The following is a 72089-nucleotide window of genomic DNA, read 5'->3' as shown; positions in this document are numbered from 1 at the left end:
GTTCATTTTTACGTCTCAAAAATCGAACAGGATTTTTTCACAAAAGTGACAGCCCTAATCGGAACACAAGTAGACGAGAGACACATACCCGTTTACACCTGGTGTTTTAATCCATCTGTTTTGTCCACTTCACACTTTTGTCCTAATTTATTCGAGTGTAGGGTCTATGGGCAGGTAAATGTCTGGGTTTTTTCAGATCTTTCGATGTAATGTCACCAGGAGACAACGGAAAAACACATGGAGAGCGGCGGCTTTGGTTTCTGCTCTGAAAGCCACAAGAACACGCCGAACGTGGTGAGTGTGTGTTAGAAATCAGGAATGGTGAGAGAACATCGTGCTTGGTACATTTAAATCCCATCTGGCTAGTGTGCTTCCTGTAATGTTCACGCGTTAGGTCAATAGGCGGAGAGTAGGCGGTCTTTAGTGGCTGTTCGAACACATTCGACCACATGAGCATTTACACTGCAAAATTAGTGTAAATTTTTAATTTTCGACTACCTCTGGAAGTGGTCAAAAGTGGACAAGCTCAAGATGCTTTAGACCCTGTTTACACCTCCACTTGTGATCCGATCAACCAAAACACATCTTAATACCAGGTAATCATTCCCCTTCATCCATCACAATAGTATATATTACATTTTGATTACCTTTACCATAATTTCAAACACTACATTATTAAATTAAAAGTCTTTTAGTTTTATGTAATTCCTTTTTCCTACTTTGTTATAATCAAGAAGCATGGACATCACAACACTACATTTTGCATGCATTATCTTTTTCTATTTGATTTATTAAAAACAGAAGCCAGAATGTGACAACATATTCATGCACTTTTTTTTTTTGTTCATGTGTTCTTGCAAGGAAAGTGCTTCGGGATAACCAGTAATTAGTCACAGACAGTTTTGATTCTGTAATGTTGCGGTGCTTAATTGGCTTACAATGTATTGCTTTCTGTCACATAAACAAAGTCTACAGTTTGTCTTAATTAAAACTACTGGTCTGCTTAGTGGTTTGTAAACCAAAAGAAAATCTCTCTCTTATACACAAACATTTACACTCATTTGAAAGTAAAACAGCATAGTCTGTGTCTTAATGTCCCTTCATGGCTAGTGTTCCCTAAATAATGTATTCCAAACACCACATTTGGGTGTTTGATTTACAAAGAAGTGCTCTTCCGCTGCTTTTTCGTTTAGATTTTTTATTTATTCCATTTTGACTTTTACAGGTTTTCCTTTCTGTATTCTTTATGAGTTTCTTATTGCTCTTTTTTAGATTTATAGCCACATACCTAATACATCAGTCATTGAGTGGTTTCTACTATATTTGCAAAGCTGCAGCATGTGTAAAAGTTTAACATCACAGCAAATAGTTAATTAAACAAACAGAACAGATGCAGAACACGGAAACGCTATTCTCTGCTGCTGTAAAGCCAAAACCGAGCATTTGCTCTGCATGATCACACATTCAGGTAATACAGCCTCTAACCATCCTGAAAACATCAACATGACAGCTCCAGTTACTGTCAGCAGAAGCACAGAAGCATTATGTAACGCTCTCTATGCACAGAGTGGGAGAGAGAACGGTGCATTAATGTTTTTCAGGTGTTTTTACACAGAAAAAAAATCAAATTAAATGAGAACAGAGTAATAAAGATCACAGAGGACTCAGGCGGTGAATAAAACACAATCGGGAGCTTCTCCCGAGCTTCAACCCTCATTGTGGGGCTTCCTGTGTTGGTGTATGAATCACCAGCTTTGTATATATATATAGGTCACCCCAGATAAAAAAAATGGAACAAACATATAACAAATGTTACTGCTGCTTATAAGTAAGTAGCACTTCCTAAAACTGTTTAGAACTTTCTGGAACTTTGACTGTTGAGCTCAACTTGATACTTTTTGATATCTGTTTCAGTAGCAAAAATGTGACACAAGATAAGTGATACTACCTTACAGAAGAACAAGGCTATTCTGGATCTGGACCAATAATATAGTGATATTTTAGCAATCGCATAGATGAAGAGGAAGTGTGCCTTTAGAAGAATAGTAGAAGAAAAGTTGCAGAATGCCACTCCAAATGCAAATTATTGGACGGTACCAGTTTCTTGGAGTAGAAATCAAAGGAAGAAAGGTTTTGGACTCCACTACAAATGGCTGTGCCCTATTTAATTGTATAGGGGGTGATTTAGGACACAGCTATTATGTGTTAGTGAACACTGTGAGAATGTGGTGCTCTATTGGTTGCTTTCGGTGTAGTCATGGTATTAGACGTGCCGGTTCACTGACTATCTGCTGTATATCATTAGCTCAAACTTTATTGACTGGCTTCTTTCCAGATATTGCGTTTGGGTGGATAAATGTTGTTGTTTTATTTTCCCAGAAAGCAAAGTTGTGGTTAGGCTGCTACAATGAACGCTTCTGAGGAGGAACTTGTTGCTATTATTAACAAAGTTTGTATGGTTCATGACATTAAATCTTTGAAAGATTCAGAGTTATACTCGAGACAGCAGCAAGTAAACAAGATATCCTTGAGCATAATTCAATTAGTATATTATACACATTCATATAAAAAGGCAAACTGGGTTGAAGACTAGTCAGTTGATTAATATGTCTGTTAGATGGCCTCTTCTTTCCGAATTTGCTGTATCTTGGATGAAATAAGATACAGTATGAACTTTATGCCAAAATTTTAAAGTCTGGCTTTCCTAGACTATGCGCTTTTAGACTGTACACTTTTCCTGTCGCAACCGCAGAACATGGATCCTGCTGTGCATGGGAATGGTGTGCTTTCAAGCTCTGCTCAGAGTCTGAGATTGAGAGTCTCATCATCCAAACGATTCCAAATCTCCATGTCTTCCTGTGTCCCTCCATTCCTCCCCCTGTCTCATAAACAAACCACAGCATTTGGCTAAAGACAGAGAGGCTAGACGAACAACTGCAATTTCAATTTAGCAGACTGCAAAACACTTTATTCAGTCATGCATCAACAACGAAAGAAAAAATACCAAATATGTGTATTTATTCCAGTTATTCTGTGAGTCTACAAAAATGAGAGACATTATTTTCAATTGTTTCTTCTGGTTTATCATCATTTCTAGGAAGTAATCAGTTACATAAAACTGAACATTCTGTTGTTATGTTCTCACCCTCTTGACATTTCTTTCTTCTGTGAAGCACAAAATATATTTTGAAAAATGTCTCAGTATTTTTTCAGATAAACATCCAAACGTGAAAAATCTGGGTCATTGTGGCAACTGTCCTGTGTGTAAAGAATGCGTGTATGTTTTTTGTATGCAGGTGTTTGCAGGTTATCTCAATGGAGTCACATGGGGTTGCTTTAATGGAACAATGGATTCTACCACTGTGAAGTTTCCAAAACAGAGACCGTTTCCACTTCAGCTCCCAGCAGGAGCACTTTTTTTACAGGTAATGGCAGCAACCACTTATTGCTCAGTGAAGAGCACTTACAACTCATCAGATTTGCTGGACAGTTCTTAGAAAAAGCCTCCTAAAACTATAAGCACCGTATCTGTGAAACCTGCTCCCTGCTTTACAAATCAATAGAGCTTTCAGTGTTATTTACACAAGAACATTGGCTCTTTGTTCAGCTAATGAACCTGAAAGTCTCCAACTGTCTGTTAAAAACATTTCTGTAAGTCCACCGCTCCAGGAATTTTTTTTTTTTTTAGGAAAACAGTGTGTTTATGAGGGATGTTGTGACTATATATATATATATATGCAATTTTTTTAATTGGTATTGGTCAAATTGGATTTATCAGCACTTGCAGGTACATTTACCTACCTTTGCTGTCATCTCATGCTCAGTTAATCTTTAAAACACAAACATTTTTACTAATAACTTTTTTATTTATTTATTAATAAACACTGTTAAATTTAATCTAGCAATTTTTTTTAAGATGAAAACCCCTTTTTCATGTTGTAATGTACATAATGTTGTGAAGTCTAAATTCAATTTAGACTAGAATTATAATATCAGCCATTTAGCATAAAGATAATCAGCATTTTCTAAATGTTAATATAGCTGCATCCCTAAAAATATACTTTGTATTTAGGTTGTAGTTCAAGAATGCTCCGATCATAGAGAAATTCCTGTGGCACTTACGTATGTGTCTGGGGATGTTATTAAAAAAAAAGAAGTTTTTTATTTATTAAATTATCACATTTTTTTAATTAATTGCATTAAATGAAATGTGTTTTATTGTCAGTCATAATTAAGACTGGACAAGAACAACTTCATGATTTTTGGTAATTGGACCAAATAATAACCTGCAAAATTGGAATATTTGGTAAAGAAACCAAAAGAATATGAATCATATTAGGTGGCTTAATTTGTTTAATAAATAGATGTTTCCTTTAGTCATATTCATGCTTAATTATGCCTTTTAATATGTATTGTACAAGCTTCTGAATAATTGATAATTTACACTTTTGCATAATAACTCTGGCACACTCTTATGACACTGTCAACATTTTCTGATTTCCTAATTTGATTAAGTAGATATATGAGGTTTGTTTTACTAAATACGGTCGAACACAGTTGTTAACCGTGTTTATGTTAGTGTGACATATCAAGGGTAAACGAAGGCTAAAGATTATTATCCTGCTCTGTGTATAATTATCATATTTAAAGAAGAGAATGAAATCATTCTTTATTTTAAAGCTCATGGGAACATGGACTGCTATTACTGTTTGCATTGGGAGCACAGTATTAGACCTTTCAATCACTAAGAGTGACAGTCCCGCCACCACAAAGGAAACCGTATAATGTGAAGTAGAGGCTAGCCAGCACTTCGCCAGCACCTTGAACCCCTGAATGTTTCCATTTTCCCTTATTTTCTCATTTTTCCATCAGAAAACGCCCTGTCATACCAACTGTCTTGGGCCTTGGGGTCTGCACTGTAACTTTCAGCGATAACCTCTAAAGAACAGCCGTTCCCGAACGTCGGAGGGAAAACCTCTTGGCGACAAAATTACGGTCAGTGTTTTTGTGAGCTACGTCCCCTCATGCCCTGCTCCTCGTCTAGCCTTGCTGTTTTGCGGGCTCTATAATGGATGAAATCTGTCTAACAGCTTGTTGTGAAAGCTTGTAGTGAAAAAGATCTACTTCACAGGGAGCTTGCCAATTAAACCGAGGGGCTTCCCTTTCTTCATGAGCCAAAGACTTGGAGCAGATTCCCCTCGCTGGGAGAGAAGGAACAGTTGGGGGATGAGAGACGGATAGGGAGCGGGGAAGAGATAGCGAGAAGAAGAAAGATGTAGTGGTCATTCACAAAACAGCTTATCGGGAATGGAAAACGTGTTCCTCAGAACACTAAACTTGACATACTCCCTCAAGGAGCTCCTGAAGGTAACTGGTTTGACCAGTCACTGACCTGATTTCCCTGCTGGTCAAAGTAAGTGCACTGTTTGGTAAAGAAGTCTGGTCTGGGCCAGTATTATAACCTGATCTGGATTAGTGTGAGCATTTGAGTGACTCTGATCAACCTAATTATTGGAAGAAGCTGCATTGGTTTGGAGGTATAGCATAAAGTTCATCGTCCTGTGTTGAGAACCAGAGAGAGTGTTGTTGAAATAGCTGAAGGCAGGCAGCTCCGCACACATTTTTCTCTCATGTCCTCTTGATGTCTTTCTTATTTGCTGCTGTTTTTTCCTGCCTGCGGTAATTTAATTTCACCCTTATTTCTGCTTTTGTATTTATTTTTTCTTTGAGTCTAATTTTCCTCTGTAGTGGGTGCCATGACACCTTTCAGAGCCGACTGTTGTGTTCTTTTGGTTTCTTTATATTTACGTGAATTATAATAAGTCTACACTAATTCTGCACTAATAAGCCACATATCATCAAGCCAGGTTGGAATAAGTTTGTGGCTGCACATAAGGCGGAAGCCAAGGAGGCATTTAAAGCTTGGGTTCTGGCTGGTAGACCCAGACAGGGGCCTGTACTGGACCTCAAAAAGTTTACTAATGCTAGGTATAAATATGCAGTTCGTTATGTTTGCAAATATGAGCAAGTCATGAGAGCAGACTCTTTGGCTGAAAAGCTACTTTGTGATAATCCAACTGACTTTTGGAGGGAGGTAAGAGCTCAAAATAAGGGTAATACTTTGTTACCATGCACTGTAGAGGGAGTTTCTGGAGCCGAAAATATAGCAGAGTTGTGGAGGCAACACTACTCGGCTTTATTTAACTGTGTCAATAGTGATCCTTATAAAGTGGGAAATATTGCCAAAAGAGATATACTGGAAATCACAACTCAAGAGGTCCAGCAAGCAATTTCTCAGTTATCTGATAATAAAGCAAGTGGCTCAGATCAAATTATAGCAGAGCATCTAAAGTATGCAAGCCCAAAGGTTGCAGCCCTTCTTGCCTTTTGCTTTAATGGCTTTATGACCCATGGAATGTTACCAGACTCGATGTTAGCCGTTACTCTTGTGCCTGTCATTAAAGACAAGACTGGCAAGGTTGGAAGTGTGGAGAACTATTGGCCAATCGCACTAGCTAGTGTTATATCTAAAGTTTTAGAGAAGATTTTATTAGATCGCCTGAGTGAGTATATTGATACCACAGACAACCAGTTTGGCTTTAAGGCTAAACATGGTACTGATTTGTGTATCTATGCCTTGAAAGAAGTAGTTGAAGTGTATAGGAGGCAAAACTCCTCAGTTTTAATTGGCTTTATAGATGCCTCTAAAGCTTTTGACCGAGTCAATCACCGGAAGTTGTTTCTGAAACTGAAACTGAGGGGCGTGCCAGACAGCATGATAAGAATCCTGGCATATTGGTATGCCAACCAGAGTATGCAGGTCAGATGGGGTAATAGAGTCTCCGCTCCGTTTAGTGTTGGTAACGGAGTACAACAAGGGGGGTTACTCTCCCCAGCCCTTTTTAACCTGTATATGAATGACTTATCAGAACAACTAAGAGGCGGCAAAACTGGTTGTATGATTGGTACCGCTCTAATAAATCATTTTATGTATGCCGATGATCTGGCTATTGTTTCACCTAGCAGTGTTGGTTTTCAACAGTTGCTAAATATATGTTCTGAGTATGGGCTCAAATATGATGTGCAGTATAATGCTAAGAAGAGTGTTGTCATGATATGCAGAGCAAAAGGGGATAAAGACCTCAACTTTCCAGTGTTTTATCTGTCAGGTAAAGTGCTAAGTACTTGTAATAAAACAAAATACCTGGGGCACTTCCTCACAGATCAATTGTCTGATGATGATGACATATATAGGCAGTGTCGTATGCTTTATGCTCAAGCTAATATGTTAGCAAGAAAATTTTATATGTTTTCAGACCATGTTAAGATAAGGCTCTTTAAAGCCTATTGTACTCCACTCTACACTGCCCCATTGTGGGCCAAGTTCAAAAAGACAACCATACATAAGCTTCAGGTGGCCTATAATGACTGTATGCGGATATTGCTTAAGAAACCTAGGTGGTGCAGTGCAAGCGACTTGTTTTGTAAGGCAAGAGTCAACACTCTCCATGCGTTGTTGAGAAATCTGATGTACAAAATTATTGGTCGACTGGATGGCTCTCAGAATGGCATTATTAAGATACTGACAAATCCTAGTAAAAGTGTTGTGCGATACCAGTCACCTCTGTGGAATCACTGGTATAATTGTCTTTTATAATGTTTTGTTTTATGTTTTTATGTTTTGAGGTGTTGGGTGTCTGTAATGTTGTGTGGTTTTTCTAATGGACCTTGAGTCTGACAATAAAGTTGAATTGAATTGATATATTCACTCGGTGAGTGACTGACCACAATACCAATCTTAACCCTGCGTGCCTGAGTACTCAGTGCTCATCTCTTCTGTAAAAAGAGTCACAATGACTTGTTGTTTTTCATGTGTGAGACTGCCATGGTGAGCAGATGCCAAGTATGCATTTCATAAAGTTATTGATGCACAACCTATAATTCAAACAGAGAAAGTCAAGGGATTTTTGTTTGGTTAAAACACATATCCTTGAATGCTGAGAGGTGCAGCAGCATATCACCTTTCAAGTAAACGGAATCACTCGTATCGATTCTCTTTTCAAATGTATTTTCAAAGAATTTATAGTAACGTTTACTTTGCTAATAATGTTCTCATGCTGAACATTTCCAAACTTTGAATCAACCTGAGTCATCATGTTTACTTTGTGAAACCATTTTGGGCCTCTTACAAAATAACTAAACTCTCTCTGCCCCAGAAACTTTTATCCAGGTTAAACTAACAGGTGTAGCGCAGAGATGGCTGTAGTGTGTTGGGAACAGCTGTGCTGATGCCACAAAGGCTTGTTCCCACTGGAGCAGGAGAGCAGTGATTTCATTAGCTACACTGCCTGGTTTATTTAGACAAGTCACTATAAACAGGAACCGGTATGATTCAGCAAACAGGCGAGCAGACACAGATGTAGCCGGCAGGCAGGTCTCATTAATCGATGATTAAAACCATTGCAGACCTTCTTTTTATATCACTGCACCACTGTGGCAGGTGACAGAGTATGTAATGCAGTGGTGTCACTCAGAGTTTAGTCATTACATTCAGTTTTGTGGGTACAACCAGGAAGTTACTGAAGCAACTAGATTTTTCTTTTCATCAGTCTAGTTTTTTCATCATGTATCCCTGATCCTATATTGGACTAAGCTTAGTGTTTTGAAACAGCATTCATTTTCTGTGCTGAAACTAGTTTACCAAGGAATATAAAACCGAACATAAAATATACTATCTATCTATTTATTTTAGGCAAGAACACATTTTTTAAAAACATTTATAATACATTTTTAACTAAAAGTTTATTTTCCTTTCCAAGCTCTGAAAAGCATTTATTTTCTAGTAAGATATGGTTTACAGTGCGTGCATAATTATGCAAGTTGATATTCTGATCATATTTTTTTCCCCAAGTACATTTGACCAATTCCAAACCACATCAATCTTAATAACTTCTATTAATTTTGTATTTACACTTTTTACTGGCTCAATACTAGTAAATAATTTTAAACTAAAAAATCAGGTGAGAAATGCTCCTTAGTGTACCTTAAAACAAAGAAATGTTGACTAATTTCTGGCATTACACAATTGATCAGATGATCTCTCTAAAATTCCACCCAATATGTCACGACTTTACTAACATTAGCTACTAACACACGCTCCGTACCAGCCAAATAATCCATTCCAGGCCTGTGTTTGTTCTTCATGCTCTCTCCATCTCTCCCCACGCTTCAAAAAAACCTGCATGTTCTCCCATTTCCTCCACATATGCTTCACACACAGATGCCCAAATTGTTTTCGCAGCTTCCCACCTCTGCATCCCATGAACCACAACTGGCCGGGCCCAAACCTGCGCCCGGCTCCCCACTTCCTCCTCCTCTTCTGGAGAGCTCCCACAGCTGTAACACATGCAGGCACGGTTTGATTAAAGCTCGTTCATGTATTTTGGCGCAGACCGTGGAGGTTGTTAATGCTCCGCTGTTAACAAACGGCTTGTATTCGGCTGCCAGGACCAGCCCCACAACCTGCTCGGAAATCCGCTACTCGCTCCCGTGCCATCCCACATCCAGACCTCTTTCCACTCATCCACACAACCCGACCCATTCATCCATCACTTCTGCTGCTGCTTGCCCTTTTATCCGTTGCAATATTCGTCCTCTCTTAGTCCCTTAATCCGCCTTTTCATTTAACTCCTTTTCCACGCTTTTGTTTTCCTTCTCTTTCTAAATGTCTCTTTCTGTCTCGCTCTGTCTTTGTTTGTTGTTTGGCAATCTCTGTTTGCTCTTATCAAATTTGCGCACAGAACCCCTGTCGTTTGGGCTGTTCTAGAGGGGTTTGTTTCAGTCTGAAGAAAGAGGAATGAAAAAACAAGAACGACTGAGAATGAAAGCATCAGCATTTACACATCTGTTGTAGCGTTGCTGCTGTGGAGTTGAGCGCTGGCAAAAAGAAATTCCAGAAGCAGAGAAAGAGAGTGCATGTGTACTGTAATTGTGAGGATGCATGGCTTTTTCATATGGATAGAGACCTTGAGAGAGCTATCTGTTAGCACCACAATTCTTGTTCATGGGCACACCGCATTTTTGAGCCAGTCGCCAGTCAGTGATAAATGGCGTTTTGCTAATATGTGCATTAGTGAGCATATGCAATAGAGAATGTAACTAGTATATGTTGCTTGCAAAGAGAATTAGGGATGAGAATCGATGAAAAAAAATATATTTACAATAATTTCAGTTTTCAATAATTTATACTAATAATATAATTTTGTATTCATTTTATGTTGCTTGTAAAATTATTTAATACAAATTGATTAAAATATAATTAATCACAGTTTGAATCATGTTAAGTGCATCAATTATCCCAAATTAATGAATAATCAACATAAGTATAGTATAATAAATGTTTCAAAATGATAAATACAAATAATTCATAAATAATTTGTTTAATACCATCTTTTTAAATGAATAAATACAGATTATTCATAAAATACAAGCATGTGGATGCAGCTTCTTTTTTTTTTTTTTAAATAGTCCAGATTAATTGGAGAAATAAAAAAAATAGGGACATTTCATTCCTGCATCCTTGAGCGTTTTATTTTTGCCTAAGGTTTGGTACATACAAGGGAAAAAGAGTAAAAAACATAAAATTACACAAGAAAAAGCATAAAATTGCTTATTTTTTTCTTAAACAGTGACTTACTAAAACTGTGGCTCTCTCTTTAAATAGAAAAAAGTCAATACGGCTGCAACCGGATATTTGAAAACTTGCGGCACAAATGCATGTACCATTACACCCCAACTCATTCTTGTTTCTGCAAATGGTCTGTCTCCTCCTATACCGTCTGTGGTATTGGCTACAAAGCTTGTAGAAAATAACTAAGTTGTCTGTTAAAAGTCAAACCAGTGAGTTTTTTTTTCTTTTATTTGTCCATATGAGGTGTACATTCGCCTATAAGTTAAACAAACACTCCCACCAGTAACATCTGCATTCTTTACACAGTATGTCCTGAGTATATCTGACAGTGTCTTTCAGCTGACCTGGTATCTTAGACATTTAGAATAAAGACATGACTGCAATTGATATATAGCAGATTGATGAGATTATCGATCATAAATCCATTATGATGAAACTGGGGAATGGTTTTGGAGGGGAGATCTGAAGACAGACCGAACTCCTGGTGCAGACTGGATACGTTCTCCTTACTGTGAGTCATATTCTTTATGTTCCAAATATTTCTTTTTGTCTCCGTCAGAGGAATCCATTATTCCACCATGCCCGTTGAAGGTTCTTCGTGGAGCTGCTAATAACTCTTTGAATCATTGGCTGAAAAAACAGGCTGAGAAAATGTTTCTACAGCTGTTCCCAAGCTGTGCTGTTAGTGTGCGCTGAACCTTTTTCTAAGCCACTGGATCAACTCTCAACAGCCACGGTCATTCATAAAACACACTGTATACCCCAAGAGCACCAAACCGTCACCTAGGAACTTGTCACCACAGAAACCTTACCAGTAAACCAGTCAACACGTTACAATTTACGAGCTGAGAATACAAGGATTGAAATGTATCACAACATTGGCACTCAGACGACGTCATGACGCCTCTGATTTTCTGTACCACTGGTAAATTGAAAGTGATACAACTGAAAATTCCTTTGGAACTCATTGTATATTTTTTAATCGGAGCTGCAAGCTTTATCATTATAGGTTTAACAGATATTGGTACATTTACTCTTATTTTTGCAGCCGTTTTGTACAAGCTTGTCTGTAAGACAACCAGGGCTTTGGAGTTAGAATGGCCTCCTTAAAAATTCAATTCTGATGCTTCATTGACCAAGATTTGATAGTGTTCCACACTTTACCCTTAGACTTTTACCTCCCTGTATTAAAATTAACAATCTAGAACTGCTTGAAATGTTCTGAGCCCTGGAACCCCAAGAGCATGAACTATAGAGACAAATTTACGACGGGTTTCCGTACGTTACCACAGCATTACAAGAATGTGTGCGTCTCTGAATATAATGTTCCATGATTTTTTTGCCCTCTGTTTTCCTGGAAGTCATTAAGTTTGGAGCTATATTTTAAAAAGATGCATTTTGCAGTTTGCTACTGATATACAGCTCTTTATTTACTATCTGGACAATTTAGTAATTTTTTTATCTAAAAAAAACTATAACTTTGTGATGCATTAACCATTTTGCGTGGCAATCCATAAACTGTCAGTTCACTAAATCCTGTCTGTGATCCATGAAAGCTCTCCAGGCATTGGTCAGGAATTGGTCACACTCACCTGCTGAAATGATGAATTGGATGACTTTGTTATATTTCAGGACTGGAAAATCCCAGAACAACGGGGGATTAACTGGCCAGTTTTTTTTTTGTGAACCAGGGGACTGAATGATGTCTGTGAGACAGAACCACAAGTCTTTATCACTGTACCGATGGAAAAACAGACCAAATTTAACACATTAAACCATGGCTACACATCTTTCCCCCCTAAACTTTGGGAAACTTGATATTTTATATTTTGCAGCACCAAATATTAATAGGCCAATGATACACTCTACTCTCTAAAATTGTCACATTTTCCATTTTCATTTGCAAAATTTACTTAGAAATTCTCTCTTGTCACTTAGGGCTTCCAAGTCATTTATTCCTTTTTTGTACAGTTGAGCTCCACACCTGTTAATCATTTAGTGGCTTTCTAAAAAACACACACACCTCATGGAAGCACTCATCCAGCATCTGTTGTTCACATGCAGCAAGAATCAATTCCTTGGCATCTGTCGAGTACTTTGGCATATGCACATAGTTTTAAGAATGTATTTTGCATTCACATCACTCTTGCACCTGTCTCATCAAAAGGAGGATAAAGATACATTATGATGAGCAAGTCCAAATTTGGTGCTAGTTCACAGCTTCAAAGTTTTAACTTTTACAACAGAGCATCACATCAGGTCTTTGACTTCAATTGGACGCAACAACTGGAAGACCTATTTATCTTAACTCTTTCCCTGCCATTGACGGAAATTTCCGGCTTTCTGTGTTTTCACTGTTATATGGTAGAGGGCGCTATTATGCATCTTCTGTAAGACTGCTGAATCTCCTGATCAAAACACAGGCGAAGAAGCAGAAACAAGCGATATCATATGTAAGCAGATGCATATGTAAAATAGCACGACCATCAACATTAAACATATAAATCAAAACTGCCTAATGTTACTGAATGAAATGTCGACCAAGGATGAGCTATAGGACTGCAAGCTTTGGGGGTGTTGATGGAGTCGATCTCCATCTCTATGTTTTGATCATCTTTCTTTATCCGATCCAGAGGTAGTCTTTGACAAAAACACGATTTTCTCAGATTTTTGCTCAATTTGGCTTTTCTATGAAACTTACCAACATTCAAGTTTTGATTAAAAAAAGGAGTGCATGAAGCTAGAATATTTTTTTGTTGTTGTTTAAAAGCAGAGGGTTTGTTCTTTCTTTTGATATATTGCATAATATTCAGATATTCATACAACATGAAACTTTTGTGAAAATGATAATAATGCTGGAGGTGACTGGCAACTTTTTTCAAAAAGGCTGGTGGGGAAAGAGTCAATGTTGTAGTCTTGTTTGGTTCTTTCCAAGAAGTCACATTTGAGTTTTGCATGTTTGTGGTAGAGAGAGTGAGATAAATGCACCTGGTTTCTTAACCTGTGCTATCAGTAATCCTGTTGAAAAGACCAGCATATGTTGTTGTTTTTGTGCTGTAGATCCTGTTTCTATCAGACTTCTTAACTAGCACTAACCAGCATAAACCCGCCTGGGAGTGTCCACTTTCCATTCTTCCTCACCTTGTTCATTTTGCATACAAGCCCATTTGCAAGTAAAACATCCTTTGTACACTGAAACCAAATGCAACCTTTTATGTAACTCAAGACTATTTCAGCGCATCTTTGCCCACAAGCCAGTCTTCTTGTCTAATACAGACAGCTGTCAATGACGGATTAACCCTGCGTCTTTTCCTCTGCTCTTACTTTAACTTCCCTCCCACATCTGATGATTTCTGACATCTTTGCATTACTTAAACTGACAGCACTTATCCCATTTCCAGTGCTCTTCTGCTTGAAGATTGGTCCATGTGTCCAGAGGCAAGTGCTCTTGAAATGAGGATATACTACTTCCCAATTGAAGCCCCTTGAATCACAGATGCTCTTTAGGAGCAAGGCCCATCAGGTTGACAAAAAGCAACTCTTTAAAAAGCGTCTGGACTGCCCTGGTGATCCAGAGCCAGGAGCAGCAAAAGGTTAAAAGCGCCCGAGCCACACAGATGCATTCTTCAAGGGGCAAGTAATGGGATCAGGGTTTCCATAACTCTTACGAAGAGCCAATCCTCCCTCGTTTTGCCTGGTTAGTCCTCAAAGGGAAGTCTGTATGTCAGTGGAGGCTGGGTAGAGATTTTAACGGCTTGCTGCTGCTGCTCCTTTTTTTTTTTTTGGCCTGAAACTCGATTTTCATGGTGTACTGGAGAGGACACCATTTGAAACCAGGAAATAAAGATCTTTTAAAATGGGCCATATAACCTGCTCTGGCATGAAGAGATATAACTGTGATTGAAGCGGCTGAAATAGTCATCGTTTCAGACATCCCAAAGGCTCCACGAGAACCAAGGAAGGTCCAGGTTTTTTTTGTTTTTTTTCATCTTTTTGTCCAACTGACATTGCTGGCTTAACTTTTTTTTAACAAATTAAGAAATGTGTTGATATATTGCCCGTTCTTTGCCATTATTCATCTTTAAACTCTACTCCAACAACTTGCTGAGTGACTTAACACAACCCTGTTTCTCTTATCAATCTCTCTTTGGCCTTCATCCTGGATTGCCGTTCCCCAGACGGCCCTGAGGCGAAGTCAAACTCCTATTCTGAACCACTGCCTGAGAAAGTCCAGAGAGAGGGCTTCATCAAAACACAAACTTGACCTCTCACCTCTGTTTCTTGTGTGAGAACCTGTGCGTCTGTCTGGTGACCTAATGCCAAGAGTAAGTCACCCTAGACTACTGTATCCTTGTGATGATAGGTAAGCTCACCTCACCTCTAAATCTCCAGAGGGGCCTCATTTGTACTTTGTTGGCATTTGTTTCTGCTCTAGTGACTCATTTATCATGGTGGTCCCGTGTGCTGTGGTGTACTGTATTGGGGGCAGGATTTGGGATGTAAGTGTGGTCAGACTGCTAAACTTGGAAGATGGAGAGCCAAAGGCCCAGCGGGCGTGTCAGACTTCCGCTGCTGAAAGAAGCCATGGTGTGTTGCTCATTATGAGAAGCCGTATTTCAGTAATGTGGGCTAGAGAGAGGCCTAAACAAATACAGGCTTTCTGTAACCTGGAGGTTAGAAGTGACGGCGTGCCTGCTCCGCGCTAAACGTCAAAGTAATTGATTCAAAACATTTCTCCTCATGAGAAAGAACACACCCAGCCGACATTGCTGACTGCCTGTATAATTGCTGACGCACATATGTTGATTGTTTTTATTTGTTTTGTATATATATATATTCATTTATGAAATGATATCAAAATTATATTAAGATTTGTATCTTTTAGTCTTAATATTATTGTTTAAGATTAATTAATATTATTGCATTTTACCAGATTTTAGATTTTTTTATTATAAATATCTACAGTATGTAGTTACACCCACTTGACATTTTGACTTTTTTTCTGTTTTGTGATGTCCGTTACAAAGAAAGCTGAGGAAAATATTGCTATTATTACCATCATTATTATTAACTTGGAACAATGTGCACAGGTAAATTGTACACAGGGAACGTGCATTTAAGTAAATAAGGTCAGTTTTGATTTCATGTCCACTGTAGAAATCGATACTGGTGGCTCAAATCCAAATTCTCAAATGATATCGGCAAACGTGAAGCGCAGAGCAATTACTGTACAGCCTGTGTTGGTAATGCTCGCCATTCATCGACTTCTCTCGAGCGAATCCCAGCATTGCTGCTAATTAAAAGGGCTTCATTGTGTTGATCCGATCCCCCTTTTCACCTCACCTTGGATCAGGTGACGCCAACAAGGGAGAAAATGAACGAGGGATTAGCAATGCAAAACAAAGCTCTCTAGCATGTCCTCAGAGTGCTCCTGGTTTGCCACCTGGACTCTGTTATCTGACCCTAGTAGACACACATAGATGCCACTACACTTACCTGGATCATATTCCCCATATCACCCTTCAACCAAAGAAGGGCTACAGTAAATGTGTGTTTTGTTTGATTTCATGTGCACATAATTAATCATGCAGTGTTGTGTGCAATGTTTTCAGATGAAGCAGACCTGTGGAAATTAGCTTAACATGCTATTTTATATACAGTGCATTAGTTAAGTGCTACAACAACATAGACTTTGTTTACCAAGAGGTTAGTCACCTGAGCAAATACAGCCTTGTAATTGATGTCTTTCTTGGATTTTTCAAATTGCCAGCCAGTTCGTCTGTATTGGTAGGCCTTATTCCATAATAAATTCCATAAATAAGTACAGTATTTAATGTAACTTATGTATAAGTCTCAGGAGAAGGTGCCTATTCTTGTGAACTTGTCTGGCTCAACCATTGGCTCAGACGTAATATAACCTGTTTACACTGTCGTCACAGTTTAAGATGCATTAATCATACAGCGAGACCTTGAGAAAACCCACTCCTGTGGAGAAATAACAAACTTCCATATTTCTAAGGCTGTAACTGGGTTTTACAGACTGCACTTCATAGCAGCACATTTGTCACGGCTGGAGAAACAAAAAATAAATGAGGAAGTTATTGCATGACACATTATAGAGAAAAGCGAGATTGCTCAGATTGCTTCAATTATCTCGGGGCTGTTCACACCGTTATCAAATAAAAACGCAAAACATTTGATGTGTTTTGGCCGTTTATTTACATGATAACTGCGTTTTGGTGACCTGAAAATGCAAACATTTGAAAACTGGGTTTCAAAGTGCAAGTTTTTAAAAACTATACCATTATCGTCTTTGTGAAAACAGTGATGTCATGAGCATGCGTATTACATGCTCGATGCTTTCACCATCTCGATTGTTTGGCTGTATCAGAAATCGCATACTTCCCTACTAAATATTTGGCAAAAAAACGGTATGACAAAAGAAGTATGTCTGAATTCACAATACTCATAAAAGAGTAGGCAAAATGTACCCGGAAGACTTACTACTTCCGACAGGATTCTGAAAATCTAAAAATGAATATGAATAGCGTAGCTCAGATTAAATTAATTTAGTATACTGTATGTCAGCACAGTACATTACCTGTAAATAGCAGATAATTAATTTTTAATGACTGCAATGTATTGTATATTAGTCTATAATGCACATTGAAATCAATAATTGAGCCTATATATTTACATGCTGACATGAATATAAACCAGACTGCGTTATTTTATAGATATTCACTTTGTATATTAAACCCTCGGTACTATCATGCTAACGTTACAATGCATATCGAAGAATTCAGAACAACTTTGTTGTTGGCTACTTCCTATTATTTCTTTAGCTTTTTCCTATTGTTTAAAATTAGGTCATTGTGTTTTTTTTGGTTGGGACTTGCCTTTAGTCATTTGTGTTTTTTTGTTTGGGACTTGCCATTATAGTCATTTGTGTTTTTTTGTTTGGGACTTGCCATTATAGTAATTTGAAAGGTCTCATTTGTGCTTTTTCTTTTTTGTAGGATGGAACAGGAGAAGGAAACTCATGCTGTGATAAGAGTAGGGTGTCAAGTAAATATAGATTGTTGGACGTCCTGATTCCCATTGGGCTCATTAGACATTGTTCTCTTTCTTTCCTACTCTATTTCATTCACTCTGACACACTCAGAAATGTTCCACTGGTCTGTTTCACCTTCTCTAAGAAGGTTAATTGCTGCCCTTTGGCCTCTTCGTGCCCGAGCAGAATTTATGTACTCTCCACAATTTCCATTTTAACCACATACAACCTTCCTGAGCACAGCTTGATTTATCCAGCAGCACCCTGGCAGAATGTGTCGGCACACAGAACCCAATAAATCCAGAGCAGACTGCATTTCCAAACCGTTCTTCAGCTCTTCAGTGAGTGTGGTCCTTTGTGATGTTGATGGGGATGGCAAACAAGCACACTATTTAGGTGGCACCCTGTCCATCACTGCGGGTGCTTCTTGATCTGGCGGCCTGCGTGGTGTGCTGGGGTCATGAATAATTCCCGCTCAAGTCGCTGACTTTGCCCCCCGTATGTTTGGATGTCATCTCTTAGCATGGCACTTTGGCACTCGGACGGCGTTAATTATTTATAACGTTCATCATCACTTGCTTTGCTTGACTGAGCTGTGTTGTTCAAGTGTGTGTGAGTGTGCATTTTTAAGTGTGTGCGTGTGTTTTAATGTGCGGTTTCTTCTGTGTGTGTGTGAAAACAGTGTGCTCTGTGTTGTAGTGTTTTTAGGTTCTGCCCTTTATAATGAGGACAGGGTAAACACTGAGCTTTTCATTAATTTATAAACTTACTGAATGGACAAACTCGTTTATTACTTATTTAGAGGCGTTTGTTGCGGGCCACCAAGAAACAAGACGGTCCCACTCATCTCATGGTGCGGTTCCTTGCTGTCCCTATCACAAGGACGAGCCATTTATCAGCATGTATTTTTGATGGAGTATCTGACTGAGTGTTTCGTGTTTCAATAGGCTGATACAGTGTCATCGTCTTCACAAGTTTACACGCATAGCTCTTACTGGCCAACGTTCGTTACACTCAACCCAAACCTCACTCCCATCCGGGTCACGGCACCAAATGTTACCGGTCCTACGCGACCCGCTCCAAGCGGGATTCGAATATATGTATCCATAGATTTATCAGCTACTGTACCTGTCGAATAAAGAATGTTTTTTTTATCCAGTTAATTCCTGAAGGTTAAATGGAAGTTCCATTTGAAAATCCACTTTGAAAATCCATAAATATATCCGATTATGGAAATAAAATGAGATTGATGGACCTGCAGAACAAAAAGGAACCTCTGTAAGCCAGAAGCAGCTTTTGAAAGTTTTTGTCCTGCTCCCTGGCTCTCTTTGAGACTGCTGTTACCTTGTTTTTCTGGGCATTGGGTGGAAATCTTCATTAATATTTCCAAAAAAGCTGCAAATTTCTTTGAGAGTTCAGAGCAATATGAAGTCTTTTAAAGAGGTGCTGCTGTTTTCCTTCAGAACAGATGTGTTAATATTTCAAGTGTTAAATGGGACAGTCGCATGCTCTCAAATTGGCCACTTTTGTCCGTTTTATTTCCAGACTGGCACTTGAAAAGAAATCGCTCTGTAAACAACATATTTCCAGTCAGAGTGACATCTGTTCATAAAATACCTCTTAATCAGATCTTAAAAGAAACGGTCTGTTTCATGACAACGACAAATGAGTCTATTAAACGCAGATTTTGATATGTTTACCCAGGGCGTTTGGCCTTGAGCTCTGCATGATTTGAAAATCACTTGCTCTTTGTGTGGACTCGAAGATGAAACAAAACCGTTTAAAAACCCATCCGAGACGCGGGGCTGAAAAGCTCTTTTTTTAATACAGGCTTTAGGCTGTGCTTTTGAATGGTGTTTGCTCAGATGATTATGAAGATTAAGCGTTGTTTTCTGAGATCCAGCGAAAACAAAGTGCAGATCCCCCTGATGGCCAACCGCAGGCCGACTGCTCCGTATGTGTGTGTATACGCATGATATAATGTCAGAAAAGTTGCATGTGTGTGTTGTAGAGACCACCATCACTTTACAGCATCAAAGGTGACCACTGATCCCCTCCACATTCTCATTTACATCGCATGACCTTTTTAATGAACCGTGCACGCAACATCTGTACTGGATGCCTTTACCGGTCTCAAATACCTCTTCCTTATTTTCCTGTCCTAAACTTTGGGGACTTTGTAAAAGTAGATTTGCCTTTTGGTATTTCAGGATCGGCAAAAATTCCCCCCATATTTAAAACTTAGGGACATTTTTTTTTCTCTGATATATCATACATTTTTTTTTTATAATATTGAATTCTAGCACCTCTTCACATGCCGCAGTGACTGATGTCTTTATTCACTGTCTGGAGCTATTTGATGAAAACAAAACTAAATCAGTTCCTAAATCAGAAACCACCCACAACAACTGCAAAACTTGAAACAGAAATAATATCAAAATATATGGTGCTAGACCGTATAGAGCATATAATGTAAAATACATTACAGACCATTTAATGTAGAGCTTCTTTCCTGGGTAGATGAAGGTGTAATTGTCTTAGAATAGGTCAGTGTTATTTTAATATCATTGAGACACTATTAATATTTTTAATTAGTTTTTATTTTTATATTTTGCTTATTTGTCTATATTTTGTGATTTTTATAAAAAAAATAAAAAATTATTTCAGTTTTAGGTTTAGTTATTTTAGTACATCTTGCTAAACTGAGAAAATGAGAAATGTTTTTTTCTATTTTAGTTCAAGTTTATTTTATCAACCTCAAAATGTGTATGTGTGTGTGTGTGTGTGTTATGTTTGTGTTGATTTGGATATTTTAGGAAACAGCCTGAATTAAATTAGAGTTTATTTTACAGTTTATTTAAATAGCTGGATTATAGGTGTGCATTTTTTTTTTTTTTTTTTTTTTTTTTATTATTTATTCATTTAAGAAAAATTCTCTAAACAAGTTAGAAAATTCCCCTCACAATCATTTTCAGGCAGCTAATATTGCCCCTTGGTAAAAGATAAACTTTTAATATTGCTATCTGTGTCCAATTTTCTCTATCTGTCTTATTGCAGAACACATGGTCTTGTTGAGGCAGGATGAGTGTGTCATCAGGGCTAACAAGAGACTGAAAGGGGGTAATTGTGTACAAATGACTACACACAGGTGTCTTCAACCTCCCAGTGTTGAGCTGACACAGGCCCTCGCTGACAGCTGAGGACAGGTGTGTGTGTGTGTATGTTTTTGGCCTTCATATTCAGAGCCTCACTGTGCCACTGTCTTTGCAAATGCAGCTTAGATGGTTAAATAGATTGAAGAAAATCAAATATGCCATCATTGAAATTCAAATATGACATTGTTAGAATGTGATCAACAGCAATGTGAAGGCTGGAATACACTACACAACTTTTGCCCAGATTTTCAGTCTGGCCTTGATGACGCTAGTTACCGAAAGTCTGCAGATTTTTGGCCGTCAGAGTTGATAGATTTTGGAAGAAATCGCACAGTGTTTGATATAGAATTTGGCTCAGACTGTGATTCCATCCAGTCGGAGGATATCAAATACATTTGATATTTCAGCCGATTTAAGAACACAAATCATTTTCATTTGTCACACTCCTAGCAATGTGATGCATGCATTTGCATGAGTTTGTTGTGTTTAAAATGAGCTGAAAGTCTGGGAGTGTGTGAACCTCAGTCACTTAGTGTAGATGCTTTAGTGTATGCTGCCTAGTGTTTTTAAAATTTGTTAAAGGGTCATGACATGGATTTTAATATGTTCCTTGAGGTTCACTTATAATGTAATAAAGTTTTTGAACCAAAAAGCAAAACAAATATAACCCTCATTTTGAACTTCTGTCTAAAATGATCTGTTTTTAAGTGATGGCTCCTTTAAGGCGTGTCTATAAACAGCCACTGTTATGATTGGCTAACATCATTGCATAGGAAAACGTATCAACAATTCCACGCTATTGCATATATGAGTATGGTTTTATATGGATAATGTTTTCAAAACACTTAATTTACAGACAAAGCATTATGAAATCATTTACTTGTGGTTCAGCTGACTGCTTCATGTCAACAAAAGTATTCCAGCATTAAGTAGAAGATTTTCAAATGCAAGTTTGCAAATATTAAGTTTGCAAAAACTGAACTAAGGCTGAAATTACCTACAAAAAGTTTGATTTGGGAGTCTAAATGTCAATGGTTTTGAATTGATCACAGAAAAGTCGACTGAACTTAAAAAAAAAAAGTTGTTTGCAAATCAGTATGATATATTCCAAGTTATTTGAGGAACTTTTACATCATACAAAGCATTGTAGATTTACAGTGATGGATGATTATTTTGACATTTGGATTATTGCATGTGTTTAAGCACTTGTGGGCTCATTAGTAAGTTCTCAATCCTTAAATTCGACAGCTTCGTATAGATAGTCCTTGATTAGGATTGTGATGTGGTTGAGCTGAACAGCTGGAACGGAGTCCGTAAGAAACCCAACCTGTGGAATTTAATTTTGATGCGAGTCAGTTTAACACACGGTTTAAGTTCGTAATGAACACTGTCAGATTCCAGCCTGGCTGCACAGTCTCTTTTTAAACAAACGCACGGAGTGGATCGACGGGACTCGGGGGAGCACGGGGGCCAGCGATGAAAACGAAAACAAAAGAAAGCCAAGAAACGAGGTATTGGTGGAGAGCTGGTGGCTGTCAAGAGCCTTAAAGCGGAGGTACATTTACAAGTGATAAACTGAGAGAGCGAGCAAAAGATAAAGGTTGGGTTAAAAATCCAATTCCTCCTCAAGAGGTTTATGTGGTTGCCAGTGCAAGTGGACCATCCAGATATCCATTTTGTCCATGTCTTGCCGTCTCCGTTTCCAGCAAGGCTCGACAAATGGTCGTTAACCAGCCAAATTAGAAAAGCAAACTCCCGACAGGCTTATGCACAATCCAGAAAATAATAAACCCTCAATGAGGAGCATCTTCTGAGGGCCTTGAAGCATCCTGGAACTGTCTGGCGTGGACAGAGATAAGCTAAGACAATGAGGCTGGATGGAGCAGGACAGATAGGACTGAAGCCAGTGGAGGATGAGGGCTGCTGTTTGCTGCCATGGTCTTGAGCCTTTCTGGAGCCACAAAACACTGCATTTAGATTTTTTTTTTTGTAATTTAATTTATGTAGCATTAACTAAGAACTGAGTGTCATAATTGTGAGCTAATAAGCTCTGTATTTAGGTTCTTATTGATGTAGGATTGCAAATAGAATCACAGTCTGGGAAATGTTTTTTTATTTTTATTTTTTTATTAAAAGTGTGCTTTATAAAAATCCATTATTCAAATTAAATAAACATAATTATAAAAGAATAATGTCATTGATAATATTGCAAAGGAAAAATATGTATTCACTCCCTCTGAACTTAAAGGTGATGTGTGTAATTTCTGCACCGCCAAAAGCAAAAAAATAAATACAAATGAATGTTTTTAAGTTTCTAAACGGGTAAACCCACCCCAAACTTTTTGCAGAGAAACAAACCAATGGATGGCTTTTTTAAAGGTGGGGTTTTAAAGCATTTTCACATTGAAAACTTACTCAAATCACCTTTAAATTGAGTGTCACCCCAGTCACCTTCACGGCCCAACTGGTCAGCCCCGGAGGAACTTAGGTTTTGGGTGGCCTAAGTCAATTCAGGTGACCAGTTGGAAAGGGGCCGCTGAGCTCCAGGGACTTAATGCCTAAAGCCCACCTGGCCTCACTCTGGTCGGTCAGAGAGTTCAAAAATGATCATATGAGGCATTGAAACACTATTAAGTGTCTTAAAGGCACTGCTGCTTTGTAACAGTGTCTTTCTCTCTCACACGCTCACATCATTCACATAGCTTTAAATGGATTTAAAAGCTTGCCATCCAGTCAAATCACAATTTGGATAAATATTTGTTTGTTCTGTGAAACAAAAACAAAAAAACGAACCCGGGGGAAATGCCATTGAATTCAGCATGTTTACCTCATTGGCAGCCCTATTGTTGTCTTTGATCCATTGACACAAGGAATATTTTTTTAAATAACAATATTTCATAACTCAAATATCTTTCAGCAAATATAAAAAAAAGTGAACTGGATGGTAAACATTTTAATGTGCACATTTTTAGACCACATTAAAGTTTTAGAAAAGGCATTGTGTTATATGGTTCAAAATACAAAAGAAATCACCCCTGCACATGCAAAAAAAAATGAAGGGAGGAGTTTAGTGAAGATTAAAAATATGTAAACTGTATATGTGTCCATATATGTTTTTTAAATAAATACATTTGAAAAAAATACACATTTTTATTGTTTTGATATTTTCTTCCAAATAACTGCAAAGGTATATAAGCAGCTATTGTTTTTCTACTTTAAATATGGCAAAAGGACTAATCTGATCTCCAACTCTAGACAAATAATTCACAGTTCAATGTCCAAATGCATAGTTCTAGAGAGATCTCTTCAGCTTTCAGCTGTCTCTCTTAGGTTCTCTTACGGTACAGTATGTGGCCGTTGAAATGACAAATATGGCAAAAACCTGATGGTAAAAAATAAATAAATAAATGCCCACCCTATTTATCAACAAAGGCAATGTTTAACTCTCTTTTTGTTTTTATCTTTTTGCCTGATGAGGATGTAAGAGGTCAAAATGTCACATTTGAATCTGGAATCTGAATAGCAGTGTGAAGACATTTACTCTTGTTTTTGACATTTGTTCAACGTTCTGTACCTAACTTCATTTGGATGTGGACTTTTCTTCACACTTTTGCTCCAATTTCTCCACAGCCAGATTGGACCAATTTTGGGCTATTTTTTTCAGAGAGAAGAACTTATCATAGTTCTGTTGCAGGTGAGGTCACAGTAAGGTTGTTTCTCCCTTTTTACAACATTCAGGGTCTATCTCACGGTCTACTGTTAGTCATCCCATCCAAATTTCCTGCCAGTCATCTGGTAGAACTTCATGTTGAAAGGCCTGTAGAAGTCTCGAAGTCTCTGCACGACCTCAGGGTCAATGTTTGGGTGGGTCCGCCCTTTGGTTTTACCCAGGCAATGGGGCTTGCTGCTGCCCTCAGCCTTTTTGAGACAAGGGAAGCCCTTGGTCTGGTTGAAGTAGAAGTGTTTGTCTGTGATGATCCTCTTGAGCCCCAAGAAGTCCTGCACGCGGCCCAGCTCTCCGGCCGGGTCGCTGATCAGCCGTTCTCCGCTCACGAACAAGAGCTGGCTCATGGGGAAGAACTGGAGCCAGTTGTCCAGGTGTTTGGCGTAGATGCCGATCTGAATGGCGCTCCACGAGGTGTCGATCAACCCTGTAGTCCTGTTTTTGAACGTCAGGCTCTCAAAAGTAGGAATGTCAGGCTTCTTGGACAGTGTCTGCGTGTAGTCAGAGATGGCTCGTGTGACGGGGTCCCGGACCACCACGATCAGCTTGGTGTCGCGGGACAGGGCGTAGATTCGAGCCGGAGCCTCGCGGGTCACAAAGTAGCTTGGTGTTTTCTCCATGGTGATCTGGCCCTCCAGGGTCTTAGGCATCAGGTCTCTGTAAAGAAACAGAGATTAGTTGATGAAATTATAGCGACAGTTATGCTAACAGCCAGTACCCTACTGGTCAAAAGATAACGTTGTATATATATTTGTATATTGTCATGACTCATGATGCATATTTTTCGACATGTTTTTTTTTTTTAGTTGTTCAATTGGTAAACTCTATCTAAATCTTTGTTCTCTCGCTCTAAAACAGCATCTAACACTCAGAGTTCTCAAAGTTGACCTCTGTTCATTTCTGAGAGAATGACTTTCTCAGAGGCTCTTAGTGCTAATTGAGACTCCATTAGAGCATCAGGCAGTGACCTGAACATCACATGACCCTAGACCCTGTCTTCTATCATATTGGTTTCTTTCCCTTTGTAGCACATTTGCTGACAAGACAAATTATTCGCCAAAACTGCAAGACAGTGTATCTGACAAAAATAAATAAAAATAAAAAATAAATTCTGCTAATGCTGGCTTTTAAGATAGTCCTCTTTTAAGAAAAATAACCAATTGTTTTGTTTCCAAGCTAAGCTAAGCAGGGGCATGTGATTTTTCTCTTGTGCTTTGCATTCTAGCCCTTTCAGATCTTGAAGAGGAAGAAAAGAGTCTAATCTGTTTGTCCATGTCGCTCTCACCCTCTCTTCCCCACTGCTCTCTAGTGCCTTCAAGACACTGACCTGAACCAAAGAGGATAAAAGCAGTGGATTAATGATTTACAGCACGGCACTCCACCATTTAGAGCCTCATAAGGCCCGTTTGCTTCAAATTCAGCCCAAGTGCAGAATGCAGCTCTCAATTATTTATCTCCCTCCACTAGGGGGTTTAAGCCCTGACAAAATGGCCTCCCTCAACCCCGATGTCAGTTTATGGCCTGTAATGGCATTAGTGGGCCGGGCTCAGTGGCTTTAGATAGCCCTTTAGGTCGCTCTGAAAAAGGTCCTTATTTTTCATTGGCAATTGTATTTCTTGTCACATGCCACCACAAATTCATGCCTCCTGGTAAAAACAAGAGCCCAGCGACTATCCAGCATGTAGCAGCGAGTGTTTATGTGCTGTGCAGCCGCTTCGCTCAAGTGAACACCGTAGGTTGCTGATTGAGTCGGGCTTGCAGCACTTCCACAGATGGAAGTTGTTACTGGAGCACAAATTAAAGTAGTGATGTAACACACAGCAAAACTTTTTGCATGCATATTAATAACTTGTTTTTCCATTTAAGCCAATGTTTTAAATGAGTCTCATTATGCTTATAACAGGTGCAGTACCCCCAAAATAACCAAGGATAAAGCGTTTTGCTCATGAGGATAACGATAGTTCAATGAACACATCTACTGAGGTTTCATCAGCCTGGAGTTTTAACCACCAGCTACACAACCCACCACCTATACAAAATCCCAGGTACCATCATTGCTTGTTTTTTCATTTGCTTTTAGTTTTTTATTATTCTTCTGTAGTGTATTAAAATGTGCAGCCCTTATGCTAAACTACATGACAAAGTGTAATGTACTGTAATTGTCTCATCATATTGTTTTGCATTTAAATGTGACATTAATGAATTTGTTTGTTTGTTTGTTCATTAATTATAGCATGCATGTACATATTCTGTTTGACAGGTTGACTGAATTTACAACTAAATGTTTCTAAATATGCTGCAAAGTTACAGTACATTATGAAGACAAAAAGACAAATGTGCAATATATATATATATATATATGTGTAATTCATGGGGTGTTTTAAAAAATGTAACACAATTTAAACAAGCCATTTGAGCTCCATATGTGAATTTGTGACTAATTATTGATGGGTAGATTCCTAATGGCCAGGTAGGCCCAACTTGCTGATGTGGCATCATATCCTGCAGGTCGTGAGGCCATCAGGGACAAACTTTGTCCATTGCAAAATGCACAACATTGCCTCTTTTATGAAATAGACATGAGCTTGGTCCAAACATAGCATTTATATTTAATAAGTTGCATCCTTCTTGTTGTCAAGGCAAAGTAGTTGTGCTGAAAGTAAGTCCAGGTACCACAATCCCACAAATGAATTTAAAATAATGGGTATGGAAACTCTATACAGGTGTCATTTTTTGTTACATGCTACAGTTCAAAAGTTTGGAGTTGGTGATTTAAAAAAAAAGGTTTTTGAAAGAAGTCTTTTATGCTCACCACGGCTGCATTAACTTACTTCAAAATATAGTAAAAACAGTAATAGTGTGAATATATTATTGCAATTTAAAATAACTGTTTTCTATTTTCATATATTTAAAAATGTAATTTATTCCTGTGATGGGAAAACTGAATTGTCAACATATATATTTAAATACAAATATATATTTTATAAATATGATTAATTTCATTTTATTGTTTCCCTCACTAGCTCAACAGTGCCCATATGCTTCAGTTTCATTCTTCCATTTTACAGAAAAAACAACAAAAAAAACACCTGATTGCTGACTTTCTCCTTATCTGTTCCAAGGATGAATGGAAATCATAGAGGTTTGGGAACACCATTAATAAATCATGACAAAATATTCCTTTTAGGGTGCACTAACCCTTAAAAATACGAGTACAAGAAATGAGTAAAAGACCGGAATCATCTTTTGGGATGCGATTGTTTGAAATAGACCAGCAGTCAGGATAAATCTTCTTTCTGTCACAGCACAAGGCCATTTCTCAGACATTAGAGCCCGTAGAGAGTTTAAAAGTTAAACAAACTCTTGTATCAAATGATATAAGCGAGAGAGAGAGGGGGATAAGGGAGAGCAGGGAAGACAGAGCGAAAGAGAAAAGATGGACAGCTTTCACAGCTTTACCGTTCTCTGAGGGACAGTATAAAAGGGAGGGTGCTAGTGAAAGAATATTTTCCTCCATTCCCTGGCAAGGGAAAGTGAGGCTTTCTCTAACAGATGTTTATTGGCGGCGCAAATGATGTAACACTTGAAGTAGCGTTGCCTCCGAGCACAAATGATTTACAGTCCTTTCAGAGCAGTGTTTGATGTCTTCTTCACGCTGTAAGAATATGACTCCCTGAACACACATTCAGCCATTTAATACAGGCAGAAAGCTTCAGCCATTAAACACATCCGGTTCATTGCAGGGTCCGACACGTAGCGATCCAATTGAAGAATATCAGCCAAATGTTGTCTCATATGCAGACAATGAGCTTTAAAGGGACCGTTTCACCCCAAAATTTAATTAGTCATAATTTACTCATCCACAGGTTGTTTCAAACCCGGATGACAATTAAATAACTATTATAACATACAATCTAAGAGAAGTAGTGATATTTGAATCATTTTGAGTCACACATTTTTAAATAATAATTCGGTTTTTGAGTTCAAAACAGATTCAATAATCTGGTTGAATTACTTACTTATTGGAGGGGAAAATTCATTGTAATTTACTTAAATTTTGGTTTGATTCCCACCTAGAGTTATTGTATGACTTCAGAAGACGTGGGATATAGTGAATGATTAATTTGAAATAAGTTGGTGTCCTTTTTGAAGCCTAAAAGCTTAAGTTAAAAGCTTAAACAAAATTAAACTGCTCCACAGAAAAAAAGAAATGTAGTTTGGACAACGTGAGTAAACGATCACACAATTTTCATTTTTGAGCGTACTATCCCTTTAAACAAAGCAAGTTACGTATATATCGGATCTTGATGTTAAATTCATGTCCAAAATCAAAATAATTAAAAAAACATTTTCATAATATTACAAGCTGCATGAACAAAATGGCTTGAAAAGGAACTATAGCATATTGCACAAATTCATTCAACCTTTTCTTAAAGCATTCTGCTCCATTTGTGTTTAATACAAATGAACTGCTGCCAAGCATCTCTCTTCATATCAGGCCAGATTTACGTCTTCCTGCTGTAGTGCAAGTGTGGCGCACGGGGACAGACGGGGGCACAGCGAGTCAAACGGGCGGTAATCACAAAAGGCACGAGGGTACAGAGGCCACGCCGCTGTAGATTCATGTCTCCCCATAGAGAGGTAAAGCACCCATAAATATCTTCCACAACTCCACGCTGGCAACCAGGGCAGATAATTGTCAGATAATTGGCTCAATATTTCTAGCCTCTGGCCAGGCAGTCTCTTTCTCTCATTCTTTCTCTTTTTCTCACCGCTGAACTCTAGTGGAGGTCAATGGAGTGTGTCTGTGATTTACAACGACCGTCACAGTCTTAGCGTGTGTGAGTCTATGTGTTTTGAAATAACACAAATTAACTACAACTGTCTGACTTTGTGACCCTGTCAGCCAGTACTTTATGTAGCTGCGATGGTTCACCTGTCCTGAAGCGGCCCGAAGTTTGCGAGTATATGCGAGAGCGAATCACTTCTGACGGACAGCAGAGCAGGTGAGTGCTGGAAATGATATGTGTTTCCACTCTGAGATCACTCAACCATCAAGAAGGCTCTGGCTGTTGTGAAAGGCAAAAGCATTGCAAGCTGTTATTGTCTGACATGTCTGTGAGATTTTGTTATTTGCCATCCACACAGTTTAGTGGCAGAGAAGTGTAGATTGTCTTATGTTATCTATTGTCGGTTTTTTTCACTTCACTTTTCAGCAAATATCTTGTCTTGCACTTAAGGCAAAGAGTGACATCTGTGTGTGAGAGGTTGTGCATTTTGCTTAAGCAATACAGATTGTGTAAGAGTAGCGAAAGTCATTGCATCATTACCATTACACAGATCTCTGGAATACTTGGTTCTGATTGGTCAATCACAGCTTTCTGCAGTTAAATATTTGTCTACAATGACTGCTAAATTACATAGTTGAACAGGTTGTGATAGGCGTCGTATTCCTATAGATAGATGTGGATCAGCTGATGCGAGCTTGACTGACGTGATCTGCCAGAACTAATGATTTGCTTGATCACAAAATAATAAATAAATAATAAAATAATTTTCATTTAATTTTCAGTTTTATTTTAAAATTTTGTTTTTATTTTGTTAATAATAGATAGATAGATCACATTAGAATGACCGAACATGACCATCCAAAAATAAGGTAATTCAATCTGAGTTTAGGAAAGTGTAAAATTAGCACACAAAAAAATGCACTGGAATTCAAGCTCTTGGATTTATAGCTGCAGGGAAATCTGCAGAAAGGTTTACTATATTTCATTTCATAAAGCGAATAAACTGGATAAAACTGTAGGGACATATTTCTCAAGGAGACTAAATATGGGAGATGAAATTTTAAACAAAAGGCTCATTTCATGACATATTCAAGAATGTGTACACACGCAAAGATTTTCACTGGTACCTTATGGTATTAATTCAGTCTGTGATTTAAACTCCTGTCATAATCCAATAAAATCTAATTTAGGCATTTGAGCAAAGTTTCCAGACCTCACACACACACACACACACACACACACACACACACACACACACACACACACACACACACTGTATTTTATTCAAAGCACAGTCAAAATGGGCCAGTGCAAGGGAAAGTGCACACTGAAAGAAAAGGTTTTTTTTTACGGTGAGGCGCTCTACTTGCACTGTAATAGGAATAATGGGGAAGCCGGAAATTCGTTATATGCCTACACAAATTCTATATTGAACGCTATTTATTAAACCTTATTTTGGATAAATAAATCTGCCCACAGGAAGTGTGGTAAAGTGTTGGTTTGGTGTGTTGCAGGTGTTTTCTTTCTTTCTTTCTTTCTTCCCCCCCCCCCCCCCCCCCCCCCCCCCCCCCCCCCCACCCCCCCCCCCCCCCCCCCCTTCTACACCAACTACCTTTGCACAATTTCGTAAAATTTTTATAGAGTTAGCTTTACAGTCTGTTCTTATAAATATATCAGCAGGATTTTAAGCACAGTGTGGCTTTCTCTGTCGCTCTGTCTGTCTACGTCTCTCTGTGCCTTGAGTGAGTCCCAAGTTTATTGTGTAAGAGGAAAGATAAGCAGTATCTCTGTGGCAACCTTCTTTTGAATAATTCACCCTGTCTAACTGTAGAAAATGATGGGCTGGAATGAAAGAAAGAGAGAAACCACACTCTGTGCCATCAGAGGATGAACATGCTTTTACGTTCCACCGGTTAAAATCCACACCCACACACACACACTCACACACAGACATGAAAAACCTCGTCTTCTCCTTACGGCCTTCCGTTACGAGATGGGAAACTTTAATGTTGCATTTGCTTTGAGGGAAAACCCTGACCGCTCCTCTGATCCTCTTGGCAGCTAAACTGGGCTGTGGATTGAAAAGTGAATGCTTGAAATGAGCCGAGTGTGGCTGAAGACATTTGTGGATTTATAGTCCTGATCCCCCACCCCGCTGCCGTCGCAGAAACAGACCAAACAAGACGGGTTACTAGAGAGGGTTTTCATGCATTAGTGTGAGTGTGTGCAACTGGAGGATCGTCAAAGTGTGTGTGTGTGTGTAGTTGTTATGTTCAGGATAACATACTATTGTGTAGTATGCATAGAATATCCTTAATTTTAAAATGTGAAGTACAGCACAGTTTACTGCTTGGAATACTGTATGCCACAATACATTGGACTTGACTTGACCTTGACTTGACTTGAATGATCAAATAAATTACCACTGTGATTTTCAGCATATCTTTTTTAAGTTATTATGGGATCGGACTGCCTAATATACATATAATGGATTCTACACCTCTGGTCACTATGACAATTGAGATGAAAAATAAATCTTTGCATATGCGTTTCCAAGTGTGTTTGGGTATGTGCAATTGTGCATGTGTGTGTGTTTGTGTGGTAGGCTCAAGCTAAAGGCTTTGGTGTAAGTTTGAAACTACACTTCAACATAGCATCTGCATTACTTTTTAATGTCCTTCTGACCCACTTGTTTCTGAGTTGCAGAGTCACAGTCATAGGAGTTACAGACACAATTATTCTTAAGGATGTTAGTGTCTTACACTAACACTTTCAATCTTCTTTTTCAGCAAATTCAAGAGGATATCAAGAACTTAAAAGACTGATAAGATGCCTAAACGTAATGCCAAGCCTCATTTTTAGAGGTTTTGTATTCCCTGAAGATCAACTTAATACCTAACTGGTGCTGGTTCTTCCAACATGTCCATGTAGAAGTATGATTGTAACAACTTTTTCAGTAAATCTACATTTGAGCTACTGAAAATTCATGTCAAATGAATGGTCAAGTGAAAGTGTTTAACTTAATCGTTTCACTAGGGTGGAGGACACCATATGTTTATTAAGAGTCAGCACCGAATGAAAAAAAAAAAATGTCTGTGTGTTCGATTGCTGAGCTTTGCAGAGATTAGTTAACTTTAAACGGCCTATTCTTTAGTATATCCTCTTCCATTTAAGCCCTCCGTTAAGAGGCAATGATTTTCTGCCAGGTTCAGTCTTTCTGCCAGGCGTGGATACGATCCCTCAAGAGGAAGCTGGGGACGATTAGACGTCTGTTACACCAGACCTATTAAAAATCCCCCAGTAAGAACCACATAAGGGAAAAAATAACAAAAAAACTTGACCTCTGCAAAACAACAATCACTTCATCCCCAGTTACAGACTGTTTGATTTCACAGTATTTTAGAGTATAACTCCTTAACTTTATTAATAAGGTCCAGGTATACAGAGGGATGTACTATAGCTATATATAATTAAAATATGGTTACAGAACAGTGAAAATATCTCTGTGTATATTTATACTGCTAGTTCCAGGCACTTTTTGATGATACTAGCACATTTAAGCAGAATCTTATTAGATTTGCTGTAATATGTCAGCAGTTGGAAAAGTCTATACAGATTGTACATTTGGGCTCAATACAGAAGGCGTAACTTACGTTCACCGCTTCGATTGAGTGATTGTTTTGTATGTGCAGCTCATTTTAAGCTCAGTTCAGCTCAGTTTAATTTATTATTTCAGTTTTCGATTGTCAGTGCTTTATCAGTTATTTTTATTTTATTTTAATATGAGTATTTTTGTGCTTTCAAAGTTACTGTTAAATGATAGAATTCAAATAGCATCTGTAAATTTCTCAGGTTCGGGCAAGTTATCTCGTGGCATTTGCATGTTTGATTTAAAATTGTAAACCTTTATTGAAACCTTTATTTTGCCCACTTTTTAGTTAGTTTTTGGATGCATGAAAATAAACTTTGACTTAATTAGCAAAAATATATTCGCAAATACGCACTTTTTTAAGCTTGGCATGCTGAACCAGAAACACACATGCTGTGACCACATTATGTTCTTCTGTGTTTTCTACAGCTGAGGTGATCAAACCCAACACATATGGCAGCCATGCTGCGGTGATGCTCGCAGTATCATTAGTCTGGCACTCCTACAGTGAAATCTGCAGGTACTTGCTTCTTCTAAATGACTTTCAGACCTCTAGAATGTCTGCATATGCTCTCTATTATAACAGAGGCTCAGAGGATTCGCTCCACATGTCAGAGTTCTTCCTGTTAGTTGTGACGCTGTGGGTGAGAGACCTGCACTGACTGCTAGTTCAAGTTGTGCTCTAGGCACTACTGTGATGTTTTGCTTGGTATTTTACCCCTTCTGTGTTCTCTATGAGGGCTCTAATATCATTGCCAGTGGGTTTTGACCCCTCTGTCTGCAGATACAGTATGCAGAGTAAAGAATCAGATTCTTCCTTTATTAAGGTTCCAACTCTAAATTCTGATTAGATTAGTCTGCAGTACAGTTGAAAAATATTAATCCACTCGGTTGTAAATTCTGAGAATGTGGACTTTTTGCAAGTTTCATTCTTGACGGTTTTGGATATAAAAGAAGTACCCTGAAGCAGACACTTTGTGGTAAGAGCTTGCAGCAACACACCTGCTGTTATAAACAACCAATTTAAATAATAATTGAATATTTTGAAGCCATACAATAGCTTTCTGTGAAGTACATACCTAAATGTATGCCATTATTCACTGATAATATTCACTTCCAGTGAGCTATTAACCACTGTGAACAGAACATTGAGTCAGAGAGTTGAACTCGAAGTCTGAATCAGTCATTTAGTCGTTCATGTTATAGATCATTCAGGCTGTATTTGTGAAAAGAATCAACTGCTCCATTGGAACGATATGACTCGAAAGAATAGTTTGGTCGTGAATTTCACATTGTTACTTTTTCCTTACAGTTTTGGCCTATTCCTCACGAAAATTGTATGGCTTCTAAAAGCATGAGTCATATAGACTACTTTTTAAAAAAGTGTATATGATAGTTTTATGGTGCTTTTGAGTCCTTTTTGAAGCTTGAAAGCGTTGGACCCCATTGTAATTGCATGGAAAAACTGTTAAATTTCTCCTGTTATATTTCTCAGAAGAAAGTAACTCATATGTGTGACATTAGGGTGAGTAAATGATGACAGAACTGTTATTTTTGGTTGAACTATTCCTTTAATCTGTAGTCGACAATCAAAAAAAGTAGTCATGTAGAAAGTTGGTGTCAGAGCGAACACCATCGGGCTCCTGCTTCAGAGAGCCTCATTTGTATCGTGAACATCGTGAACGAAACTTGCAAAAAAGGTTATTTTGTCTAGTCCACGTTCTGAGATTAGGACCAGAAGAGATGGTTCAGCATTCTCCCAAGGAGAGAAAATCATCAGAGCCACTATAAATCAAACTGGGTGAAGATGACATGAACAAGCTGCTCTGTGCTCAAACTCTCCTCTTTTGTGTGTGGCTCTGGTAACAGAGCTATAAATTAGACACTGTGCTCTCATTGCTTGTCTAATATGGACCAGCAGTTCTGAAACCAATGCCCTATGGCTGTGAAATAAGTCCGAGAGGCTCGTTCATCATCTGGATTTTTTAATCTGTTGAAATAGAGACTGATGTCACCGTTTGCTTCTGAGTTCACTCCCGGATCACTCCGTGTTTGCTGCTTCAGTAAAACTGAAGTAATAAAAGTTAATGTAAGTATATATGACTTAATAACTAATAGTGTGGGGTATATGCTTGTGTGAATGCAAATAGGGTCAGCACATGGGTGCACACTCACACACCACCAATGCTGTAAAGAAGGGAAATCCCAACTCAATTCCCGGCACCTGGTCCTCCCACAATATAAGAGCATGTAGAACAGCAGCTGAATAAAGGCAGCCATTGTTCTGCTCTAAAGGCACCAAAAGCTGTCTGTCTGTAGACAATGGTTAGTCAAAAGTTTGGGGACAAATTATTTTTGGAAAAAAGTCTCTTATGATCACCAAGGCTGCATGATCAAAAATACTGTAAAAACAGTAATATTATAAAATGACATTTTATTCCTGTGATGGCAAAGCTGAATTTTCAGCATCAGTGTCACATGATTCTTCAGAAATCATTCTAATATGCTGATTTGGCGCTCAAGAAACATTTCTGGCACCAAACACGGTACTGTAATAATTATAGCCACTGTATATTACTGATTATAAAGTGTTTTATAATTTTGCTTTGTTTGAAATGTGATTTAGTATAGAAATATAAATAGTAAACTAGTGCACCAGTGCATTATTATTGGGACTTACAGTATATAGTATAATGTCATATAAAATAGATGCAAACAAACCAACCTTCTTGCATTTGTGTTGTGGGCGATATTAACCAAAAACTCGTGGTCTTTGCCTCAACAAAACTTGCCAATATGTTGCTATGGTGTTTTGGGTTATTTTTAATTTATTGCTGTGCATGTGATTACATTTGGAAATTAGGAAAATTGGAAATTGTGAAGTGTCACAGCATGTGCTGCATTTGATAACGAACCTACAATTTGAATACATTCTACAAGTGTGAATGTTTGTAGTAGAAATACAGTCTGGACATATCTTTCATGTTCAAATGGTCATTTATAAATATGAATACTCCTCTCCAATAACTTAGTAAAGCATCCATTGATGGTAAAGCATTGGATGTGCATTTAAGAATCCCAGCGGATGTAATTTGGTAATGTTTCTCCTCCTGTTTTATGAATACTATCTCTGATATTTTGGCGCCTAACCAAAAGAATGAACAATAATGATGAGAGTAGTTTGCTAAAACCTCAACAACAACAAAAAACACCAGAAAGAGTATGCCAACCCAGCACCTTTTGATACTATTTTCAACATACTGTGATTTGAAATGTACTAATCTATAAGCTTGCATACTACTGTATGTTAGATATAGTATGCAGATTGGGATGTCTGGCCTGAGCTGTTATATGATATGTTTGTCTAGCCCATTTTGGACACAAAAAAACAGAGAAAAAAACCTGTTTAAACAATCTGAAGCTGTGCAGGGTCAACCTGTTAATGGTATTTCTACAAAAGCCAGAGGTTTAATTCCTTTGTATATTATAATACAGACGTTTTGGTGTGTGCACCACTTTTATTGACCTATTTAGACCAATAATATGAGCTAGAAGGAGGCAGAGGCCGAGTAGTGCGGTTTGGGAATGGATGAAAGTAGGGAAAAGGGAAGATGATAAATAAAAAAAAGAAGGCTTAGGGATGAACCATCAAGCACTTTATGGAAGAGTGAGGAGCAAAGCTGATTATACAGAGTCTGCTCTCTCTCTAAGTCCCTCGCTGGTTGTCTTAAACTTTTCTTCTCTTACTGTAAGCTATAATCTTTATTTCTTCCTTGTTTAGTTTCTGCTCTTTCATCAGCCTTACTTGCACTTTACTGTCACTCTCACTCTCTCTCTCTTCTCTTCCTGAGCTCTTTCCATGTGATTATACTTGAGTCTGTTCTTCACTCAGTCTCTGTTCCTCATCAGCTCTCTCTCTCTCTCTCTCTCTCTCTCTCTCTCTCTCTCTCTCTCTCTCTCTCTCTCTCTCTCTCTCTCTCTCTCTCTCTCTCTCTCTCTCTCTCTCTCTCTCTCTCTCTCCATAAGACTCTTATACTTTGAGCTCTGCTAACACAAAAGACTCCCATCCTGCTCTGCCTGTCATGGTGCCAGTTCACTCACAACTCTTCCCTGCGCTGCTACAGCCTGCCATCATACAGACTTCACAGCTTAGATTAGCATGTTTAAAAATGCCATTTTATCCCATGCTTCATATAAACTCATTACAGTGCTTGCAAGGCAGCACATAGATTAATATTGCTTAAACATTCTGGTTAGGGGTTTGTTTTAAATTTTAAAACTGTTATTTTTCATTTACATTTTTTTTAAACATTTTTTAATGAACTATTTATTTATTTAAATGCATACATAAATATTGTATTTCCTATACAACATTTAGTATGCAAAAAAAAGCCTGTGGTGCCCGTTGGATGTCAATGACAGTGCATAGTAAAGTATAATGTTGAACCTGCGCCATAGGTAATATTTGCATACTGAATCACAATTGGTCTTCTTTCTTGCATGTATTTGCATACTGAATTATTATCTTTATTTTCTTTATTACATCTTTTTAAAACCAAAGTTTAAACCTAAGCTTACATTAAACTTTCTACCTAAAACACCTATTTTTTTTATTATATTTTTTTTTGCTGCCTTTCCTTCAGGAAATGCAAATCTAGTTACATATACTCTCATATACTACATTCTACAAGGATTTTTTGCACATTACTTGCATGTTCAGAAACAAAACAAAAAAACCCAGTGTGGTTGCCCATCACAAGGCCGATTATAAGTCTGTTGCTTTAAATATTTGATGGGATTTCGTCCCCCTTTCCTCTTACATATTGGGCGGAACAAGTAATGTGCCTCGTAATAATGTGTTAGTTGTAATTTATCCGAACGAGAAGTGTGAAGAAAGGCAGGAGGGCTAGAAAATGGGGAAAAAAGGGGTGGGCTAATGTGCTATTTCCATTTTGGAGGCCTTTTTTTTTTGTTGCATTAGCCATTAAGTAAATAGCTCAAGGAAAAATGGAGCTGCGTGCACCTCGTTCAGATCCTGCAGTGGCTGAATCATGCGGTACAGGTGACCGTGACGGTAAAATGAAAGAACTGCGCTACATGCGGCAGCTGAATTAGTATGTTTAATATGCAGGAAGATTGAAATAGAGGGGAAGAGATGAGTAGGGAAATGAAGAAAGCCTTTGTGGTTTGTAACGTGTCTGAACTGAGCAGTGGTTGGACTGGGCTTGAACCCAGATTCAACAGAACCAAAAAATATGCGGTGAACCCTGATAAAAAGAAATATCTGTCCTGGGAGAATAGAAACATGTAGAAATACTTCTTCCTTTTTCCTACAGTGAAGGAAAATCCATAACCGCTGGGTAGAAACGGTCCTTTTGCTGATAGGAGGTGTGACGGAGGGTGTTGTGAAAAGCTGTCAACAATGGTTAGGTTTTCGACGGGACTGTTATTTAAATGAAGAGGAGAAGATGAAGAATGGATTACAGAAGGATGCTGTTGTAAGACTTTAACAAAATACCTATTGAGAACTCGGCCGTTGTCTTGAAACAAAACAGAAAGATTGGTTTTTGATAGAGTGACTGTTTGGAAAATATGCCACTTTTGCAAACAAGAAAAACAATGGAATAATTTAAATTTCGAATGTTGGGAAGCTTAGGGGTCATGGAGCCTGTCCCGGAAAACAAAGGACTGGTAATTTTAACACAAACCGACAAAGTATCTGACATCTATGTGAACGATTATGCTTCTTTCGGTGGTTTATTTATACACAATCAAAGTTATCGGTCTTAAAACTAATGTGCTTATTTCAAAAATAACTCTTGCTAAATACACTTATATTCAAAGCAAAACACTCTTCATGGCAGTGATTATAAATGAAGAGTTGTCTGTGGCGGCCTTAATGGCATATAGGGGTGTTGGGGTGGGCCGTCCCGATATGATAACTCGCCTAATCAATCAGAGAGATTTTACTCTATTTTTTTATACTGATGCAATCGCTCCTCAAAACACATTAGCATAATGGGAGAGTGCTGAAGGAAGATAATGTGTGAATTTTTGGGGAATCGAGAGAGAGAGATTGAGCGAGGAGGCCATGCTTGAAAGACAAATGCCCTGCACACACCAAACAAAGTCTATGGATAAAAACGGGGCGTGAAAAGAACGATTAGAGATTGAAATGGATTATAATGAGGACTGGATCACTGTACGAGCATCGCTTAAGGAAAAAACATTTGCCAAAATATAGAGAATAAAATGCGTATTAGCTGCATTCATATTCTCGGTGATTTAACATCTGATATATAATGGCATCTGATTTGCATATACATTAGCTATCACGAGCAGTACGATGTATGAAAATTGCAGAGGAGGCAGTTGGTCATTTACGCGCAGTTTGAGGCAGCAGAAGTGGGTAGATTAAAAACAAGGGTTTTTTTTTTTGTTGCAATCATGCGGAAAGAATTCTGCCAGCTCTAAATCTTTCAGTGCTTTAGTTTAAAGAAGCTCCGCGTCAGTATTTGTGTCAGTGTGAGAAAGTGATGACAGGTAAATGAGTACTTAAAAATGACATTGACATTTACACATCCTCCAAATCATTAACACATTTCCACATATTTAAATAGGTTACGTCAAATATGGTGCAGCGTTCAGCCCAATCTCATGAGAAAGCAATAAGCTGTATGATTTTTAGCACAAACAATATAGGACAAGTTATTTGCAGGGTCAGAGATTTTCTAGCCAAAGATATAGGGATAGGAAAACCCAATAACTAGGCTGGACTTCTGAGTCTGTTCTTCCCTCTTCTCTGAGCAGATGAAGTAATAAAGGACCTCATGGTCTGATCTGGCCTTATGTCGGAACATTTAATGTGTGGGATTGTCTTGTGCTTAGAGGATCATTAGGTGTGGTGGGAGGGCCTGATGCCTCGTTTGTGTTAATATAATGTCTCAGAAGAGTTTGTGTAATGGAATTATGGTTGGTGCGGAAACTCTGAGGGACCTCAATTAAGGTGATAAGCAAATGAAAATGAATCACCCACAATGGTCCGCCTGTGTACAGTAAACACCGGGAGGAAACAGGAAGTGATCGGACTGAGATATTTTTTTTTAAAAAGGACATAAATCTCTGTTACAGCATTTTCCCAAGCTGTTTTCCCAAAGGTCTCTTGCTCCGAACAAAAAGGAGGATTTCAAACTTCCTCAGAGATAAAATGAGGAGGAGTAATACATACTTCCAGAAGACTATGGCTAAATATAACTTGAGTTATGTGAGTTTGATAAACTTATGTGGATAAGAAAAGGCCAGTTCCTCTTGAGGTGATTATTCTATGTACTGCAGTAGGCATGGTGATTTACAACAAGTGACTCAGACTTTTAGTTTTGTTTTGTTTTGGATTTCTCACCCTCTTTTACTGTAATACTTCCTGTTGTGACTGTGTATTTGCATGCCACACTTAAAATGCATTTCAATAAAAAATATATCTAAGAAAGTGGCATCTTAAAACAAATGAAGCCCAAGGTTTTCTCAGAACTTTTCCTCTTCGGTTTTAGCAAAATAACCGCAGATGTAGTTCATCACATTAATCATGAACATGTTCAACTAATGTCTGACAACCAGAAGGTAATATATAAATATTGTTACATTTAAAGTTTTAAACCTTATGATACTTTAAGTGAATATTTATTTTAATAATAAATCCCATTGGTTTGATATTTTGTTAATGACATTAATAGATTTGTAAGTGTCTAAAGTGTCCAAATACTTTCTGTGACCTCTATATACAGTGAATTGTGGTCAACAGTCAATGTATACAAACAAATACAAGCAGGGCTGGACTGGGTCAAAAAATTGGCCCTGGCATTTTGGCCCAGACTGGCCCATATGATCATAAACACCACCCATCTTTGCATGCCCTTGAATATGTATACCAACTCCTATTCCTTAGAACCACTAATGCCATGTAATGAGTGAGTAGGAATGAGTGAGAGTTAACAGATGAAATAACTGCAAAATTGTCATTTATCAATACAATTGAACTATACTCCACAGTGATGAATCCTAAAACAAGCTATAAGCTCCATTGGCATTGCAATACCAGTGTTTCCCACAGGATTTTTGGTAAAACTAGTTTTGATTAGTTTTGTACTCATTTCTATAGGCCTACTTGAAAGAGATAAACACATGATCTCTTATTTAACTCTTATTTTGTCGGAAAACTGGTTTACAAACGCGTCTCATTACAATTCTAGTAAAATACGGTAATCGTCAACTATGCAGATGTGGAAATAATGCGCAACTGGGTAACGGGTTCCTACACTCATGACATGAAAGTAGTCCTGCTTACCGTGGACTCTACACTCACTCATCTCTCCTTATCCTCCTCACAATCATCATCATCATCATCAGCCACGCGAGCTGATGAAGGTCCAGAAAACATATCTGTTGTTTTGACACATTTTACAGCGTCTGCTTGAACGGCCTGTTTCTTTTTTTCACGCTATTTCTCTGCACATTCCTTGCGTTTCTTCTCCATCTCTCTGACTATTTTGACAGAGACACACTGACACTGCACGCTCGCTCGGAGCCAAAAGGGGGAGGTGTTTGAAGATGTGATTGGGCCAGCCCAGAGTCAATCAAGAAAAGAACCAATGGGCCGCTGATCTACGTGTTTCATGGGCCGGTCTGTAAATTTTTTTTTTTTTTTTACATTTTTAAATTTTTAAATTTGCCATTTAAGCAAAACAAAACGAATGGGTCGCGTTTTTAAAGTATGAGATGTATCGGCCCAAAAAGCAAGTCGTCCCACCGGGAAAGTGCGCAGTCTGCCAGATGGCCAGTCCTCCCCTAAATACAAGTAAACCTACTTGTATTTAAGTAGAGACAGCGGAAACGTCAGTACTTGAGACAGTAGCTGAAGGGCGTGTCTCTCAAAAGGATGAAGGAATGAGAGATTTGAAGGACCTCAGAGGCATCGCAGTTCTCAGGGTGTCCTGTTTCAGGAGGATGTCATTAAAAACAATCTTTTCCTGTCTCATCTGTCCAAGCTCTTTAAAAATGCTGTCACACTCTCTCAAAAGAATGACATAGATACAGTACTAGTGTGCGGTCTGAGCGTTATTAAATGTTTAAGGCTTTAGGGCCAGGTCGTGAAGAGGTCATACAAGCTAGTGGTAGATTTTTGTTTTGAGTACTGGACAAATGAGGAACTATAGTTAAAATTTTATTTTAATTACATTTATTTTCAGCCTAGATGTAGTTTAGTTTATTACCATTCAAGTAATTGAAAGTGAAATGCTGTTGTCTCCTTGTCTCACATTGCTTAGACAAACAGGTAATCTTGACCCATGTTATGGTGCACAAAGTTGGGATACTCAAAGAAAACGTTGCAATTTTGTTTGGTGTTGCAGAAATTACACACTTGGTCCTGAAAAACTAGGGAATTTCAGAAGTGTGACTAAAAAAGTCATGGAAATGAATAAAATCATAAAAGGTTATAGAAAAGTCATGGATATTAATGAAGTCTATAATTTTTTTTTGCTCTGAATAATTTCTTAGGCGAGAAATTACTCTTTGTGAGTGCGATAATCTATAAAAAAAAGAGTTTTTTTGAAGTCATGGAAATATTGTCTACAGCTATTTTATAGACTTTTTGTGAGTATGATCTCTGAAAAATTTTTTTTTTTTAAATCCTTGACTAAAAAATGACTGGAAAACTCATTGGTCAGAAAATGTGTCTAAAATAAGTAGAAATCAGTCTTAGTGTTTAATCCTTCCCTTTGGTATTCTCTTCCTTGCTCTGTTTTTTAACAAATACAGCACTTTTTTTTCACTTTATTGCAAGTATAATCGATGTCCCATAAATGCTTCATTTTTCACAAACAAGAAAGCAAAACAAGCAAAGAAGTGCTTCTCCTCCATCACTTAGACAAGGCGTTCTGTCAAAGTTCCTCCAGACTGTTTTATGGCGAGTCAAAGCTTGTTCCATTAGCAATTAGAAGTGTTCAGTTTGGGACTCATTAAATTACTGGACCTCGTCTGAGGAGTCTGTGGTTACAGTATCCATCACAGGCCTACACTCTATCTTTATGCAAAAGAGCCAAGCTCTGCCAGCGGGCTTCATTCGTCAGTGCTCCGGTGCCAGAGCGGGTCACTCTCTCCTGATGACTGATTTGTCTGCCAGCCGTACTGACTTGTAGGGAGAGCTTACGTCTCGCTAAATGTATATTCATAAAGAGGATGAATGAATTCAACAAACACGTATGCACATACACGTTTCATGTTATTTGTCTAGATTGTAGATTATATGCAGAAAAACGTCTATTGGATCCTGAAACAAGTCCAGTAAAAAGTGTGCGGTGTCTCTTCTGGGAATTATGAGACTCTTTAAATAACAACAGAGATCATCTCTTGAAATGTCTGCAGAATACGTAAGAACAAAGGAAAGAGTGTTGGAACATCTCAACCTGCTAATTATGCATCATAAATCCACGGATATTGTGGTAAGGATTATATGGTTTTCAGACTAACACCTTAAACACCTAAACATGGTTTATTGCACCGTGTGCAGACTTTAACATCCGTATGGTGCTTGTATGTTTAGAGAGACGGTGGCCACCTGAGAGATTTAACCACAAGAATAAGGATGAATACAGCATTCATAGGTGAGTTATATATACCACAGACGTCTCTCTTTCTTTCTGTTTTGTGTGTTTGTGTGGGAGATCAGCCCAGTTGTGCTGAGACTGCCAACCCTCAAGTGTCTGTTACTGGAGCTGTGGTGTGCACGAGGCTTCTTGCATGTTTCTGTAACACTGGATTAGACTGCAACTGCCATGATATATTTCCCAAATTCATTTCCAAAGGCAAAACAATATGCCTTGAACACGAACACATCAATGGCTCAAAATAAAAGCAATATGTGCACATATTGTGGATTATGTTGCCTGTGATTGGGAAATAAAGCAGAATTATGACCAGGCTAACATCCATGTGTTATTCGATAGTACTGCTTCTACTGAATTTATAGTGAGTTCAAGAGTTATCATTATTATGAGAACATTTAAGTCATTTACATTTACATTACATTTAGTCATTTAGCAAACGCTTTTATCCAAAGCGACTTACAAAGTAGGACTAAATTAAGCGAGTCATCGCGAAGAGGCAAAAACAATGCAAGAAGTGCTCAAAATGCAAAGTGAACTTGAAGATTGCCTTCAGAACTTGAACTTGAATATTTAGTTTCTATGAAAAAACAGTGGCTTTGCTAAATGGAAAAATACTAGCCTGACGTCGTCATACTCAGATTCTAGTCAGAATGTGAGTCTGATACTGCTCCATTGGGTTGCGATTATGGGGCGTGTTTCAACCGAACCAGGAAAGAAAATACCTCTGCACTCAATTAGATCGACAAATGCCTTGATCACGGTTCTCTGTTCCTCTTTTAAAATTAATGCGCTGTCTATATCTTCTATAATAGACACGATGGCGCTGTCTACATTTTCTATAATAGACGCGATGGCTGCCTCTACACATCTAAATTATCCAGCGGCAGCCATTCTTGGTTGTAAACGAAGCGCTCTTTGGTGACGTGGATAATTAGGTTATGGTCGATCATCTGTCCATCATCGTATAAAGCCCACCCTGACAATTTGATTGGTCCGAACAGCTTTGGTTCAGGCATACTTGCTTCACAACGGATCAAGTCCAGACCGAACTTCCGATCCTCAAATGTTGTGGGCGGGGCTAAGTTCGGCTGGCATCAAGGCTAGAAAAATACTTAATTACTAATAAAATAATAAAAAATTAATTAATTAATGAACTATGTTAAATAAATTAATATTTAATAAATTTCCTAGCTATGATATTGTATAGTATGAAGATTATTGGCTCTGTGATTATTTGGCAATGCTTTTGCGTTCTCTCGCAAATGTTTTGCATTCCACCGAGAAACTTTTCATTCGCTCGCAAAGAACACAACAGTTTTGCAAGCGAACGCAAAGTTTCTCGGGGGAACGCAAAACATTTGCGAAAGAACGCAAAAGCATTGACTTATTATTATTATGTTCCTCTATTATTATTATTATTATTATTATTATTATGTTCCTCTAAGTTCCTTTGGATAAAAGCATCTGCTAAATGCATGCATGTAAATGTAAATGAGTTAATTTATTAAGAATAGTTTCTTGCAAAATATTGAAGAACTAAGAAAGCAAATTAGAAAACATCAGCTATAATAAAGTATAATAATATATGTATTGCTATTGTCTTCAATACTGCATTTATGCAGTACCGGTAGTACTGATAGATGCTGCTTTCAAATGCTCGATTGTTTGAACCAAATTTGTACAGAGATCCTAAATTTTTCTGGAATTGGTACCGACTACTGAAATTTTGGTACCGTGATGACCCTAGTTTGGAACATCATAAAGTAATTCTTAGATTATTTGAACACGCCATCAGTCTCTCATGAAAAACGGTAAGTTTTGACTAGATTTGTTCTAGATGTGTTGATTTGTTTGTTCTTTCAGAGAGAAGTGCAAGAGGAAAGAAAAAAGGTTAAACTGGGCTGACCCACGCGCAATTCCATTTTTCACTTGGCATTTCTCTGCAATTCTCCCTCTCTGTCTTGTTTTCTCTCTGATTCACAGTGGCATAGGGACACCGCAGGACTGGCATGGTTTGGACTGCTGGCACGGGTCCATGGAAAGATAACGCACACATTACACACAGCAGCTCTCAGGACACCCACAGCGTTAAACACCTAACAATAAGAACCACATCAACACTGGTGCAAACTAATCATTTAAAACAGCTCTTATATTTCAAATGTGGCTGAGGAACAAAGTATGCCAAAAACGCAAGAAAAAGTCTTGTTTTTTAAAAGAGGCCTTTGTGCTGCCTTCATGAATGGAAGTGATTATAATGGGTCTACATTTAATTTTCACCAGATGATTAAGATATTAAATGTCACTAATTATTATAATCTTGCTAGAAAAGTGTTTATTTTACTAATTCAAACCATTTAAATAATTATTTCAGGATTGAAAAGGAACTACTGATCTTTTTTCTGGTTTTCCGAGTGTCTCTCTCTCATGTCTGTCTTAGGATGGAAAATTGCTTTCTCTCTCTCTCCTGTGATAAAGCTGTTGCCTGTGCACTGGGAAAGTGAAATCCATCATGCGACGGAAAGGGTTTATTCCACCATTCCGCCCCATTGAGGCCCGTAACACGTATGTGCTCTCGCCGTGCATCATTTACCCACAACACCCCACTCTCTTCCTTTTTGTTTCTGGTCTCGATACCGTCTTTTGGCTCGCTGTAGCGACAGCTATGCTCACATGCAGTCTTTTGCAGGATTGATCTATTGTAGTTGTTGTTTTTTTGTGGGTAGTTTTGTTCAGCGCTGTTGGGTCTAGTTCACAGACATCAGCGGCTCCTTTATATTGTCAGATTCCCTTTGCATTGTTGCTGCAGGCTCTGCACGGACATAAACCCACATGCACTTCTACTGCCAAGTGCTTGGTGTACTATTTCAACTTCTTTCTGACAGGATAACACTTTGCTACCACTTTCGAGGTTTTTCTAAGGAGACAGAGAGGAATCTGCGGAGGAAGGTGAAATGATACTAAATTGCTGCGAGTGCTGAAGTCAGTTTTGAGCTGCTTTGGTTGATACATTGAGAACTGCCCTAGGTTAGTTTGCTTTAAAATATACAAAAACATCAACCAGTGTATAGTTGCACGATGCTCAAAGCGAATAAACAAACATTTACATTCACAGACATGCCCTTAAGAGCATGTTGAATAAATTGCTCTGTATATCTGTGAAGGTTTCACGATTTTGTGGCAATAAAATGCCTCCACTTAGATGAAAATATTCAAGAGACGTCTTCATTGGCAAAACAAGATTGAGCAAACGCAGCTGCTGTTAATGTGTGCTATCAATACTTGTTGCTTCCTGTAGCTTTCTGTGGCTATGCAGTAATTCACGCGTTAAAGAATCAGTAAAGGAGAGTTTGCACTGACAGAGATTAGATGGAGGTCACCATGTTGCATTAATGTTTGTTGGCTACAGATTTCTCCTCGAGTATCCAACTGTTTTAGAAGGTGGATCACACAAGTACCTGTTGCTCGTCACCTAAAATCACCAACTCTTATTGAAAACAGTCACTTTGTCACTGTGAATCGCTGCAAATGTAAAAGCCACTTAAAGGGATTTACTCACTCTCAGGTTGATCCAGACCTGTATGACTTTCAGAAAATGACTTTTGGTATGTTTCTCACAAAGTTATCAGATGACTTCAGAAGACTTGGAATATAGTGCATTAGTTGCATGAAACACTTTTAACCATTGTATTAGGTTGCAGGTCAGTTTGACACATTTCGATTTGTTGTTGTTGTCTGAAATACTGGGTAATCTATGATGTTCTCCTTAAAATTGTGACTTTCTCACTTTGGGGTCTTGAAAATGCCTCTAAAGTTTCGAAATACTGATGTGTTGTGGAATGTGCGTTTCTATTACGATTATGATGATTGCGGGTCAATTTGACCCACATACTTTCCTGTTTTTATTTTATTTTAAATAACTATTTTCCCCACAAATAAATGTATTTTTCTGTTTAATTTGTTCAAAAAAATTACAATACTGTTCATAATATTCACAATTAGTGAAAACAACAATGTAATGTACATATAATTACATATAATTATAAATTCACAGATAATCTGTGAATTTATATTAAAAGTTTTGGGATTTTATGTGAATTTTATTTATGATGGTAACCATTTAAAAAAAAACATGTCAGTTTTACGTGTTACGATACTTTTTTTGTCATTTTGGAGTTTGACAGGCCTTATTTTTATTATGTTGAAGACTGACCAGAATATTAATTAAATTCAATTTTTGTTCTTGACAGAAAAGTGAAATTCAATAGGGTTTGAAACTACTTGAGGGAGGGTAAATGATGACAGAATTTTCAGTTTGGATGAACTAAGTTTTCTTATGAATAATTAATCATTCATTGCAAGCTGGTCACAAGAGGTACGTGGATGGCGCTTTTGGACTCGTAAGCATCTTTCTGCACTTTGATGCTGTGCCATATAACATAAAAAGTTGCCTAGACACCATCTCTGCAGTTAAAAATAGCTCTAACTGTTTTCTCGGGATCAAAGCCTGCGCAAATCGAACAACATAAACAAGTGGTGACAACCGACTTTTGAGTAACTGATCCCTTGCATTCCCATCTGTGTATGCATGAGGGTCACACATGGCAGACATCTCTCGCCTTTTAGAGTTGTTCCCTGTGACCTGCAAATTATCAATCCCTTGTTCCACTCTTCATCAAAGCCTGCTTGCTTGTTCTCATCTTAGTGGCAAAAGTTGCAAATGTGTCCTGCTAAGATGTGTTCAGGTTGTGATGTAGCTGTGGCAGATAATGGCATCAGGTGTGTTTGTGTGTGAGGTGTCTGTGGAGGTGTCTGTGGAGCAGTCTCCACCTGCTCTCTCTCTTCAGTGCCCACTGGGGACTGGATTCCCAGAATGCCTTTCAGGCAGCTGTTGACAGCCAGCACTGTGCCCTGGCCCCCCAAACGGCTCTGGGGATCAGCTGCTTAAGAGGCTGTTTGCGTGTGTGTGTGTGTATTTGAGGGGGCGAACACAATGTGTGTTCTGCTGAGAAAGTCATAAGACACTTGTTGTAAATGTGTAGGTGTGTCCATGTTTGTGTGTGTATGTATGAGATTATATACTAAACAAATATATAATAACTTTTTTCCTACAGCTCAATTAATGAAGAAGCCTGTCATAATCACTAATTTTGAAATTGGCATACTGGACAAAAGTGGAGCAAAATGTGTGAGTGTCTTTCTCCTGCTTATTAGCACAGTTTTAATCGTGAATTATGACGTGATGCATCGTGGCACATGTATCGCAATGTCCGTTGTATTGTGAGGTAGTTCGCAGTCATACGAAGCCATGCTATCTGATATCCACATAGACAGACTTACACATTCTCTGAACAAGGGTTGAGAGACCTCTTGAGTTCCCTCTCACAGTTGTACCCCTGACATTAATTGTCACCCTCCTGAAGCAAGTCAAAGTCCTTCACTTTACAGATCCAGTTACTGACCCCTCTCACCTCCAAACATGACCTACATAAAAGTTATGCCCCTTCCTGTGACCCATGTCCGTACACACACACAAACAAGCACATTTATATACTCTCAGCTTCTCGTTGTAAATCACAAGGTTCTAACATGGCTCACATTTTAGTTGCTGGCATCTTGCTTTACAAAATAAACAAAGTCAACTTTTAGTCAAGGGGTGTTTATACATGTGCAATTTTACACTGGTAACAGAGTCGTTAGTCATGCTTTGAGCAAAATATGATCAGCATACCTGTAATAAAAGTGTTTGGAAAATGGTAATTATGTAGTCTAACTATTTAACTGTCTACTGAGCTTTGTAAGAAATGCAGAGAGATGAGAGTGTTTCTCTGTATATTTGCGGTAACTTGAGTGAACGTCACAGCGGTGCCCCTAGCCAAACCAGATCAAACGCCTCCACACACACACAGGGGTCTCTTTGTTCAGTGTGATCTCATGTCCCAGCTGGCTTATGTCATCCTAGCACTACAACATTACAGTACAACCTGCCCCAAGGCTGGCTCAGGTAGAAAACACTATAATGATCTAATAAAGCACATGCAGGTGTGTGTGCGAGCGAGCAGGTGAACGAAGCACCCCTATAGAAGAAAAACGTTCAGCAAAAAATATGATCTCATTAGTATTATGAAAAGTGAAGTGGTTCAGGTATACCCTACTCTGTTATGGGGACCAAATGACAATGGACACTTTTTGTTCCCCATGAGGAAAACCTCTTATAAGTCTTACAGAATAATATTTTTTTTAAATGTAAACATGCTGATGAGTATGTGTAGTGGTATATGTTTAGCTGATATACAGCTTGTTCAAAAATCATTATGTTTGGAATGTTCCCATAAAACATGGAAACACAAGTGATTTTTTACTTGTTAAACTTTCGTGATAATTAAACTCCTCCAAACAAAGATGCAAATGATGAATCTTGATTTCATTTATAAATAAATTTGTAGGGATGCACAGGTAACATATCTGTTATTGTCTGATATTGGAGAAATGTATTACTATTATTAAGTATTCTTAAATAGTATTTAATATTGTCAAAAACAATTAAATTAAATTTGGTTTCCCCAAATAACCTGTCTGTGAGTGAATCAACATAATTTGAAGATCAATTTTCAACTATAGAGCCTTTTTTGCGATGGAAGTAAAAGGATCTTAGATGGCAATAAATAACCTCTGTTTTTAAGAGTTTACATACATCTATGATTATGATTGAGATCATGCTGAGTTGAGGCAATGTGTTGAAAAAATACTCCACCTGGCTAAATGTGAAATATTGTGTTGAATGCACATGTATATACTGACAGTCAATTTTTACTGTACTCATGTGAATCTGTCCATATTTCTATTAACACAGGGGTTTTATTTTCCCAGGAACTTTGCCACTGCACTGTAAACCAGTTACCACAGGCTGTGTCTGTCAGTGTGAAGTGAACACCATGTTCTGTGTACGAGGAACTCGGTCTGTGCCATGCATCACTCAAGAACATTCCCCATATTCCAGCGGAGTTCACACTACCCTCTGCCAACTGGCCAGCCAGCCTCTCCACAGGTTCTCCAAAAACTTCTCCACAACACCTGTGATGAGAGATGTGTCTACCAGCTCCAAACAGAGGCGTGTTTAGGAGCCTGCTACTCACTTAATCACAAACCAACTTTACAAGTCAAACTCTGCTGCTGAGAATACTATTAATGTTCACAGACATTTGGATTCGACAGAGCTTGTGATTTTGCTGGGTAGTTTATTTGCACAATGCAAACTGCAGCTTAGGATAGTTTAAGGAGAAAAATGTCCTAAAGAAGTTTCTACAGACATGTGGCCTAGGAATTTTTTTTCCACATTTTCTAGCCTGAATTTTTAAAGAGGTTTTAATGTAGTTTGAATGGCTATGCTTTGATATGCGTTCCTTGAATCCACTTGAGAGAAGCCCTCACCGCAGGGGCTACGGAGGGGGAAGAGTGCAAAGAAACAAAAGTGCACAAGCTCTCCAGATGTGTAATTACTTAATTTCCTCACATATAAAACAGTGCTATAATTAAAAGGAAGTATGCGATTTACGACAAGTATAGGGGCCCAAATAATTTATGAACAAATTCAGTGTATGACTCTTAACGCAATACCAAAAAACGAAAGAATATTTCAGATCCTTTTGTTTTCGTTTTCAAAAATTATTTTGTCAATTCGTTTGGCTATTGCAATTCATGTTCCTCGGATGTTTCTGTGTGGTGACGTACCTGAATCTGCTGTAGTTATTCATATGGATAATTAGGCCCTGCATTAGTTGTCAATACACTGTGAAACTTAAAGGTGCTCTATGTAAATTTTAGCGGCCTCTAGTGGTGATGTTTCAGATTGCAACCAAATTTTACAAGAGCGCTCGTGCTCGAACTCATAGACAATACCGTCTATTACGCAAATATCTCGGCGAATACTAGACGGATTCGGCGAGCACCGAGCTCGTTGGGACCATCTAGTCGAGCTGAAAAGAACTATATAAGTTCCATAGTTTTTGGTGGTGTTTTCGCGGAGATATTAGCAGAAAACCATCGGGCGCGCTGCAAAATTGCGGACACCGGTGACGTCACGATTTTAGAAGAAAATCGTTCGTATCTCTGGAACGCAGAGACCCAGAGAGCTCAAATTCGGGGGAGGAGGTCCCAGGGGAACCCTTGCCCGAACGCTAGAGTGGGATAGTTCACCCAGTAGCCTATCTACTGGAAGAGTCACGTGTGGGAGACCAATGGTAAGAGATGATTGTCCAATTCTGAGATGCAACACAACTACTGTAGCCATTTAATCAATAAAATACATCCCTGGACACAACAGGTTCCTGGAAGGTTAAATTCAGAAGCTTTGATTGTAACAGACTTTAATATAAAGCAAAGACCACTCATTACATCAAGTCTTTCAGATGATCTCTTTTTGCACTCAAAGAACAGATTTCCATAATAAAAGCCTTGGGGTTTAAGTTGTCTCAGCACAAGACAGAGAAAGTTTTGTGTAAGCTGGCAGTGAACCCTGTCAAAATGGAAGCCAAGGAACTCTGTCAATTATTAAAAGAAGGGTTTCACTGGTAGCCCAAATAAAAAGCGTGCCTTTCATAATAGTATATAATCTAATACTCAATGTTTTACCTCTCACAGATGTTCTGGCTGCGTGTCTGATTTCACTATTGCGACGTTGACTGCAGATGGGTGAGTAATGTTTTGACAAGCAACCACAACACTGATATTTGTAGTAGCACAGATGCAGTCTGGCAATGCTGAAATTACTTTTTCGTTATGTAGTTTTTGTTTTTTGACAAACTGCTGAAAACGGTATAGAGAAAATGCTAAGCACAGCTTGTGGCAGTCAAAAATGTTGCACTTTTTGCACCACCAATAGGACCAACTGGACACGAGCAACTAAATTGACAAAACACACACACGTCTCGCATTCCCACAGAGAAGCAAAGTTGTGTGATTCCTTCACAGTGTCCGTATCAGCCATTACGAAACACAAAGGACCTTCATCCCTGCAGATGGAAGTTTCTGTGTTTAAACATTCACAGCCTAGCCTGAAAAGAGTCACATAATTCCAGCAAATTGGACACAGTGATTAGTGCAGGGAGAGAGAAAAAACAGAGCCCATTCATAACTTCAGCGGTCGGGAGAAACGCAATTATTCCCAGAGGGTTTGACAAAGGGTGAGAATTTATGCTCCAAAAGTAATTTTATGTTTGTTTTCTTTATTTGCAAGACATTTGCACAGATCCATCAAACTGTCCTGCCTTGTGCATAAATTCAGGAAATGTCTTTCAGCTCATTTGAAAAAAGAGAGTGAGAGAAAAACATTGGCTGTGTAGTTTATTTCTTTATTTTTTCCTGTCTTGTAGAAAGTTGACACCCATCCAAAGTGTTTTAGCTCAAGTAAAGCACACCTCTTAACGTTTTCTGTTATTCCACTCACTTTTTGTTAATTTGAACTGACGGACCTCCCGACACTTTTTAACTTGTTGTTCATGCAGACGTACTGTAAATGGACGAGTAATCTGTCACATGCTGTTATCTAGCAAATCATTTTGATGTTGCAGTTATTGTTTTCTTGTGTAATTTTAAATTGAGGGCCTATTTGAAGGATGGGGGAGGGGGGCTTTTTTCCTAACCAGGCCTGTTTTCCGAACCGTGTGTCGCATTCCCAAGAATCCTGGCGATTCTTTTGGATGGATGGGATCCTCGTGGATATAACAAAGCACAAAGGATACAAAGGATGAATAGCAGTGTTGGGTGTGAGAGTGATGCTACTAGAAAGAGAGACTGCATGTTGATAAAGAGAGTGAGTGTTTCTGAAGGATTCATGTATTGTATTTTTTTTTATTGTGTATTTATTTGTTTGTTTTTATCTATGCTTTTGACAATAAGAAGTACTAGAAGGCATAGGCCTAATCAATTGAAGGAGAAAGAGAGTATTCGGGCGCGTAGTTTGCAATTTTGCATGACTTGGTATGTTAACTAAATCTGGTGGTGAAATATACCTTGCGGAGACAGACAGGTAACCTTTCATTACGGTCATAATCCCTCTTAATAACAGAGCTGTGATGTCTGATATGCTCCATTACACAGAACGGCAAAAGACAAGCTGATGTTAAACTCTAACAGCAGCCTGAAGATATCGAATTAACCACACACACACACCAAATAGATGCAGAAAACATACAGATACATACAAAAGTATAAAACCATGGAAAATGGAAAACCATTTTTCTTATATTCTTATAAGTGTACCATGTCATATAAATACCACTAAATACACTTTCATATATATTTTGATCATGTAATCTTAATTCCTAGTTAAAAAGTTTAGTAAGAAATGGTAGAAAATAAACTGACAAATACATTAAACTTTATATAGTAAAAAAAAGTTTGATGGAAACATATTTTTAAGAGAATTGGTTTCTTGGGAATCTTCTTAGTGAGTAAAATACTAGCTTCTTTGTATTTCATTTTTTAAAATTTAATTAGAAAAAAAAATTGACTCAAACAGCTCTATTGTGCATTATATAATATTGTGAGGATCCTTTTTAGCTTATGCTCTCCATTTAATTTGATGAAACTTGAAGTTCAAAATTCCCATGCAAGATAGTTTCTTATCATGGATTAGAAAATGAGCAAATAAGAGCTGGGCTGTTTATACAATTTTTATCTGAAACTAATATTTGCATTTTTATTTGCATGTTTTTTATCATTTCCATTTATTTGAATGTATAGTTTTCAAGCCACAAATAGTTTTTTATTACCAAAATTACGTAGACTATTATGTTATATTTTATTATAAGCTACATACCAAATATTTATAGTGTTACTTTTAGATTTGGCCTGTGTTGTGTTTTTTGTTGTTGTTTTTTTTGTGAAAAAACTTGTTGACCATCTACAACAACTGACAAAGCTAAACACCAGCGCTACGACAAAACTAATTAATTATGAATAATAATCATATTGACGTTATATTATTATGATAACATACAAATAATATAGGCTACAATACATTATTTATGTATATGGTTTAAAAGATAGGCTAATTATTTGTGATAATGTTAATGTTTCTTCTCTAGTCATTAGGGGGAAATCTATTAATCTTTTGAGATATATAATAATGAACGCATATCTTTTTAAACTCTTGTGTAGATTGGGCACATCAATGATCACTGATCATAAGTTAACTTACCTGTACCAGTCCAGTCCGTTGTCATAGTTACGGTCGAAGAAGTGCGGCTCCGCTCCGACCGCGCGGATATCTGGATGCACGCGCAGAAACTCCAGCAGCGCGCGCGTCCCTCCTTTTTTCACGCCGATGATGATCGCCTGAGGCAGCTTCTTACTGCCCTCGCCTAACGAACTCAGTTTACCTGTATCAAAATACGAGCCCCCCGTCTCCAAATCTACATCCAAAGAGTTTGACAGCTGTACGTTTTCCCGAAAAATGTGTTTATCTGCCTCAATTTCAGGTAAATCCTCTTCACTGACACTTTCGAGTCGGTGGATTAATCTGTTGTGCCTCATCACCTGAGGTCTCGTGGAGGTCCATTTCTGAAAAAGTCTCTTTCTCCTCAGCGACCCAAAATCTTTAAGTTTCGAGGCGTAAAATTCCTCCACCGGACCCGTATCTCTTCTCTCCGTGGGTATACAGGTCCCGCATCGATCCGTGAGGCAGTGGAGAAAGTACAGAGACGCAAGTATAGACAGCAACATGACCGCGAAGGTCTTAAAGATGCTCTTGGACGGAGGGTCAGAAAAGACGCGGCTAAATGCCATGTCGGTCCACGGGTGGCATGAGTTGGAGAGACAGCCATGCTAGACTGGCATTATTCGGTCTTGCCATCAAAAAATAAAGCAGCGTTTGGAGCTCGAGAGCATCAAAGGTGGTTTAGATTTCGCACGCGCCGCTCCCCAAAAACCCTCGTGCATAGCCTAAAGCTCGTGACGCTCGTCGTCGTTACTTATATAAACTGTTATTAGTCTGAGAATTAGATTAGTGAGATTTTTAAATTACTATGTTATAACAAGCGTTAATCATGATACCTTTAATAGTTTATTTTAAACAAATCGTGTTAAAAGTGTAAAAAAACAAAACGATTTTTTTAGGCCATCCTTTTCTTCAAATGATTTTTGAAATTCTGATAAACTTTCATAGCACTAGTCTAGTAGCTCTCACACGTGTGTGCCTTGTATCTAACTTCAGAATGACGTCACCTGAAGTGACTGACATACTGCGGCCCAATCAGGTTCCCCAAACTTTTCCAGAGCGCATGTCATTTGCATTGCAGTAACCAATAGGATGCAGGAAGAGCAGGACAGACCCCGCCCACCTGTCAGTTCTGTTGAAGAGGAACGGTTACGCTCGTGTTCAAAGCAAATGTCACTTTCATCGCCTGTGGCCACTGCCAAACAAAATGTAGGTTTGTAGTTTACAAGGTGGTTGTAAAGAATCCAAGAGAGATTGTTTATAGATTTAACATCAGGATATTTACAAAAAAATAAAAAAATAAATTTAACAGTAACTGCACTGCTAAGACTTAAATTTCTCCCTAATATATCTTATAATAGTAAATTTTAAACATTCATTTGCATGAAATCCTTTACTAAATCTAATTAGAAATCAGGCCAAATCATGCTCTGTCATTTTGCTTGGAAATATATAGTATTTTAACTAATGCTAAACATATGATAAGCCGTTGGATAGAGGAAAAATGTATGAAACTGATACGATGTTTGATCTCTTGTACAAATGTGTGTTTGAACAGTCATGGTAATGGTTTAATAAGATTATTTCAGACATGCATTACTGCGTGACTAAACCTATAAACATCTCCAAATCTACGTGTTGTGTGCACTTCATTTGTGCGATTGGATAAGAGAGAGAGCTAGAGAGAAAAAAATTCTGTTTTCATTCTATCACAGTTTTCACCCCTATTTGTCTTATTTCTTATTATGTTACTGACAGATTTCGTAAACATTTGGCTCTTTTTTCACTTCAGGCCACCAAGGACGACCGTCATTTCCCCCCCTTGTTGTTACCGTATTGTCTTTCTTTTTTAATAAGGAGAAGAACACAGCATGGTGAAATGAAAGTAAAAGCAGCGCATTATCTCTTTACAAGTGAACAAGAACAGAACCAAATGTTTCACATCTGCTCCTGTAGTTTGCAGCATTACCATGTGAAAGCCAAAGGAGTTTTTCAATGCAGTACAGCCCACTGCTTCAGAATGGAGATGGAGACCTTAGTCAAAACACCGGCTTGCTTGTGCCAGATGTCCCCATGATGAGGACACAATGAAGGGGCTGACTCGCATTTAACAAATCACACCCTGGTCCTTTCGGCCATCCCGGGAGAAAGAAGAGGCAACAATCCTATAGTAAGGCCATCCTCCTGTGATGCCCCCTGGGTCAAATGTTTTTGCACCACCATTATTTTCATGATAAAGGAATTTGCGGAGATGCTGTTGCTGAGTGGACAGGCCAGTCCACTGAAATTTAAAACACAGGCTTGGAGAACTTTTCCATTGCACAATATCATGCCAATGTTTATGTATTTTTGGGTTCTGTCTTTGTGCAGTTTTGATACTGCAACTTTTGCACAACTATCTGTGCTTTTTCCATTTCTTGAGTAAAACAAGAGGAAATCTCAGCATAATTATACAGTGGATTTGGTTTGAATCAAAAATGTAAGAGCATACCCAAATAATAGATAACTTTCTTTCATCTCTGTTATATTTACTCTGCAGTGTACTGAATTGTAAAACCGACTCAAGGATTTACAACAAATAATTGCAAGTATCTGTTGTCATTTGTTTAGAGAGTTCAGATTTGAAATTGCAATAAGTTTTTTTTATGAGGTTAACAGCTGTTATCACTATTCCTTGTTTGTTAGGATCTACAATGTTTTTATGGTCAGCAAGCAAAACCTCAAGTGCATCCTGGGCTCCCATGGCTTGTTGCAGTTTTCTCTGGACAGCTTTATGTGTGGATTTGGGACGTCTCAGCATGAGAGAGACATCTTTACGGCCAGTGCTGTCGGAAAAATACAGGCCAGGTAATGCAGCTCTGTCATAGAACCGCAGACGAAACAGAAGGGCATGTGAGGTAACTGTCCAGTAAAACTCTGATTGCTTATACATGAGGCAAGCCTTGTTCCAGAAATACAGATCATTAGGTAGATAGATAGATTAGTGTGCCTTATAAAATATATGTGAACTTTTCCTGTAATACATGTTTGTCTGAGAGGATTTATACACAAGCAAATGGTTACGACATGTACATTCCTTTACGAAAAGCAAATATATTTCGCAATATATCAATGATGAATATATTAAATTATATTACAGTATATTTAAAAATATACAGAATAATATATGTTGTGTTATATTACAATATATTGAGTAATACATAAGTAATTGCCGCTTTTCAAATATTGAAAAATATGTGACGATATATTTACTAATATATCATAATGTATGTAATTTTATATTCAGGAATACACTTCATAATACAGTATATAGATGTATATGTGATCAGATATGGTACTGCATGTGTAATATATTGCAGATAGAACATTAAACACTAACAGATCAACACCCCCCCCCCCCCCCCCCCCCATATTAATATTGAGGAAATCTGTTGTAACTCATTCCGTGAAAGTTTGTGTATATATATATATATGTGAACATACATTTACATTTAAATGGGAACATGTATGTGCAATATATGTACACAATAAAGGATAAAACTTTGTGAATATTACATGTAATGCTATTTTTGTCTTGTCTTGTCATTTATAAATATTTTATATATATTGCAGTATATTGGAAAAATACAAGCACTGGTTTCCCATATATGGAAATGTATTATGTAATATATCGCATTATATTTTGCAGTGTATTCCCATATATTTTTGTTCCGTAAGGGTAAACACATCTGTGGTGCAGACATGCAAGCAGCAAAGTGTTTTCCGGTACTGAAGAGGAGGGATTTTCATTAAGAAATGCGGAAATGCAAACAAATCATGCTCTTAGTCAAATTAAGAGTCAGATTTGAAATGCTGCTTAAATGTTTAGATCGAGATTGATTGCAATTAACCACCCGTGGCTTATTTGCATAAAATGTTCTACCTTTATGAGTGCCAACAATAGACCCTATGTACAATAGATTTCAAGAAAAAGTGTGAGAGTGTTTATTAATAAGACTTGAAATTCCTAATTAAGTGCAAATGTGATTAACTGTGTGTGTGACTCTTTGTGTGATAAGTGTGTGACACATTCCAACCTCTAAGAGGCAGCAAGACTCAATCCTACTTGAGGAAGTTTGGATGGGCAGAATTGAGAGGGAGAGAGAGAGAGACAGGAGATGGGGGTCATCCAGAGAATGACTAGTGCATGTAAAACATGAATCATATTATTTGAAAAATATGAGAAGATTCTTAAATGCTTCAAATGGACTCATGGAAACATGATACAAATCCAGTCCACAAAATAGATATTCAAGCCGATAGAAATTATATTGAAACTTGTTCAATTTCCTGTGTATATCACTCTACAATGCATTGGTCAGACTGTCTCTTTCTCTCTCTCTCTTTCACATTGATCACATTAATGGGCCTGGCTTTGGAGATGAGCCTTGCAACTTCCCTGTGTGACTCTCATCTGAGCTCTCCTCTACCAGAGGCCCTTTGAGAAGATGACTCAGTCATTAGATGGATTGCTTTCTTACATAAACAAATGTCAGCCATGATCCCGACCGCCCTGTTACTCTGCTGTGGGACCAGAAGAAGTATGTGATATCAGAAGTGTAGAGACCTAAACAAGCTCTCCCTACTCATTAATGGCAGAGAGTAACTGCTCATTAAAAAGCAATACAAATGTGTGATTCCCTTTTGCCAATAAATGTCTCATTCATTTAAAGGTTTTTAAAATAGATATATACATAAAATAGGAAACTGAATTTGAGGTCAGAGACCCACCAATCAGAATCTCAGCTAAACCCCCAGCATAAAAGTGTTTGTTGTGAAAAATTTTTTGTCTTAAAAAAAAAGAAGCTAATCTGCTATATCAGTTTACATTCTAGATTAACTAAGCAGAGAAGCATCATTTTATTTAACCATTTCAGCACTTGGACTTACTACATTCCTCCATAATTATTTTGAGCTGAGCCAGATGTCATTCTTCACTGCTAATGTGTTAGAATATAAATTAAAGTACCACAAATACAGGAGTACTCCATTCTAATATCTGCTGATTGACATGTTCTCTGATTTCTCTCAAAGGGTTTATGGAGTTTTCAAGCAAAACCAGAGAGATCTCCTCACTCTTGCCTTGTCCACAAGACCTAAGAGAAAAGACCAGAGGGAACCACTGAAAGCTTCTGCATATAGGTAAAACTGGTTACGATGTGCATTTGTACATGTTTCCAAGTATACAGATGTTTATAAATGAGGTGGGGAGCACTGTGTGTAATACAGGTTTTTATTCATTTTTCTCTTCTACATTATGACTGTCCAAGGTTCCATCTGAGGCACACAAGGGATAGATGATACAATTAGTTTTGGTTTTTCACCCAGTATATCCCATCATGTTAAGACCTCTGAGTGCTTAAAATGTTCTAGGGAATGCCGGCGTCCCAGTCAGCCACCTGAGTATACACTACCTGCATCAATTCCAAAAACGGTCCATCTTCCTTAATTTGATAGAGTGTGGAAACCCTGCCTTCTCATGAGCCTTTGACAGTCGAGACAGCTGGATGTAGAAATAACTGCTTTTTGGCACACATCTTGACACGCTGATCCTCTGTTTGACATATGGGGAAAAAAGGTGTGCTATTTGTTGTATTTGCTATAGTATTATTTGTAACAGTATCTCAAATAGGTGTCATAAATGTCAAAAAGAGGGAAAGAAAAGTGTGGGAAGAGAGAAAAACTGTCAGAGAAGCTTAGACTGCTCTCTAATCAAGGCTGAAATGCAGATTCCCAGAAAACAAAGGTAATGTAATGCAGAGAGAGCAAGACTATTTTGTATTATTGTTTCTGATAGACAATCAGTTATCATTTGCAATCACATACTGTAGCATTTTTCATCCTTAAGTATGAACTACTTCCCCCACTGATATTTACATATAGGAATATCTGACCCGGTCACACGGAAAATATGTAATGAAAACTATTTGTTAATGTCAGCTTCTAGCCTAATGCCATTAACCAGGACATAAGCAGAGCTCTCATTTATACAGTTAGCATTTTTTTACAAGACCCAAACTGTATAATTAATTTTCTGCCATCCATGACTTGTTAATATTTGCCAGAGCATGAAAGATACCTTGTTAGTTAGCCACACTGCGTAATCAAAGAGTGATGACAAATTGTACTGATTTTGCATCGATGGGAAAAGGTTGAGCGAGTTGGCCACAGGGTGCTTGTTGCTGATTTTCAGACTACATCAAGCATGCCTTTTCGTTGACAAATGATATCAATTTTAGGCAAAAGGCATTCATAATCTGCTTTAATACCATAATTTTTGTTGAAGTTTTGCCAGTAGAGTAATCAAACATGACTGCTTTTACCTCCCTGGTTTTGACAGTTTTGTCAAGCGATTGTAGCACATTGTCTCTGAGAGTCCTCGTGTCAGTCAGATTTAATTGTTGCCATGACAGGGTCACAGACCCCCTGGCATGTGGAGGCAGTCAGGTTGGTCTATAAAGGCTCCAGTTGGGCTAGAACAACATTAGCTTCATACAAGCAAACTTTCCGCCACGCACAGCTATGCCAAGTTCCAACAGTGAATTCTCTCTCTAAGAAATACTTGGCTATTGATCTAAACTGACAATTGTTAACATAAAGCTCCCTGACACCAGGGATGAATGCAACTAGTATCATTAGCTTAGTGACTTATCCGCTATAGTCATCCACTCTTGCTTTAAACAACAAGCATCTAAAGCTGTAAGTTTCACCCATTCAAACTGTAGAGAGTTTATAATCAGAGTTAAGTAGATGTACAGGGCAATAAGACATAGTGACTCCACTCATTATCACCAAGGATATTGAGTTTGATCCCTTTACGTACAGACTGAGGTACATTGTCTCTGTGTAATGGATGTTGTTTGGCATTGGTTTGAGAGGTTGATCGTTAGGCCTCATCCATATTGATCACATGATCAGTTATGGCTCAGACTACATTACATGGGTTGTTGGCTCATGATAAGATTGTGTTTGTGTCTGTTTTAACACCCTGTATCTAAGTAAAATACCAGCTTACAGTCAATGCAGTCACGACAGAGAGAATTCCAGACATACCAGACATCACATCACAAGCAAATTTTTGTGTAACTGTGGGGTAAAATGTGGTTAGACTAGCATAACCTAACGTATGTCCGCAGTATGAACCCAATGATATGTTAAAGTGAATATGTAGTTTTTATACATTACCGTTGAAAAGTTTAGAGTCAGTAAGATTTGTACTTATTTTTTAAAAGAAATTAATACTTTTATTCAGCAACGATGCATAAACTTTATTAAAAGTGACAGTTAAAACATTTATAATGTTACAAAAGTTTTCTGTTTAAAATAAATGCCATTATTTTAGTCATAAAAACTATCACAGTTTCCAAAAATAAATAAATGATACATTATGTAATTTAGTTTATATATATATACTGTATATATAATGTTTTCAACATTGATAATAATAATAATCAGCAAATCAGCATATTAGAATGAATAAAGGATCATGTTACACTGAAGACTGGACTAATGGCTGCTTAAAATTCAGGAATAAGTTAAAATTTTTAAAATATGTTACAATTTAAAACACTTCATTTAATTTGTAATAATATTTGACAATATCAATGTTTGTTTTTACAGTATTTTTGATCAAATAAATGCAATAAATGCGTTTTTTTTGGCTTTTGGCTTCCTTGACTTTCAACAGAAAGCTCAATGGCTCTTTAGGGCAACCAGACTGCATTGAAATGTTTGGTTATGGTTGTCTGTATCATTTATTGTATTACAATATTTCATATTTTCACAGCTGTCTACTTTAACTCACATCTGTTTTTTTTTTTAAATGTAGCTTATTCCAATCATCTGATGCCAAAAAGACTGTGAAGTCATCTTAATTAGTACCCCTAAAGTAAAAAGGATAATTGGAGAAAAGTTCCTAACTTCAGAATCAGCGACTCCATTAAAGAATACTTTTGAGTGCGACATCAGACACCTCCAGCATGTTTAAAGGTTTTGCAAGTGCCTGAATAGCTCCACTAGTATCTAAAGTGGTATGTTAAGGGAGGCGCTGATGGAGACAGGGTTTTCTGTTTTGTTTGCTTTAGCGCAGCAGTGTAATTGATACTCTGCAAAATTGTGCTGACCTGTTGGTCTCATGGAGCATTGTTTTTAAGCAAGAAATAACAGTCTGGCGAAGACTCAAAGGCGACAGACTCTACTTAGTGACTCTGGGTGGGGTCCAGGTTGGTTGATAAAGCCTTTGAATGTACACGTTGCACAAGAAAGGATAAAGATAGGTTGTGTGTTTGTATGAGTGTGGTCTAACTGATAAGATATCTGTGTTTAAAAATAGTAATGGGAGACTAATATTTTGTTACCTGTTCACTATGTTCTCAACATCATTAAAGCACAAATCTTTTGGTTTTCTTTTGATTTTCTTTTGTTCTTATTCTCTGATTGTGTGTGTGTCAATATATATGACAAGTGTCAATATATACTGTACACTACACCAAAAGAGTCTTTATTTCTTTTTCTCTCTCATAGTCTTTCCTGTGTAACCCATATGTGAGCAGTCCAACATGTCCAAATCAATGGATTAGAGGTCAAAATGAACTGCACATCTGTACAGTTAGGTATAATGCCTTTTTCTCAGGCCCCCCTATTTCCAAAACCCCCTCCGACCAAGCAGACACAAATATAAACATGATAATACATGGCGTAAATCCAAACCTCTCCCACACTCTCTCGTATCTCTTTCTCTCGCTGTCTTTCGCTCTGACACACAAAACATATACACACACCTCTATTTCCCTCCTGTCCTCCCTAAACATCCAAATGGCAAGCATTCCTTCCTCCCCATGCTTCCGCTGAAAAAGCCTCCCTCATCTGTACAGAACCGTACTGTAACCCGACCACTCATATTACCACCCCTGGGACAAGGAGGTGAAAAAATTGGACTCTGGCCAGCCAGCTCATCCTCCCGCATCTCTTCTAATGAGTGCAAAAAGGGAGACCTGGGACACAGAATGGACTCCTTCCCTTTGAACACACTAATTATCGAGGATGATTTACACATTTGTTTGCTTGGGAATTTTAAGGGAGGATGGCTCGGGCACCGGTGTGAGCCTCTTGTTGAATACTGCGTTGTCTTTAGAGATTAGCAACTGTGAGCTCTTTTTCAGCTGAACCCCCCCTGCCTATTCCAAATTGCTGTCGCTGTCTTTTTTGACAGCACGGGCAGAAAACATTTACCGTTCTACAAAGACAGTGAGAAAGAGAGAAAAAAAATATTATTTAATGAGAAAAATCCAGTAGCAATCGTTGAGCTGTGTTTTGAGTAAAGTTTGACGCTGCCCTCGCTCCCCCCGTTGTCGCTGTGTCAGTGTCACCTCATTTTGATGGTGCGATAGGGGAGACGGGGCCGCCACCACAATTTGACACAACTAATTTAGACCCAGGCTTTTATGACACCCCAGAATGTATTACCTCGCACTGGCGTAATAATAATGGAGAAGCATCAATCAAATGGACCCTGTGCACACATTGTGCAATAAAGCTTATCTCTGACTGCCACAGTCTGTCTGACTCAACCCGGCTCAGTGACAATGAGTCTGTGTGCAGTTCTCTGGCATCAGCTTAGTTAACACAGCATAAATATGCAGTTTACGGGTCAATGACATTTTAATAAGCTTTCGGCTGACAGATCGCACACTGGTGTTTGGGTATATGCACAGGGTATACAGGGTGGCTTTGGGGAGAAATTAAATTTTTTCTTGCATGTTCACATAGCACTTGAAACACTTGATTGAGTTTTTTTCCCCCTTCCTACTCATATTCATACATTTTTGTCAGATTTACTGTGACTAAAATGGCATCTAATTTTAGTAAATGAAAATATAATTTTAGCTAATTAAGTGCAAAATTAACCCAAATATTTAAATATTTCATATACTACTATTCAAAGTGGGCTGGTACAATTTTTTTATGTTTTTGGAAAAATGTTCACCAATGCTACATTTGTTTGATCAAAAAATAGAGTTAAAAAGTAATACTTTTAAATATAACAATTTATAAGAACTTTTCTATTTTCATATATATTCATAAATGAAATCATTCTAATATGCTGACTTGTTGTGTTTTCTCATTATCATCAATGTTCAAAGCAGTTGTGCTGCTTAATATTTTTGTATAAACCGTGATGCAGGGTTCTTTGATAAATTGAAAGTTCAAAAGAAAAGCATTTATGTAAAATCTAAATTTTTCTTCTTCTTCAAAAGATTAAAAAAAAATTATTAGTGCATTGTTAACATACAACACTGTCCTCTCTTTGCATATATTTACAATTATTCACTCTTTGCCATATTTTTTTGACAATAGTTTCCATCCACACGTTTTTATCCGGATTAAGTGATATCGAATGAAAATGCCTTATGGAAACAGTAAAATTCGATTGAATTTCATGAATATCGACTCAAATGAAATACGATCGGTCTCATCGGATTTTATCTTGATCGATATACGGCTTATGCGATAAACGCGGATGGAAACGTTATTATGGTGCGATCCATTTTGCCTAGTAAAACTTTGTTCGCAAATGTTGGTTTGAATGTTGTGCAATTCGGTGAGAAAATAAATGGAAACACCTTAACATGTCTCAAATCAATTTGATATACCAATTTGATCGCAAAACAGCATGTGACGTCATTACGCACAGGTTTTTATCCACTTTAAAGCCGTTTGATGGAAACACACTTTCACCAGCTTTATTCGCATGAGGTTTTTTACCGAACTTCAGATAATTCGATTGACAAGTGGATGGAAATATGGCTAATGTTATTTTTTTTCCTTCCTTCTCTCCTGCCCCTCTCAAAGTCCCGAACGGAGAACGGTGATGTCATGGGCGGCGGACACCTGGAATTCTCTGGAACTCATGTCACAGAATGTTTAGATGAGACGTATGGAGGTGTGCTAGCTGAAAGCCCTCGGCATAGCAGGAGATGACCTATTTATTCGAGCTGATTAATGTCCCTGCCTGCTGAACTCAGGGTTTCAAGTACTGGTTGGTATGGCTGCCTGCTGATAAGTACTGCTCTGCTGATTTTCAGACTACATCAAGCATGCCTTTTCGTTGACAAATGATATCAATTTTAGGCAAAAGGCATTCATAATCTGCTTTAATACCATAATTTTTGTTGAAGTTTTGCCAGTAGAGTAATCAAACATGACTGCTTTTACCTCCCTGGTTTTGACAGTTTTGTCAAGCGATTGTAGCACATTGTCTCTGAGAGTCCTCGTGTCAGTCAGATTTAATTGTTGCCATGACAGGGTCACAGACCCCCTGGCATGTGGAGGCAGTCAGGTTGGTCTATAAAGGCTCCAGTTGGGCTAGAACAACATTAGCTTCATACAAGCAAACTTTCCGCCACGCACAGCTATGCCAAGTTTCAACAGTGAATTCTCTCTCTAAGAAATACTTGGCTATTGATCTAAACTGACAATTGTTAACATAAAGCTCCCTGACACCAGGGATGAATGCAACTAGTATCATTAGCTTAGTGACTTATCCGCTATAGTCATCCACTCTTGCTTTAAACAACAAGCATCTAAAGCTGTAAGTTTCACCCATTCAAACTGTAGAGAGTTTATAATCAGAGTTAAGTAGATGTACAGGGCAATAAGACATAGTGACTCCACTCATTATCACCAAGGATATTGAGTTTGATCCCTTTATGTACAGACTGAGGTACATTGTCTCTGTGTAATGGATGTTGTTTGGCATTGGTTTGAGAAGTTGATCGTTAGGCCTCATCCATATTGATCACATGATCAGTTATGGCTCAGACTACATTACATGGGTTGTTGGCTCATGATAAGATTGTGTTTGTGTCTGTTTTAACACCCTGTATCTAAGTAAAATACCAGCTTACAGTCAATGCAGTCACGACAGAGAGAATTCCAGACATACCAGACATCACATCACAAGCAAATTTTTGTGTACTGTGGGGTAAAATGTGGTTAGACTAGCATAACCTAACGTATGTCCGCAGTATGAACCCAATGATATGTTAAAGTGGATATGTAGTTTTTATACATTACCGTTGAAAAGTTTAGAGTCAGTAAGATTTGTACTTATTTTTTAAAAGAAATTAATACTTTTATTCAGCAACGATGCATAAACTTTATTAAAAGTGACAGTTAAAACATTTATAATGTTACAAAAGTTTTCTGTTTAAAATAAATGCCATTATTTTAGTCATAAAAACTATCACAGTTTCCAAAAATAAATAAATGATACATTATGTAATTTAGTTTATATATATATACTGTATATATAATGTTTTCAACATTGATAATAATAATAATCAGCAAATCAGCATATTAGAATGAATAAAGGATCATGTTACACTGAAGACTGGACTAATGGCTGCTTAAAATTCAGGAATGAGTTAAAAATTTTTAAAATATGTTACAATTTAAATTTAAAACACTTCATTTAATTTGTAATAATATTTGACAATATCAATGTTTGTTTTTACAGTATTTTTGATCAAATAAATGCAGCCTTCTTTCAAAACCATTAAAAAATATATCTTACAGACCCCAAACGTTTAAACGGTAATGTACAAGGAGCACAAACTCTTTCAGACTATGTGTCAAAACTTTCCGATAACCAGTCCAGCCATATTTAACAATGTCCTGGCCCGGCTAGCCCTCTGTGGCACACCCACATCCCAGCTGTCACATGCCCTGAGCTTTATTTAATGCCTTGTCTGGAGGTATTCGGGCAGCCATAATGCCTGGCTCTGAAATTGTGGAACAGAAGAGGTGTTATATTGGGGGTCTGGCTGGGGCGAGAGTGGCTTAGAGCCTGTCACCTGCAGTGTGCTTGACTTGACCATAAAGTAAGTGATGATTAGATTGTGGATTTGCCGGAGAGGCTGCAGGGCTGCCTTTAAGGTCTGGGTATATCGTATGCTTGGTTTTTATGGCAATTTGAGTTTATGTTGGAATGGCTCATTCACACTTTGTTTGGGTTGCACTTTTTTTGACACTCTACTTGCCGCCGGTTGTATCGACCTGTGTAAACAGTACAAGGAGTAAAAGAACAGTTCACAAAGGCTTGATATGTAGTTCCCTGTGACAAGGCAGTAATTGTGTTTTTTAGCTTTCCTAATAAAACTCGTTTGTTCCACAGCCAAACCCTTCTGGTTTGCTGAACCCTCCAGTAGCGCATGTTTCTGGCCTGATCTGCAGTACAGCACTTGTTTTTGGTATTATAACTCTTTAAAGAAACCTTTGGCAAATGTAAGAAATGTGGCATTTGAAATAATGAAAAGCAAAAGCCATGCTGAATTGTGAATTTAACAGAGCATAAATCATGGTATGAAAGGAAATTTAGAGACCCATACCAAACAATGCCAACTAAAGCACAAACAGTGACAGGGACACTTTGTTCTGTGGGTTTGGAAAAGTTACAATCGCCATGCGTATTAAAGACACATTGCGTTACTGTAAGGGCTTCTTACAATTTTTAAGCAGGCTGCAGAGAGATAAGTTTATATACATGGACTTAGATGACCCTTTTGGGTCATTTCTACCAGGCTATACATTGTAAAAAAGAACATAAAGATGAAGTGGTGTTTGTGCTGATAGATAAGATGCCTTGACACTATAAGGCGACATTTACTAACAGCTTGCGCCAGGGCAAACCCTTTTTTGGCGTTAAAAAACTACTGTCAGGATTTACTAAAGACAAACAGTGAAAAAAGTGCGCTGAATGGAAAGGGATATTTTTTCGGCTGATCATTTTGTATATGCATTTGTAGGAGTTTCCCTTTCAGATGCAAAATTTATGGGAGGAGAGTATTTAAATGAATCATGCAAGGTGATTTACTAAGGTTTGCGTTAGTCAATTTACTGGCATTTGTGCCATTACTTGCCACCCCAAAAAAGTCTTAAACCAGGCGCTAATTTGCGCTGCTCTTGGTAGATTGTGTTGGTCATTATGGAAATTATCCGACTGCGTCTGTGTTCTTTAATGTGTGTTCTTTTTTTTTCTTTTTTTTTTCTCTCTCACGATAATTTGCCATGTTTAGTAAATCTGACCCTATATATAGACTACCATTCAAAAGTTCAGTAAGATTTTTTTCTTGAAGAAATTAAAGAATTTAAAGACATTTACAATGTTACACAAGATTTCTACTTCAAATACATTTTTTTTAGCCTTTCAGTTCATCAAAGAATCGTAAAAAAAGTATAATTTTTGCTTCTGTTTCCACAAAAATATTATGCAGCACAGCTGTTATCATTGATAATTATAATGTTTCTTGAGCTCCATATCAGCATACTGGAATGATTTCTGAAAGATCATGTGACACTTAAGACTGTAGAAATGGCCCCTTAAAAAAATATTAAAATAGAACAGTTTATATTAATTGGTAATACTATATTTTGATCAAATGTAGCCTTGATGAACATAAAGGTCTTCCTTCAAAAACATTAACAAGTCTTACTGACCCTAAAGTTTTGAACATCAGGTTGGTGTTCATGATGTCCATCACATGAAAGATTTTCCTGACACCAATGTTAATACAGAACACTCACACCTATGTTGACATTTGCAATGTGTCTGTTGATATGAGGTCATAGATTAATGTATTTAGTGTATTGACTAAGCTTGTTTGTTCTCTCTTATCCTAAGGAGGGCTGGAACATTGAATGTTTTAGATTTAGGTGCCTTGCAAACTCAGTTGTATGGGTGTGTGCTCCTTATGTGGGTCAGGTTTTGGCTACATGGAGACCAAATGTACCCAGAAATATTGTAAAAACCTGCAATCACCTTGTAGGTAAACGGCCTAATAAACAAAATGTCTTAATGAAATTCTTAATGCAGAAATGTCTGAGAGTTTTGAGTGCGGTTGGGGGATAGAAAATTTCGTAGCTCAGTATAAAAGCAACAGAAGTCAAAGGAAAGTCCTCACCAGTGTTTAATGTATTCTTTGGTAAAGCACTTTAAAGAAAATAGTACATTTTTGTGTCCATTCTTATCTCCAGTCTCCCTGCAGAATCTTTATATACAAAAAGCATTGCACTCAGCCATCACCACTCCACATCTTGCGGCACGGAGATACTCCAAAGATGTCAGTTCTCCCTAAACAATCGTAAAAGCTTTTCCATCAAAGCTTCTTTGTGTTAGGTCCAGCTTTCCCCCATCACTGTCAGCGATAGCAAAGCATTATCTGTCTTTAGAGACTGTGAGGAAGGTGTTAGAAACCTTATTTATTGTCAGGATTATTATTATTATATTTTTCATTTAGAAACTTACACAACTTTGACCAAAGCCGTAAGTGGATAAAAATTAGCTCATTAGCTAATTAACCCATTATTTGTTAGCAATTCATGCACATTTCTTACATTGTTTAATGTAGTTTTTGTTTGTCATTTAGCCTATATAGTGCCACCTTTTATCCAAAAAGCATTGAATTGTACACTTTTACAGTCTAAGTCTATAAGTAGGTCCAGCAAGTTTTTTTTAGTTTTTTTTTTTTTATAATTGAGCACTTATTTTATAACCTTGTCCAATAACAGCCAAAAGCTGATGGGCTGATGACAACCATTTTTTTTTTTTTCAATAATTGTTGCTTCCAGCTAAGCATCAGCTCTTGTGTTTGCTTATGTCACCGCATACAATACAATACTCACTGCTCAAGCCAATATAATATATTTAGAGCTCTAATAAGCTCCAATCCATCTGAATTTGCTTTTAGGATAACCAAACTTTGGACAGAACTTGTGGAGCCTTTGGTTGATGTCTCCAAGACCTTAGGTGCAATATTTCAAATCCATCACTTATCCATTCTTGCATTGTAAATTACATTCCCACATCATGTCCAAGCCAGCTAATCCCTGACATGTGAATTAGTACATGTGTTGCTGACCTTTTGATCTGGCCGGTCGGGATGCAAACAGCTCCAGTTACATCTGGAGCCCTTACGAATGGGCAACAACATGGTCTTTCAATCAGAGCTCAGCATATTCAGGGTATCTTTCCACTACAGTATGTGGTTTGTCTGAAGAGCTGTCAGAGAGCTAAAATGGAGAAGTGAAAGGATTAGTGGTGGTGAAAAAAATGGACATTCATCAGGATGAAGGAGGGACTGAACTGGAATTCACCGCATGCATTCGTCTTCTGATCTCATGAAACTTCCAGAGTGATTTCACAGTGTCCTGGTGCTTTTTTTGGACAGCAGTTGGAGCTTAGTGTCACATGGAAATCTTGTTTATGGGAGAACCTTTGTTTCGGTATAATGTTGGTGTCCAAATTACATGGTAGTTTTCTTTTTTATAGTACATGCCCTGCTGAAAAGACCTGTATTGTGAATTTCCATACTGGTCTAGGCAAGTTTACCTGGTGGACAAGCATAGCCACCCATTGCATTTCTAAAGGTGCAGACCAATAAATTCTCACTGGTTCAGATAGCAAAACTTAGCTGTTAATCCTTGTTGATCACCATGGTCTTTTTGGTTAAGCTGGTTGACTAAGAAGAGAAGGAGTCTTGTGTCATGTGTGCTGGCGCTGGACCTGATCTAAATGTAAAAATAGGGGAAATGAGCTGGCACAGTTAAATATTCAATACTATATTCAGCAATATCAATATGGTACCAATATATTGTTTATCCCTATTATTTTCAGCATAGTTTTCTTATTTAGCTTTCCATACACTAGAGCTTATTTATAATGCAAGGTCCAATTCTGCACAGCAGTCTTTGGCACACAGTGGCATATCTGGTCGTCATAGAGGAGATGAGAATAATTTATAAATGGCTGATGAATATGGAGGAGGGGGAAAGGGCTGTCTGTGGAGGATAAATGTTCAGCAATGGCTCAGTCAGAGGGACAGAGACGGCAAAAAGATACCTCTTGAACCCTCTGTTCGGAACGACAAACTGCCTTCAACCAGGCAAATGCTTAGAGATTAACATACGCACTGCAGATTCAAAGGAGCAATTTCATTTCAAAACTCAATCCGCCAGCTTGAGGATTTGCATGGCTAATTAGCAGCTCCGGCACTCGTTTTTTCCATCTTCTTTCCTTCTCTCTACTCCTTCATCTATCTTTGCAGGAGTTAT

The 72089-nt window shown here is 37.9% G+C and overlaps 1 protein-coding gene across 1 annotated transcript; it reads right to left on the bottom strand.

The window, feature by feature from the left end:
* Positions 1–23836: 23836 nt before the first annotated feature.
* On the bottom strand, positions 23837–55670 carry si:ch211-216b21.2 (heparan sulfate glucosamine 3-O-sulfotransferase 3A1). The gene is made up of 2 exons (XM_056245447.1): positions 54924–55670; positions 23837–25280 (listed from the first exon to the last, which is right to left on the bottom strand). The coding sequence occupies exons 1-2, from the start codon at positions 55508–55510 to the stop codon at positions 24659–24661; spliced, it is 1209 nt and encodes a 402-aa protein (XP_056101422.1). The 5' UTR covers positions 55511–55670; the 3' UTR covers positions 23837–24658.
* Between the last annotated feature and the right edge of the window lie 16419 nt (positions 55671–72089).

This window comes from Rhinichthys klamathensis, unplaced genomic scaffold (assembly GCF_029890125.1).
Source record: "Rhinichthys klamathensis goyatoka isolate OS25496 unplaced genomic scaffold, OSU_Roscu_1.1 h1tg000030l_1, whole genome shotgun sequence".
NCBI lineage: Eukaryota > Metazoa > Chordata > Actinopteri > Cypriniformes > Leuciscidae > Rhinichthys > Rhinichthys klamathensis.
This window is presented reverse-complemented; position numbering and strand designations above follow the sequence as displayed.

What these genes read in the sequence shown, in the direction of transcription:
- si:ch211-216b21.2 (XM_056245447.1), bottom strand. Translation starts at nt 55,510, where the DNA reads ATGGCATTTAGCCGCGTCTTTTCTGACCCTCCGTCCAAGAGCATCTTT. An exon ending in AACGGACTGGACTGGTACAG is followed by an intron (nt 25,281 to 54,923) that starts GTAAGTTAACTT and finishes GTTTCTTTACAG; the next exon opens with AGACCTGATGCCTAAGACCC.